Source organism: Coregonus lavaretus (assembly GCF_964263955.1).
Source record: "Coregonus lavaretus genome assembly, chromosome: 12".
Classification (NCBI taxonomy): domain Eukaryota; kingdom Metazoa; phylum Chordata; class Actinopteri; order Salmoniformes; family Salmonidae; genus Coregonus; species Coregonus lavaretus.
The window spans coordinates 58,705,095-58,758,718 of record NC_139999.1 but is presented as its reverse complement, the minus strand read 5'-3'; the positions used below and the strand labels follow the sequence as shown (position 1 = coordinate 58,758,718).

Below are 53,624 nucleotides of genomic sequence, written 5' to 3'. Positions count from 1 at the left end.
ACTGTGTGGGTTGTGGCTCCCTGGAAGTGCAGATGACTTTTATTCTGGTTTCCTACTTTATATAAAACACATTCTCTGCTATTTGTTTTCAGAGACACACCACTCAATTCTTAATGCAATTAGCAGCTCCTGCATAGCTGTTAGACAAGCACTCACTGCCTGGTTGGACATTACTCTTGTCTTTGGGCATTCTCTTGCTATCTCCTGCAGTGTTTGTGGAAGCAAGGGGTGTGAGAACCCTGTACCTGAGAAACAGGTGACTATCTCTCAATACAAACAACCGGACACACACACACACACACACACACACACACACCGCTACTGGAATAAGAATGGAGAGAGGGGTGGGGGTAAAAGTAATACACTAACATTAGCGCTAACACACAGTATCCATATTAGTGAGTCACAGTGAAGTCACAGGCAGAGGAGCTGTGTTGAATGGAGTGGTGTGGCTTCTCTGAGGAAGTAAAGCACAGTAGCTGTAGAACCCCTGTTGGGACATGCATGGTGACTTCCTCTTTTTACATTTAGCACCGCTACCAGACCATGCAGAGCCTCATCAGGGAGGAAGAAACTGGGGAAGAGAGGAGAGAAGGTGAGTGAACCAGCTCCAGAATAAGCCGCATAGAAGGAGGAATGGGTAAACCAGATGGGTTGGGCAAAAAATAAAATGTATGAAGGTCAGTGTTTGCGTTTTCCCTGTAATCATCAAGATCAGGATTTGGGAAGATTGAGCTGTCTCTAGATCTGTGCCTAAGAGAAACGTCTACCTGGGGCTAGGGGAGATGAGAGGGGGGAAATAAGGAGGGGGGGGGGGGGGTATGGAGGAAGAGTGTGCACACTGTGAGTTAGCTGTAGGCCTACATTTCTCTATGGGATATCTGTTTATGATATAAGTAAAAAATCTGCGTAACCCGAAGGATCTCCAAGGGGTAAGTCCTGACAGTTAAAACATTCTTCCCAGTTTGAGTTTAACAGGGGTCTCAGGCACACGGGGGAGGCTGATAGAAAGCAAAGGAGGGAGCAAGAGGTAGAGGGGAGAGAGAGGTGGGAGAGGAAGGGAGAGTGAGTGACACATTCGGAATGAGTGAAGAGAGCAGTTATGTGGCTGGCTCAGTGGCTGGTAGGGAGTTGAGTGACAGCTTGAGCCCACATTCAGTTTAAGACACAGCAGCTTCTTGTTCTTGCTCGATTGGAAGCAGATGTGGACTTTGCTACTGTTAGCTGTTTCTCCTGCCTCCTAACCTCCTCACCTCCAGTCAGCCAATGTGCACCCAGCACATACAGCCAGTCAGCACCCTCATATTCTCACTCTAAAGTACACAATGTTGAGTTGGTTACTGGGTTGTAAAGAAGACATTTTTTTGAGATGTGGGTTTTTTAACTGGGAGATGTGGGTTTGTTGGATATTATCCTGTTTGATGATAGTTTCTAAATAATGCATTCTACTAAATTATATAGTGTAAGCCAAGTGTTGTTTAAGGTATACGTTTCAATTTAAAAATAGCATTTCATCAAATTAGATAGGCAAATACAGATTTTTCGAATTCCATACCATCCCAAGGAACTCTCCAAAAGACAACAATCTAGTCCAGCACAAACAGATATAGGCTACCAGCAGCTACTGCTGCTATTTCTATATACAGTAATGTACTAGCCTACCACTACTATAAACAATATCATTTGTAATAATAATAGTCATATCAATTAAGTTTTACTTTCATAATAAATAAAAATATGTCCCCAAAGTGTACCATGACTGTGTAGTGCATACCTAACCTCGATATGACTAAGCAGTACACTCTTAGAAAAAAAGGGTTCCGAAGGGGTTCTTCGGCTGTCCCCATAGGAGAACCCTTTTGGGTTCCAAGTAGAACCCCCTGTGTAAAGGGTTGTACATGGAACCCAAAAGGGTTCTACCTGGAACCAAAAGGGTTCTTCAAAGGGTTATCCTTTGGGGACAGCCAAAGAACCCTTTTAGGTTCTAGATAGTACCTTTTTTTTCTAAGCGTGTATGGCTGTGTATAAATTAGCTACACCTCAAGACTAGTCTGCAGATTGGCAACTCTTACTACTACCCTGTTGTGTCAACATCAGAAACGACATCAGAACACCTAAAAAAGTCCCACAGCAGCACTAATGAAGGATCAGACAGGCATTTCCTCACTGGGTCATGATGCCTGGTTAACCAAACTATTTATTAGCCCATAGACAAGAAGCAAAACAAAACACATGTTTGGTTTCTCATTTTAAATACACACTGACCTATAGAGATGCAGTTAGATGATTGATCCCGTCTCTATGTCCACCTCTCCACTCGTATCAGATAACCTTTTCAACACATCAAATTTTAAGGGCACATTCTATGGCCCTAGCCCTGTGGTTAATAAGAAAGAGCTCTTTCTCTCTCTCCCTTGCTATTCCTTAGAATGTATTTACTATAGAGATGCAGTTAGACTCAGTGAATACTGACAAATGACACACGCACTCTCTCCATTACATTTTCAGCATCACTGCAGATAACGGATTCCTTGGACACCGCCCACATGTACCAACCCGGGGATTCGCTAACTCACCTGGCGACGGTGCTGGGTAGGACAGAACCTTGGGCGTCAGAATGGAACAGGTACTGTGGTAAATGCAAAATCCACACACACACAAAACTCCTGCTGTGACTCACAAAATGTCAGTGCAAAAGCAGTGGTATCCAAGCCTCTCCAAAGTCACCAAGCTGGGAAGAAAGAGTTCCGGTGGAAAAAGTGAATGGAAAGATTGTCCTTTTATGTTGTGCAGTTGTTTAGCCTTGTCTCAACTATTATTCTGTCATGGAATGAAGGAGCAGAGGCTCGTGCAGGTATTAGAAACCAGGCAATGAGAGTTAAAGTGTAGACCCCACCCACCTTTGAAATAGGAACAGCTGGGAAGGCACAGCACACATGCCAGGACTGGGATGCTCTTGTGCCTTTTGTACAGTGTAGAACAGGCTACAATAAATTCGAGCTTTTTACTTTCTTAAATAAAAGTCGGGTACATTTAGCATTAATAAAATGTGTAGCATTTATGGTATTTCTAAAGTTGTATAAAACGATCTAATAGGTTTCCCACTGTGCTTTTTCTAATGGCCAATGTTAAAACTGTAACAACAACTTAACAATAACAACAATAAAAGTAAGTAAGCGTTTCGGTAAAAAGCTGAGGGATGAGGCTGGAGAAAAGGAACTACTCTCAAATTCATATATGGATGCCAAGACTGACCATCCATGATATCAAAAGTATAAATTTTTACATTTACTTTGTTTACAATTATTTACAATGGTTAAAAAAAGGTGAAATAAATAAAAAATATATAATAAAGTACAACAAGCTTTTATTTTGGGTTCTGATGGGGAATGACAGTTATTTCTAGGTTTTATAGGTTATATTCTTGAAGAATCAATGGGTACATATGATTAATTTATGTCCAAAAATGAATGTCGCAAGTGCAGATTGTCCCTTTAAAGTCTATATGAGGGGAAAATGACAGTGAAGTTATAGCGTGACAATTCTATGAGACATTTTAATATCAATAGCTATGTCTATAGAAACTGAGACCAGCATTTAAAACTGAACATATTCCACTGGTACATAAAGTCAGTGGGAAAACTTGGGTGTTTTTGTTGTATTGCTATGATGTGTTTGGCCTATGGGTTTGCTAGTGATGGGCAGTTGTTGTCCAGTGTGTTCAAGCCCCAATTGTATTATACTGATCTGCTATCTAAGCACTCATCTTGGAGTTTTCTCACAGGTAGTTTGACCTCTGGAAATTTACGAGGACGTTTTTTACTTAGGCCCTCTGCACAACAGCCACAGCAAGAGTGTCAGTACCAATTATGGGTCCTCCGTCATCAAAACAGTTTATTTTCCCTCTTTCCCGGCTCTATGTCCACCTCTCCACTCGTATCAGATAACCTTTTCAACACATGAAATTATATAAGGGCACATTATATGGCCCTAGCCCTGTGGTTAATAAGAAAGAGCTCTTTCTCTCTCTCCCTTGCTATTCCTTAGAAGATTATTTTTATTTTAATGTTTTTTTAACCCTTATTTTACCAGGTAAATTGACTGAGAACACATTCTCATTTACAGCAACGACCTGGGGATAGTTACAGGGGAGAGGAGGGGGAATGAATGAGCCAACTGGAAGCTGCCGATGATTATTGGAAAGAGAATTCTCAAATGTGGTTCTCTTTGTTCAGAGAGCTGAGCGGTGCCATTTAGTTAGTCTTTATTCTGATGGCAACATGTTGTTCATTTGTTAAGCAAGAAATGTAGTAAAAACAAGTGCATTCTATCACGTCACCTTATGGGTGAAGGAAGATTAATCAAGCATAATGTGTCTTTCATAAGAACAGAATGTATCTAGAATGTCTTTCCTGACACAATACTCCAAACATAAATTATCATGAGATTAGAACATAGTGATTCAAATGCAAACCAAACGCTGACAGCACACAGTACTTTGCACAGAAATGGAGGGGAAGAAATGACACAGGGTTTCTGTTTATAAAATGCAGTATCACTCTATGGACTGTTTAGCAGAGAGAGAGAGAGAGAGAGAGAGAGAGAGAGAGAGAGAGAGAGAGAGAGAGAGAGAGAGAGAGAGAGAGAGAGAGAGAGAGAGAGAGAGAGAGAGAGAGAGAGAGAGAGATCCTGCCACTGCATTGTTCAGGAATTAAAACATCCACTTTCTCTCTCCTACCCGTATGCACACCTAATATCATAGTAGAAACTATCTTCGGCATTTTATTGTATACATTATAACCTTCTTTCTTTGCCAGGTACCTGTATTACTCCTTTGGGAATATCCTTTACAGCATAGTGGGTTCAGAATATCTCAGTTAAAATATGTCAATTAAAAGGATATTGCAAGATTTTGCCAATTAAGCCTTTTTTCTACTTACCCAGAGTCAGCATGCTAGCTGTTCTGGTAGACTTCCAGTCATTACGCAAATGATAGTTAGCAATGACTCGCAAAACTACCTTCAACTTCCTTCAAACTGCACACAGGTACATAAAAAGATGGTACCTACTGACTCTGGGTAAGTAGAAAAGGGGATTAATTGCCAAAATGTTGCACTCTCCCTTTAAACCCACACTTCCCGGCGATGGCAATCAAGAAAACAATAATTAGTTTTTATAATGGTAGGCTAATTTGTTATTTTACTTTAATATGAATATAGAGAAAAAAATAAGTTCACCTAAATCAATTATGGGATTGTATAGCTGTTGAAATGATGGGAAAATGATGGCAATAATCTTGCAGAGGCTTCACTCTTCTAACAGAGGAACAACAATGGAGAGTTTGTCTCTTTTTTAAGTGATTTCTATTCATTCAGCAGACTGGACCAAAGTTTCTCTCCACTGCCCAGAGTGACCAGGGAGTCAGTGAGACAGTATCTGCAGTTTCGCCCTGACCAATCTGTGCGAATACTCCATGCAAAGGTTGCCCAGAAATCATACGGCAACGAGAAACGGTAAGTCGACAAGGCCCCCACCTGTTAAACACTATCCAAATATCTCTCATCAATCATCTAACTCTTGGTTTGTGACCTATTGACTGGTTGTAAAGTGGGCGGTCACGTGTGTTTTGCAAGGTAGAGGACCCTGGTTCAAGCCCAGTCAGGAGAATGTTCAGGGAGGCAGCGCTATATGCTAAGCTAGCACACTGACGTCGGTGATACATGCAGGGAGTTTAGTGGGCAAACTAGCCTTAGCCAGATTGCAGGTGCGTTTTGTATGGTATGAAGGAACATTGTGTGTCTACATACAATAGGTTCTTCTGCCCTCCTCCTTGTGTTTACATCAGTGGCTCAGGATGGAAACTGAAACAAGACCTTTTGAAAGGTGAGCCTGAGGATACATGTTCCCCCACACATTTGGCAATTATTTATCCAGTAAGCAATTAAAGTACTGTACTACATGATCTGACTTAAGCTCTGTAATCCTACCCAGCCACTGGTGCAGGGGACTCCTGCTACAGACTCTGTGGTTATATGGGCCTGGACAGCTCCTGTGTGGCCCAGGCAGACACCTTCAAACTAGCCTTCGAGGACCAGCCTGATGCCAGGGTGAGAGGAGGAATCTAAATACAAATATATCAAGGTGAAAAGGGTCTCCCGTTTTATGACAAAAACATGGCCTCCTGTGTTTCCAGCCTGACCTCAAGACTGACCACTGTACAGGGCTGTGGAGTAACTGATTACATGTAATCTGATTATAAAAAACCTGTAACTGTAATCGGTTACGTTAACAGCTAAAATATTGTAATCAGATTATAGAAAAAGAAGTTGGTTACTTCTTGGATTACTTATAATTTCAGAAAAATATACTGAACAGAAATATAAATGCAACATGCAACAATTTCAACGATTTTACTGAGTTACAGTTCATATGAGGAAATCAGTCAATTTAAATAAATAAATTAGGCCCTAATCTATGGATTTCACATGACTAGGAATACAGATATGCATCTGTTGGTCACAGATACCTTTAAAAAAAATTGACCTCACAATGGGCCTCAGGATCTCATCACGGTATTTTTGTGCATTCAAATTGCCATCGATAAAATGCAATTGTGTTCGTTGTCCGTAGCTTATGCCTAACCATACCATAACCCCACCGCCAGGTCAGGTTTGTAGGCCTCCTTGCTCGCACAAGCTTTTTCAGTTCTGCCACCCCCTTGCTTCACGGTTGGATGGTGTTCTTCGGCTTGCAAGCAACCCCCTTTTTCCTCTAAACATAACAATGGTCATTATTGCCAAACAGTTGATTTTTGATTCATCAGACCAGAGGACATTTCTCCAAAAAAGTACGATCTTTGTCCCCATGTGCAGTTGCAAACCGTAGTCTGGCTTTTTTATGGCGGTTTTGGAGCAGTGGCTTCTTCCTTTCTGAGCAGCCTTTCAGGTTATGTCGATTTAGGACTCATTTTACTGTGGATATACATACTTTTGTACCTGTTTCCACCAGCATCTTCACAAGGTCCTTTGCTGTTGTTCTGGGATTGATTTGCACTTTTTGCACCAAAGTACAATCATCTCTAGGAGACAGAACGCGTCTCTTTCCTGAGCGGTATGACGGCTGCATGGTCCCATTGTGTTTATACTTGCGTGCTATTGTTTGTACAGACGAACGTGGTACCTTTAGGCGTTTGGAAATTGCTCCCAAGGATGAACCAGACTTGTGGAGGTCTACAATGCTATTTCTGAGGTCTTGGCTGACTTCTTTTGATTGTCCCATGATGTGTAAGCAAAGAGGCACAGAGTTTGAAGGTAGCTCTTGAAATACATCCACAGGTACACCTCCAATTGAGTAAAATTATGTCAATTAGCCTATCAGAAGCTTCTAAAGCCATGACATAATTTTCTGGAATTTTCCAAGCTGTTTAAAGCCACAGTCAACTTAGTGTATGTAAACTTCTGACCTACCGGAATTGTGATACAGTGAATTATAAGTGAAATAATCTGTCTGTAAACAATTGTTGGAAAAATTACTTGTGTCATGCACAAAGTAGATGTCCTATTCGACTTGCCAAAACTATAGTTTGTTAACAAGACAAGTGTACAGTGGGGAAAAAAAGTATTTAGTCAGCCAACAATTGTACAAGTTCTCCCACATAAAAAGATGAGAGAGGCCTGTAATTTTCATCATAGGTACACGTCAACTATGACAGACAAAATTAGAAAAAGAAATCCAGAAAATCACATTGTAGGATTTTTTATGAATTGATTTGCAAATTATGGTGGAAAATAAGTATTTGGTCAATAACAAATGTTTCTCAATACTGTCACGATCGTCGAAGGAGGACCAAGGCGCAGCGTGGAAGGTGAACGTATTTTATTTAATGAAGTGTGCACATGAACAAAACAACAAACGATAACGTGAAGTCCTTGGTTCACACACATAAACCAATACGGAACAAGATCGCACAAAACACTGTGGAAAACAGCCTGTCTAAATATGGTTCCCAATCAGAGACAACCAGCAACAGCTGACACTCATTGCCTCTGATTGAGAACCACTCTGGCCAACATAGAAACACACGAACTAGAACAGACACAAAGAGCACAAAACATAGACTCTACACACCCTGGCTCAACATAAAAGAGTCCATAGAGCCAGGGCGTGACAGTACCCCCCCCCAAAGGCGCGGACTGCGACCGCGTCTAAACATAACCCGAACAGGGGAGGGCTGGGTGGGCATTCCTCCTCGGAGGCGGTTCCGGCTCCGGGCTTGACCACCACCCTCCAACAATCCCCCCGTAGCGCCCCTGGTCCGGTCTGGCCCCGCTGGCTGGAGCTGGACTGGACATCGGTGGAGCGGATTGCTTAGGCTTCGATGTGGAGCAGCTGACCGGTACCTGACCCGGCACCGGTGACCCAGGCACGGGTTGTGCCGGACTGACGACGCGCACCCCTGGCTTGGTGCGTGGAGCAGGAACGGGCCGGACCGGGCTGACGACTCGCACCCCTGGCTTGGTGCGTGGAGCAGGAACGGGCCGGACCGGGCTGACGATGCGCACCCCTGGCTTGGTGCGGGGAGCAGGAACGGGCCGGACCGGGCTGATGACGCGCACCCCTGGCTTGGTGCGAGTGGCAGGAACAGGCCGGGCCGGGCTGGCGACGCGCACCGTAGGCTTGGTGCGAGGGGCAGGAACAGGCCGGGCCGGGCTGGCGACGCGCACCCCTGGCTTGGTGCGAGTGGCAGGAACAGGCCGGGCCGGGCTGGCGACGCGCACCGTAGGCTTGGTGCGAGTGGCAGGAACAGGCCGGGCCGGGCTGGGAACACGCACTACTAACTTAGTGCGGGGAGCAGGAACAGGCCGGGCCAGGCTGGGAACACGCACTACTAACTTAGTGCGGGGAGCAGGAACGGGTCGGGCTGGACTGGGAACACGCACTACTAACTTAGTGCGGGGAGCAGGAACGGGTCGGGCCGGACTGGGACCACGCACTACTAACTTAGTGCGGGGAGCAGGAACGGGTCGGGCCGGACTGGGCACACGCACTACTAATTTAGTGCGGGGAGCAGGAACGGGCCGGACCGGACTGGTGACACACACCACTTGCTTCGTGTGAGGAGCGGGACTGGGTTTCTTCATAACCCTCCGCTCCCTCAGCTGCCTACTCAGTTCCTCTCGCCTTGCCTCTACTCTCTCCTTCTCCCTTCTAGCCTCCAGTAGCTCCTCCCTCTGAACCACTAACTCCTGCTCCCTCTGGACCAATAGCCCCCTTAACCTGGTGGCCTCCTCACCTAACCTCCCAATACGCCCTGTCGCTGCTTCCTGCTGCCCCGTCGCCCATGCCGTGTGCCCCCCCCTAAAAATGTTTGGGGTTGCCTCTCGTCCGTCCGACGACGACACTGTTGACGCCGTTGCTCCTCTCTCGCCAGGGCCTTAACTTTAGCACATGGCCCTTTTCCCGCGAGCATGTCCTCCCAGGACCACCATTGGCCCACCTGGGCCATCGCCAACCTCTCCAGCTCCTTACCCGGCGCTTGCTCCTGGACACGCAGCTTGGTCCTGTTTTGGTGGGATCTTCTGTCACGATCGTCGAAGGAGGAACAAGGCGCAGCGTGGAAGGTGAACATATTTTATTTAATTAAGTGTACACACGAACAAAACAACAAACGATAACGTGAAGTCCTTGGTTCACACACATAAACCAATACGGAACAAGATCCCACAAAACACTGTGGAAAACAGCCTGTCTAAATATGGTTCCCAATCAGAGACAACCAGCAACAGCTGACACTCGTTGCCTCTGATTGAGAACCACTCTGGCCAACATAGAAACACACGAACTAGAACAGACACAAAGAGCACAAAACATAGACTCTACACACCCTGGCTCAACATAAAAGAGTCCCTAGAGCCAGGGCGTGACAAATACTTTGTTATATACACTTTGTTGGCAATGACACAGGTCAAACGTTTTCTGTAAGTCTTCAAGGTTTTCACACACTGTTGCTGGTATTTTAGCCCATTCCTCCATGCAGATCTCCTCTAGAGCAGTGATGTTTTGGGGCTGTCACTGGGCAACACAGACTTTCAACTCCCTCCAAAGATTTTGTATGGGGTTGAGATCTGGAGACTGGCTAGGCCACTCCAGGACCTTGAAATGCTTCTTACGAAGCCACTCCTTCGTTGCCCGGGCGGTGTGTTTGGGATCATTGTCATGCTGAAAGACCCAGCCACGTTTCATCTTCAATGCCCTTGCTGATGGAAGGAGGTTTTCACTCAAAATCTCACGATACATGGCCCCATTCATTCTTTCCTTTACACGGATCAGTCGTCCTGGTCCCTTTGCAGAAAAACAGCCCCAAAGTATGATGTTTCCACCCCTATGCTTCACAGTAGGTATGGTGTTCTTTGGATGCAACTCAGCATTCTTTGTCCTCCAAACACGACGAGTTGAGTTTTTACCAAAACGTTCTATTTTGGTTTCATCTGACCATATGACATCCTCCCAATCCTCTTCTGGATCATCCAAATGCACTCTAGCAAACTTCAGACGGGCCTGGACATGTACTGGCTTAAGCAGGGGGACACGTCTGGCACTGCAGGATTTGAGTCCCTGGCGGCGTAGTGTGTTACTCATTGGTAGGCTGTGTTACTTTGGTCCCAGCTCTCTGCAGGTCATTCACTAGGTCCCCCCGTGTGGTTCTGGGATTTTTGCTCACCGTTCTTGTGATCATTTTGACCCGACGGGGTGAGATCTTGCGTGGAGCCCCAGATCGAGGGAGATTATCAGTGGTCTTGAATGTCTTCCATTTCCTAATAATTGCTCCCACAGTTGATTTCTTCAAACCAGGCTGCTTACCTATTGCAGATTCAGTCTTCCCAGCCTGGTGCAGGTCAACAATTTTGTTTCTGGTGTACTTTGACAGCTCTTTGGTCTTGCCATAGTGGAGTTTGGAGTGTGACTGTTTGAGGTTGTGGACAGGTGTCTTTTATACTGATAACAAGTTCAAACAGGTGCCATTAATACAGGTAACGAGAGGAGAACAGAGGAGCCTCTTAAAGAAGAAGTTACAGGTCTGTGAGAGACAGAAATCTTGCTTGTTTTTAGGTGATCAAATACTTATTTTCCACCATAATTTGCAAATAAATTCATTAAAAATCCTACAATGTGATTTTCTGGAGAGAAAAAAATCTCAATTTGTCTGCATAGTTGACGTGTACCTATGATGAAAATTACAGGCCTCTCTCATCTTTTTAAGTGGGAGAACTTGCACAATTGGTGGCTGACTAAATACTTTTTCTCCCCACTGTATGTAAACTTCCGACTTCAACTGTATATATTTTTGTAAACATTATATATATATATATATATATATATATATATATATATATATATATATATATATATATATATATATACTACCAGTCATAAGTTTGGACACACCTACTCATTCTAGGGTTTTTCTTTATTTTTACTATTTTCCACATTGTAGAATAATAGTGAAGACATCAAAACTATGAAATAGCACATATGGAATCATGTAGTAACCAAAAAGTGTTAAACAAATCAACGTATATTTTATATTTGAGATTCTAGCCACCCTTTGCCTTGATGACAGCTTTGCACACTCTTGGCATTCTTTCAACCAGCTTCATGAGGTAGTCACCTGGAATGCATTTCAATTAACAGGTGTGCCTTGTTAAAAGTTGATTTGTGGAATTTCTTTCCTTGTTAATGCGTTTGATCCAATCAGTTGTGTTGTGACAAGGTAGTGTACAGAAGATGGTAAAAGACCAAGTCTATATTTTTATGGCAAGAACAGCTCAAATAATCAAAGAGAAACGACAGTCCATCATTACTTTAAGACATGAACATCAGTCAATCCGGAAAATGTGAAGAACTCTGAACGTTTCTTCAAGTGCAATCGCAAAAATCATCAAGTGCTATGATGAAACTGGCTCTCATGAGGACTGCCACAGGAAAGGAAGACCCAGAGTTACCTCTGCTGCAGAGGATAAGTTCATTAGAGTTACCAGCCTCAGAAATTGCAGACCAAATAAATGCTTCACAGAGTTCAAGTAACAGACACATCTCAACATCAACTGTTCAGAGGAGAATGCTTGAATCAGGCCTTCATGGTCGAATTGCTGCAAAGAAACCACTACTAAAGGACACCAATAAGAAGAAGAGACTTGCTTGGGCCAAGAAACACGAGCAATGGACATTAGACCAGTGGAAATCTGTCCTTTGGTCTGGAGTCCAAATTGGAGATTTTTGGTTCCAACTGCCGTGTCTTTGTGAGATGCAGTGTAGGTGAACGGATGATCTCCGCATGTGTGGTTCCTTCGTGAAGCATGGAGGAGGAGGTGTGATGGTGTGGGGGTGCTTTGCTGGTGACACTGTCTGTGATTTATTTAGAATTCAAGGCACACTTAACCAGCATGGCTACCACAGCATTCTGCAGCGATATGCCATCCCATCTGGTTTAGGCTTAGTGGGACAATCATTTGTTTTTCAACAGGACAATGACCCAACACACCTCCAGGCTGTGAAACAGCTATTTCACCAAGAAGAGGAGTGATGGATTGCTGCATCAGATGACCTGGCCTCCACAATCACCCGACTTCAACCCAATTGATATGGTATGGGATGAGTTGGACCGCAGAGTGAAGGAAAAGCAGCCAACAAATGCTCAGTATACGTGGGAACACCTTCAATACTTAATTTTTTTTTTATTTAACCTTTATTTAACCAGGTAAGCCAGTTGAGAACAAGTTCTCATTTACAACTGCGACCTGGCCAAGATAAAGCAAAGCAGTGCGATAAAAACAACAACACAGAGTTACATATGGGGTAAAAAAACCTCAAAATATACAACAGAAAATATATATACAGTGTGTGCAAATGTAGCAAGTTATGGAGGTAAGGCAATAAATAGGCTATAGTTACAATTAGTATAATAAATAGGCTATAATTACAATTAGTATTAACACTGGAATGATAGATGTGCAAGAGATTATGTGCAAATAGAGATACTGGGGTGCAAAAGAGCAAAATAAATAACAATATAGGGATGAGGTAGTTGGGTGGGCTAATTTCAGATGGGCTGTGTACAGGTGCAGTGATTGGTAAGGTGCTCTGACAACTGATGCTTAAAGTTAGTGAGGGAGATAAGAGTCTCCAGCTTCAGAGATTGTTGCAATTCGTTCCAGTCATTGGCAGCAGAGAACTGGAAGGAATGGCGGCCAAAGGAGGTGTTGGCTTTGGGGATGTCCAGTGAGATATACCTGCTGGAGCGCAGACTGCTGTTGGAAAAGCATTCCAGGTGAACTGGTTGAGAGAATGCCAAGAGCGTTCATAGCTGTCATCAAGGCGAAGGGTGGCTACTTTGAAGAATCTCAAATATAAAATATATTTTGATTTGTTTAACACTTATTTGGTTACTACGTGATTCCATATGTGTTATTTCATAGTTTTGATGTCTTCACTATTATTCTACAGTGTCCAAACTTTTGACTTGTACTGTATGTATATGTATGTATTTTCCTTTATTATTTTCCCCTAACCCTACCACCCCTCCCCTAATTGGATTAAACTAATGGACAACAACACTTAGGCTTCTATTTCCAACTTATGGATACTATATACATTTTACAGACACAGTATATTTTACATTTAGTTTTCTTTTATTTGTTTTTGGGCCCATTCTTCAGCTACCCTCAACCCCTCCCATCTATCTCTGAAGACCATACATTTTTTATTTATATTTGCCATACATTTTTCAACTGTGTTGTGATGTTTCACAAAAGTCTAAACATTTCTATTGTCATAGTTTCTACAGATTGTAAATTAAAGATAAACATTTTTGCTAAGAGTATTATTATATTATAGGGCCTCCTGTAGCTCAGTTGGTAGAGCATGGCGCTTGCAACGCCAGGGTTGTGGGTTCGATTCCCACGGGGGGCCAGTATGAAAAATGTATGCACTCACTAACTGTAAGTCGCTCTGGATAAGAGCATCTGCTAAATGACTAAAATGTAAATGTAATATTATTGATCGATTGACTATGAATTTTCAAATCACCCAGTTGTGCTATCTGCTATTTGCAGGTAAATGTTGCAATTCTTCAGCCATTCCTGAACCTGTGACCAAAATCAAACTAAATATATGACCGACCGGCTCGATTCCTTCTTATGTAGCAAAAATTGAAATTGTGTTTTTTACGTTGGATAAAAGTAGAGACTCAGAGCTAGAAAATAGTATATCATATACTACAGTTGAGGAACAATGTGAAAGTAATTCTGCATTGAAAGTTGATAAACTTGTAACCTCACTTGTGAGAAAATGGCCCTTGAATGTTTTGGTACACCTACTGGAGAGCTCTTCTTTGTCTACACCTATTCAGCATCGTTCACACCCTTTTAGGCTTTAGCCCCACCCATCTCTTTAAGGATTCACATGAATCATCAGTGTATAATGACACCTTTGTTTTTAAGCCCTGGATTTCTAGCCCCTTGATATTATTGTTGGATCTGATTTTAATAGCTTACATTTCGATGGCCCTAATAAATATATATGCCGATAGTGGACAACCTTGTTTTACTCCTCTTGACAGTTTAATACTTTCTGAGAAGTAGCAGTTATTTACTAACCTAGGGTTACTTACATAACTTTAACCCATTATATAACAAATTCTCAAAAATTGAAATATTCCATATATAAATTCCAGTCGTACTTTATCAAAGGCGTATTCAAAGTCAGCTTCTTAGACTTGCTTTCAATGAGAATGACAGATCTATAAGACACATTTCTATTTGAATTTGATTGGGTCGCCCAAAAAGTAACATATTGCAGCTTTAACCACTCTCAAATTCATAGACAGAGCTATGGATACAAGGACTGACTATTCATGATATAATAATTATAGTTTTAACCATGTTTTGGCAATATAGTGTTTGTTTACATTTATTTTATTTACAAACATTGGAGTAAAACAAGCTTATATTTTGGGATCTGATGGGGTACAACAGTTGAAGTAAGCTCATGAGGCATTTATAAGTTATATTCTACAAGAATCATTGGGTATATATAATTCATTTATCAAAAAATGGATGTAGCAACTGCTGATTGTACCTTTAAGTGGAAAATAATCTAAAAGTGATCAGATTACTGAGTTTGGGTAATCCAAAAGTTACCTTACTGATTACAATTTCGGACATGGAACTAGTAACTGTAACGATTACATTTAGAAAGTAACCTACCCTGCCGCTATAATGACCCAGACAAGGTTTCAAAACATTTTATTACAAGAGACTGTTGACAGAACAAACACAGCGTATGAGGCACTGCTGAATGTTTGCATTTTCTTTTAACAGATGTTTGCCTGCGCCAAGTCCCTGTACATCTCCGACACAGACAAAAGGAAGCACTTTCGCCTGGTCCTCAAGCTCTTCCTTGGCAACGGGCAGGAGATTGGCTCCTTCCTCAGTAAGCTGATCAAAGTTATCTCCAAACCGTCCCAGAAGAGGCAGTCTATGAAGAACGCTGACTGTGAGTGAAAGGTGATCCTAAAGTGCCACAGTCCCCAGGGTCACAGTAGGGCTAGAGTGGAGGTGCAGGTTGCCACTCCTAGTTAGGCTAGACATTTGACCTTATGATCCAGGAGCACACAATACGAGTCCAGTTGTGTTGACATAGGCTCCTACCCCTTGCGAGATAAAAGGGAGAGGCGCCAGAGAGGTTTGACAGCTGAGATCACCCGTAGGATGAATGTCGAATTTCTCACCCGTAGGAGAATGCGTCACGGTGCACTGTGTGTGAAAGGAAAACATACCTACAATTGTCATGCTGCATCAGTCATTAATGAGAATGGTGTATGCTCATTTGTGGGCTTATTTGTGATGTGTATTTATTTCATTTAGCAGACGCTCTTATCCAGAGCGATTTACAGTTAGTGAGTGCATACTTTTTTTCATACATACAAATACATGTATGTGTATTTGAGGTAGGGAAATGCGTCATGTGCACAACATGTGAAAGTGAAATGTATTTGTCATGCTGCATACTACGGCTATGTGTGTGTGTGTGTACACACGTCTGTATGTTTGCGTGTGTGTCCATTTGCAGTGTGTATTTCCGCGGGGTCGAGGGTGGCTCTGTTCAACCGCTTGCGGTCCCAAACGGTCAGCACACGTTACCTGGCCGTAGAACGAGGGGCCTTTGTAGCCAGTGCCAGACAGTGGACCGCATTTACAGTCACTCTAGGTATGAACGGCTGTCTGAACCGCTGTCTCTCAGTCCTCCATCTACACACTCTCTCTCTCTTTACTGCTGTGGGCAGAATGACTTGTCAGAGCCCTTATGAAAGGAATACGTAAATCTTCTAGCTGGTGGTAATGCTGGGACAATATTTGTTTTCTATCATGAAATTTAAAAAAAACGTTGCTAATGCAGTAATGTATTCCAAGACAGATTTTGCAACCTTTCTCTGATTGGAATCATATCCCAAAAACTAAGATCAAGCTCTCCTCAGAAGTAGACTCCATAGACTCATCTGTTTTTCATGTTTTCATCCTACTGCTACTCATTCACTTACATTATGTTTTAACTTATTGTCTGTCTGTCTGTCTGTCTGTCTGTCTGTCTGTCTGTCTGTCTGTCTGTCTGTCTGTCTGCGCAGTCGAGGACCAGCATGCTGACTCAGGAGAGTTCACGGTGTGTGAGGGCTTCATCTGCTACGGCTGTGTGGTTCAGCTGGTCTGCACTGACTCCGGGGTGGCCCTGCCCCCCATGGTAAACACTCGCACATGCACAATAATTGGATATCACCTCAATGGTACCATTATACTGGAGACCTTGGTAGCTGCAGTTCAGTATTCTTTACATGCTGTAGTCTGACCACCTTAATTCCACTGTATTTCATAATTGGGGAAAATAATCGTGTTATAGTTTTTCCTTCTCGTAAGAACTCTGAGCAGATGTTATATGGTTTGCTGCACAGCAGAATTCTATTGTTATTATTGTCTTGCTCATGTTCATAGGATGGGATTATTTTTAGGCAACCCCTCATGGCAATTGGCTGATCAGACCGCTTTCACGTACCCCCAAATTGGCATTTGAATAATACAGCTGATGGTTTAGAGTAACATACACCTACATTGTACACCTATACATGTTATTTTAGTTGAGGTAAATTGCTGACTGTTTTATTTTCTTTTGGAGTGGCTTGTATATTTTCCTATTTAAACTCTAGCGTGCTCTCTACAACGTTCACTGTGTTTGCTTACGGTTTGGTTCAGCTCAGGGCTTTGGAGGGAGATGAAATAGTGGTAGCACACCGTCATGCTGTAGACTGCAACCCCGGTGATGCTCTCTCTGGTACACGCTTAGAAAAAATGGTTCCAAAAGGGTTCTTTGGCTGTCCACATAGTTCTCCTTTGAAGAACCCTTTTTGGTTCCAGGTAGAACCCTTTCAGTTCCATGTAGAACCCTCTGTGGAAAGGGTTTTACATGGAACTCAAAAGGGTTCTACATGGAACCAAAAGGACAGCCAAATAACCGTTTTTAGGTTCTAGATAGCACCTTTTTGTCTAAGAGTGTAGCTTAGGACCAGCCAGGAGTTCTCTATGATGGGAAGATGATACCTTGGCTTGCCCTGACAGGAAGAAACAATCTTATTCAGGGGCCTCCTCCAGACATAACATAATCTAAGCCCATCTAAGTCATGTTATTAACAAAGCTATCATGTCGTATATAGATTTAATAAAGGTCCAGTTTATTTTAAAAAGAGAGGAAACCAACGGTGTGTCATATTGGATGATGGATTCCATTAGATTCCTATCATACTAGTACATATATTTCTTATTGTTGTAGTTTTTTTTTTTTTAAAGAGAGGAGGCCAATGATGTGTCAAAAGGATGATGGATTCTGTTAGATCCTTGATGTTTTTGGATTCCCTCCAGGTGATCCGCAAGGTGAACAAGCAGCACACCATCCTGGATGTGGACGAGCCCGTCTCCCAGCTCCACAAGTGTGCCTTTCAGTTCAAGGACAACAGCCAGATGTACCTCTGCCTGTCTAATGAGAGAATCATACAGTACCAGGTTAATATTACCCTATTCACACGATTGTGCCGACCCAAGCCTGCGCTTGCTCTGATATTTTCTGTTCACATTATCCTTTTCACCACGGTTCCAGCAATAGTGGGTGGTATTGGGTAACCAGACCAGCTTAGTACAGCTTGGTTTGGCTTTGCTCGGTTTGACTCAGTAGTGTGAAAAGTCCTTATGAGAGGTAAAATGTCACTCTAGGGACATGATGATACAGGTCCATGCTATAACTCTCGCTAGCTCTCGCAATCATTATTTAGCCCAGAATTAGGTCACAGACCTACATTAGTAGCTAAGGGACAGTGTCACTGAACCTTCTCCTCAGGCCCTGGGTTCACTAGCAGTGAGACAGTTGTGGAATGGGGGGTGGGGGGGTGGGGATGGGAGGGGGGGGTTCAATGGGAATGGGGCATGGAGGCGTTAACCTCTTCACCTTGGGTCTTCCCAGGTCTCATCCAGTCTGAGGGAGCAGAGCAGAGAGGTGCTGAATGATGGATCATGTTGGACCATAATCGGTACAGAAGCAGTGGAGTATACGTTCTCTGAGGGCTTGGCCTGCGTTCAGGGCTCGGTCAGCCCAATACCTGTCATCACAGGACTGGAGGTGAGGTCTTAACACTACTGAAGCTGACAAAAAAATCAAATGAGGAATAAGGAACTGCAGTGATTCAAGGCTGATTTGCACCTTGTTTTCTGTTCCTGTCAATAAGACAAGAAAGTGTGGGTTTTTTATGTAAATTGTCACTGTACCATTTAAGAGACGTGGATGGGGGAAATGAGTACTGTATAAGAGTACTGTACAATATAGTACCCAAATAATACAGTACTACAACTACTACTATTGGTAGACTCCCCTTGTAGGTAGATCATTCCAGTTTTCAGAATAAGAAGTGTGTGTGTGAGGGTAGTAAAAAAAAAAAAAAAAAAAGTGTACTGTTGATATGATGGTTTGATTGAATTAATGTTGAACGTGTCCTTTTAGGTGAATGGTGGAGGACATGTAGCCATGCTAGAAGTACATGGAGAAAACTTTGGCCCCCATCTGAAAGTTTGGTTTGGAAATGTGGAGGCAGAAACTATGTTAAGGTGAATTTTAAATCTTACAAGTAATTGTTCTTGTTCCATAATCAAGTAAATGCAATGCCTCAACCAGACCAGTGTTGTGTGCTTACAAAGGAGGACACATATAAAATGCCCAGTGCAAACTTGTTGTTTCAAGTTACTAATACCTGTGTAATTGTTGTAGTTACCAGGGTTATAGGCTTCATTGCTCTCTGGCCTATTTTAGTTTGCATTGCCTAGTTGCGTTTTATGGCCACTTCCAGGTGAATGTAGTCTGTTCCTGAGGATTACAAGCACACCAAAGAGCACTTGGAGAGGCCCCAGTCTTATTTAAAACTTCCGCTCTCATTCATTCTACCACATGAACTCCAGGTGGTACATGGGACAACACAAGTATACAACACAAATTTACTGATATTTCCACACTATGAGGTCAAAATAACACTCAAATTGTGAAAATTATGATAAAATAAAATAAAATGTTATTTGTCACATGCGCCGAATATAACAGGTGTAGACCTTACTATCATGTTTCAGGAGAAGACCCAGATGCAAACAGTGTTGAAGTAACAAAAGTTTACTACAAAAATGGGGCAGGCAAACGACAGGTCAAGGGCAGGTCCGTAATCCAGATCAGAGTCCAAAAAGTACAGAACGGCAGGCAGTCTCAGGGTATGCCGACCACTTCCTCTTACTCCGGGAAGAACAGGGGCTGATAACCCAGGGAACACTCAAAGGGTGAAAGACCCATGGCAGAGCAGGGAAGGGTGTTGCGGCGTATTTGACCCACACTAGTTGCTGGCTCCAGGTGGTGGGGTTGGCGGAGACCAGGCAGCGCAGAGTCATCTCCAGGTCTTGGTTGGCTCGCTCCGACTGGGCGTTGGACTGAGGGTGGAAACCGGAGGACAGGCTGGCCGACGACACAATGAACCGGGACGTGAACTGAGGACCCCGGTCGGAGACCATGTCCACTGGGAGTCCATGGATCCGGAAGATGTGCTGCACCATGAGGTGGGCCGTCTCTTTGGTGGAGGGTAGCTTGGGGAGAGGAATGAAGTGGCTTTGGAAAACTGGTCCACAACTGTCAGGATGGTGGTGTTGCCATCAGATGGAGGAAGACCTGTGACAAAGTCCAGGGATTAGTGAGACCAGGGACGGTGAGGAACAGGCAGAGGTTGGAGGAAACCAGCCCGAGCATGCCGAGGAGTCTTGTTCTGCGCACAGATCGTGCAGGCGGCGACGAATGTGGAGATGTCAGGAAGCATGGTAGGCTACCAAAAGCGTTGTCGCACAAAGGCCAGGGTCCGACGGGAGCCCGGGTGACAGGCAAGCCTGGAGAAGTGGGCCCCCTCCAGGACCGAGAAGTGGACAGTGTCCAGCCCATGATGGCACCAGTAGACCAGACAATAAAGGGGTTGTGTCGCCAAGAGAAACCCAATACCACGGGAACCTGAGGAGACTTAATTAGCAGGAATTGGATCGTCTCGCTGTGGTTCCCTGATACTCGTAGGTTGATGGGGGTGGTATTGTGGGTGACCCGGCCTATAGAGTGCCCGTCCAGCACTCTAACGTCCATGGGAATGGAGATGGGCTGAGTGGGGATGCCCAGCTCGGATGCCAGGGTAGCATCCATAAAGCTCTCATCGGCCCCAGAGTCGATGAGTACCAGGATAGTTTTCGACTGGTACCCCCACAGCAAGATGGTATGAAAGGGGGTGCGAGTAAGGGGAGAGGAAAAGTTATCCGTATGGCCCACCAGAGTACTCGCTCCTACCGGTGAGCCTGGTCTTTTAGTGGACAAGTGGACCGAAAATGACCAGTAGTCCCGCAATACAGGCAACTCTTCGTGTGAAGCCTGTATTGCCGTTCGGCTGGAGACAACCTAGCTCTGCCTAGTTGCATCGGCCCGCGAAGAGGTGAATCGGCAGACTTCGGAGACTCTCGGGGGAACTCGGGTTCTCTCAGAAATGGAGAAGTCGGGGACTTCCGGGATGCCTCGGAGGTGAGGTGGAATCCTTCCTCTTCTTCCTTCATTCCCGTAGTCGCCCATCGATCCGAATGGTCAAGGCGATGAGTGAGTCGAGATCCGTCAGTAGTTCCGGAGCTGCAAGCTCATCCTTTACTTCCTCCGATACTCTGTGCAGGAACATGTTGAACAGCGCTTCCGGGTTCCAGGCACACTCAGCTGCCAACGTGCGGAAATTCACTGCATCGTCTGCCACACTGCGGGATTCTTGCCAAAGCTGTAGTAACTTCCGGGCAGCCTCTCTCCTGGACAATGGAGTATCGAAAACCTTCTTTACCTCTGCTGTTTGAAAAAAGCGCCTGGAATTTTAGCCTGTTCAGATGGGTTGGTGTTTTTGGCCCGCCGCATAACGTCACCAGGCGGTCTGATTGTAATCGACCAATGACAGTTCATCTTTGATTTGTGTTTCTCCTACTACTACTGCCAGTCACGCACGGTTAAATTGGTACTCCTCATGTTGACATGCACAGGAGAGAGGTAGGTAGTTATACATGGCCAAAAGCAAGAAAGATTGTACAGTAGTAGTTGGCTGCAAGGCAGCAATTGTTTGTTTGCACTTCCACTTGTTTGTCTTCCATCAGAACAATCACTTTGTCTGATTTGGCAAATGCACAGCAAACTTCATCAGGTTAGCTAGCTAGCTAGACTTACACCAGCCAGTGGATTTGCAGCTGTCATCTTCCATCAAGGTTCTGTCCCATACATCTAGCATCCGGCAGAGGCAGGCGGCAGCAGGGAGCAACATTGCAAGAAGTAAGTCTCTAAGTAGTTATTCTTCTAGCTACCTATTATTATTAAAAGTAAAGAACATAATATTTTGGTGCTAGCTAACTACTAGCCTTGACACAACTAGGATAGCTAACTAGCTACTGACATAGATACCTGTAGCTAGCTACATAAAAAGTAATGTCAGAATCGTAAAGTGGAAACGCTGCCCTAGGACCAGGTCAGACGTTGCCTCCCACAATGTAAACAATGTTCCAACATAGCCAGCTACACTTTTCCCCTATGTCTGTGATTCAGCTAGCTAACATTAGCTTGTAGGAAGCTAGTTAGTTAGTTAGTTAGCTAACTTTGACGCAATTAGCTATAATACTAGGATACTGACGTGACATTTAGCTATATTTGCGATTCTGACATTGCTTTATTATGTACAGTTACCTAAGTAAATGTATGTAATGTCAGTATCCTACAGTCGATGCTAGCTAGCTACCTTGCTAATTGGATCCACATGGAAAGTGTAGGCTGGACATTTTACAGTTTACATTGTGGGAGGCAACCCGACTGCCATTGCCGCCTTTCCCAAAGGGTTCGGCTGATTTGAAAATGTATACAATAAAAATGTCCCTAATTTCATAAAACGATTCATAGAATGCGGTTGTGATAAACAGAGGGCTTACTGTTTTTCTCCTGTAAATGTGGCTCTAACTTTTGAACAGTTGGAGCTATAAGCTATTATGACCCCATTTCTGTGAAACCTAAGATTCTCAGGAACACAAGCTGTGTAGGACTTATTAGAGCAGTGAGTGGACAGGACCAGGGACTGGGGGAAAAAGCACCGCAATAATGTTATTTTCTACACAGAAGGTCATACACAATTATTGCCTGGTGATCTTCTTATCACTTCCCAATACCGTTCTGAATCATTTCAGTCTCAAGTTTTGAAGGAGCATGCAATTGGCATGCTGACTGCAGGAATGTCCACCAGAGCTGTTGCCAGATAATTGAATGTTCATTTCTCTACCATAAGCCAATGTTGTTTTAGAGAATTTGGCAGTATGTCCAACCGGCCTCGCAACCGCAGACCACGTGTAACCACGCCAGCCCAGGACCTCCACAACCGGCTTCTTCACCTGCAGGATCATCTGAGAGCCATCGGACAGCTGATGAAACTGGGTTTGCACAACAGAAGAATTTCTACACAAACTGTCAGAAACCGTCTCAGGAAAGCTCATCTGAGTGTTAGTCATCCTCACCAGGGTCTTGACCTGACTGCAGTTCTGCATCATAACTAACATCAGTGGGCAAATGCTCACCTTCGATGGCCACTGTCACGCTGGAGAAGTGTGCTCTTCACGGATGAATCCCGGTTTCAACTGTACCGGGCAGATGGCAGACAGTGTGTATGGCGCTGTGTGGTCGAGCAGTTTGCTGATGTCAAAGTTGTGAACGGAGTGCCCCATGGTGGCGGTGGGGTTATAAGCTACGGACAACGAACACAATTGCATTTTATCGATGGCAATTTGAATGCACAGCGATACCGTGACGAGATCTTGAGGCCCATTGTCGTGCCATTCATCCGCCGCCATCACCTCAACCACCTTGGTCTCAGGGTCCAAGCCAAATTTCTTTAGGCTCCTGAGGTTGAAGAGGCTCTGTCTTCTTCACCACACTGTCTGTGTGGGTGGACCATTTCAGATTGTCAGTGATGTGTACGGCGAGGAACTTGAAGCTTTTCACCTTCCCCACTGTGGCCTGTCGATGTGGAAGGGGTTCCGTGCTCCTGAAGTCCACAATCTGCTACTTTATTTTGTTGACGTTGAGGGAAAGGTTATTTTCCTGGCACCACTACACCAAGGTCCTCACCTCCTCCCTGTAGGCTGTCTCGTCGTCGTTAGTAATCAAAACTACCACTGTTGTGTTATCTGCAAACTTGACGATTGAGTTGGAGACGTGCATGGCCACGCAGTCATGGGTGAACAGGGAGTACAGGAGGGGGCGGAGCACGCACCCTTGTGGGGCCCCTGTGTTGAGGATCACTCCCCTACCTTTCTTTTAAGGTATCTGTGACCAACAGATGCATATCTGTATTCCCAGTCATGTGAAATCCATAAAATTGACTGATTTCCTTATTTGAACTGTAACTCTTTGAAATTGTTGCATGTTGCATTTCTATTTTTGTTCAGTGTATAATCAAAAGGTAAGATGTAAGAGGGCAGTGAATATTCAGTTTCAATTTAGCAAATGATGGTATCGATATGAAAGTGGGTCAGATGTATTGCAGCTCATATTTTGTTTGTCTGTCCACCTGGTCCTGTGTGGTTCAGCTGGTAGAGCAAGGTGCTTGCAACGCCAGGGTTGTGGTTTTGATTCCTACGGGGGACCAGTACAAAAAAGTATGACAGCACTACTGTAAATTGCTCTGGATAAGAGCGTCTGCTAAATGACTAAAATGTAAATGTCAGTTTATTTCTGCAGACAAGCTCTCAAACCCCTCCAGGGTGGGTTCCTTTGGCATCTTGGAACTCCTGGTGGATGCGAAGGACTACGCAGGCTGCAGCACCACTCTTTTCCTATGGCCCAGATAGCCCCAGCCCCAGCACCAACTGACAAAGCTCCTATAGGCCAGATACCTGTAATATCTACTAATGTCTTCTATTGGTCATATAGCCCATCACAGATAGACGAGTAGCCCGTGTCCATTGGCAATTCCTACTAAATCTGTCAAAGGGCATGGTTTAACCACTACATGTACTGAAAAATAGTAATATATAGACCCAAGATTGTTCTGCTATGGGGACAAAAGTTATATATAGTAATTTTCCATAGAGTAGTATACATATTAGTTTTTGTAGGCCAAACCATTCGGACGCTACATATGTTTTCGTGAGAAGGCAGATTTTCGGGATGTCTCATGGTCTGACAAACACTGCTGTAGCTCGGCGACATCAATGCAAATGTATCAAAAATCGAATCAAACACTTCATGAGAGCCCATGAGCTCATGTTGCGCAACATTTCTATCGGCTATGCAATTGTGTGAGAAAAAAGTGATGGCCTCTATTAAAAAGAGGAGGATCCCATCAGCTTTCTATAGGCTAGGCCTATTAAACAGTACCAGTCAAAAGTTTGGACACCGCTACTCATTCCAGGGGTTTTCCAGGGGTTTTCTTTATTTTTACTATTTTCTACATTGTAGAACCAGACTTGTGGAGGTCTACAATGTTTTTTCTGAGGTCTTGGCTGATTTCTTTTGATTTTCCCATGATGTGTAAGCAAAGAGGCACTGAGTTTGAAGGTAGCCCTTGAAATACATCCACAGGTACACCTCAAATTGAGTCAAATTATGTCATTTAGCCTAGCAGAAGCTTCTAAAGCCATGACATCATTTTCTGGAATTTTCCAAGCTGTTTAAAGGCACAGTCAACTTAGTGTATGTAAACTTCTGACCCACCGGAATTGTGATACAGTGAATTATAAGTGAAATAATCTGTCTGTAAACAATTGTTGGAAAAATTACTTGTGTCATGCACAAAGTAGATGTCCTAACTGACTTGCCAAAACTATAGTTTGTTAACAAGACATTTGTGGAGTGGTTGAAAAACTAGTTTTAATGACTCCAACCTAAGTGTATGTAAACTTCCGACTTCAACTGTATATATTTTTGTAAACATTATATATATATATATATATATATATATATATATATATATATATATATATATATATATGTATACTACCACTCATAAGTTTGGAAACCCCTACTCATTCCAGGGATTTTCCAGGGGTTTTCTTTATTTTTACTATTTTCTACATTGTAGAATAATAGTGAAGATATCAAAACAATGAAATAACACATGTAGTAACCAAAAAAGTGTTTATTCTTCAAAGTAGCCACCCTTTGCCTTGATGACAGCTTTGCACACTCTTGGCATTCTCTCAACCAGCTTCATGAAGTGGTCACCTGGAATGCATTTCAATTAACAGGTGTGCCTTTTTAAAAGTTAATTTGTGGAATTTCTTTCCTTCTTAAGGTAGGGGTGGTATACAGAAGATAGCCCTATTTGGTAAAAGACCAAGTCCATATTATGACAAGTGCAGTGCATCTCCTCCTCATGGACTGCACCAGATTTGCCAGTTCTTGCTGTGAGATGTTACCCCACTCTTCCACCAAGGCACCTGCAAGTTCCAGGACATTTCTGGGGGGAATGGCCATAGCCCTCACCCTTCGATCCAACAGGTCCCAGACGTGCTCAATGGGATTGAGATCCGGGCTCTTCGCTGGCCATGGCAGAACACTGAACGAGCAGTATGGCTGGTAACATTGTCATGCTGGAGGGTCATGTCAGGATGAGCCTGCAGGAAGGGTACCACAAGAGGGAGGAGGATGTCTTCCCTGTAACGCACAACGTTGAGATTGCCTGCAATGACAACAAGCTTAGTCCGATGATGCTGTGACACACCACCCCAGACCATGACGGACCCTCCACCTCTAAATCGATTCCGCTCCAGAGTACAGGCCTCGGTGTAACACTCATTCCTTCGACAATAAATGTGAATCCGACCATCAACCCTGGTGAGACAAAACCGTGACTCATCAGTGAAGAGCACTTTTTGCCAGTCCTGTCTGGTCCAGCGACGGTGGGTTTGTGCCCATAGGCGACGTTGTTGCCGGTGATGTCTGGTGAGGACCTGCCTTACAACAGGCCTACAAGCCCTCAGTCCAGTCTCTCTCAGCCTATTGCGGACAGTCTGAGCACTGATGGAGGGATTGTGCATTCCTGGTGTAACTCAGGCAGTTGTTGTTGCCATCCTGTACCTGTCCCGCAGGTGTGATGTTCGGATGTACCGATCCTGTGCAGGTATTGTTACACGTGTTCTGCCACTGCGAGGACGATCAGCTGTCTGCCCTGTCTCCCTGTAGCGCTGTCTTAGGCGTCTCACAGTACGGACATTGCAATTTATTGCCCTGGCCACATCTGCAGTCCTCATGCCTCCTTGCAGCATGCCTAAGGCACGTTCACGCAGATGAGCAGGGACTTTCTTCTGGTGTTTTTCAGAGTCAATAGAAAGGCCTCTTTAGTGCCCTAACTTTGACCTTAATTGCCTACCGTCTGTAAGCTGTTAATGTCCTATCGACCGTTCCACAGGTGCATGTTCATTCATTTTTTATGGTTCATTGAACAAGCATGGGAAACAGTGTTTAAACCCTTTACAATGAAGATCTGTGAAGTTATTTGGATTTTTACGAATTATCTTTGAAAGACAGGGTCCTGAGGTGTGTTTCTTTTTTTGCAGAGTTTATATTTATATATATATATATAACTTTTTTCAGAGAGTGTAGTGGTTGAACCATGCCCTATAACCGATTAGTAGGAATTCACAATGAGTAGGGGCTATGGGTCTATCTGTGATTGACTGTATGACTATTTGAAAACACATTGTATTGTGTGTACTGGCAGTGGTCACCAACCATCCACCTGGAGATCTAATCTCCGGTAGATTTTCGCCCCCAGTCATCACATACCACAACAGATTCCGCCAAACAAGTTCTTGCTGAGAAGTTAAGTGTAATTGTGTGTGTGTGCAAGAAGTGTGCAATACTAACTCTTCCATCTTTCCTGTCACGGGATGAGATGATAGGTGTGTATAGTAATATCAGTGTTGGAGAAAGCTGGTGATGAATAAACACATTACTTTGTTGTACTTTATACCTCCTATCTGATTATGTTTAGCTAACACCCTCTTACTTTCACCATAATCTGTTTTCCTCTCACAGGAAACACCTCTCACAGGATAACCCTTAAAGAGCTTGAGCACATGTAAAACAATAACTTGAAAATATACTTACATGCCATTTAGACTTTAAATATAACCGTATTTATGATCTGTTTATTATGTTATGTAATAACTGAGGATTTATGAAGAATGACAGCAACCTTTCATTGCAGTCTGGTGTCTTTATTTACAGTCAAGAGCAGAAAGCATTAAGAAATGTATAATTCAATAGTGTTTACTAATTAGAAACATTGAAATGACTTCTGTCGTAAAATTATGAAATAAACTTTGTGATGATACTGAATATTTTACCATGTAGTCTGCCCTGTAGATAATCATGGCATTCTGCAATGAATAGACAGGGTATAGGCCAGGATGGTGCACCATGCAAACAGGCTGTTCTGGGCCTGCATCTTCTGCATCTTCTGGTGACCTACTGCATCTTCTGGTGACCTTTTGAAAACAGTACAACAATGATTTAACAAATTAAATTATGTATGCCTTTTGTTTTGATGACAAGGCAAAGTAGCCTACACACCTGTGGAAGTTCGTTGCTTTCAGTGTCCAGCTCCAACTGACAGGTTGAAAGGGTAAGGGGGTGCGCTCTAGATGATTCTATCAGCCAATCAGGGCTGTATGTAAATATATTCAAATATGTATCCCCACGTCCACTCAGTCGGACTGAGCATTTCAGTGACCCAAGGAGGCTCAGGGAATAAATTATAAAAAATATACAGTGGGGAGAACAAGTATTTGATACACTGCCGATTTTGCAGGTTTTCCTACTTACAAAGCATGTATAGGTCTGTAATTTTTATCATAGGTACACTTCAACTGTGAGAGACGGAATCTAAAACAAAAATCCAGAAAATCACATTGTATGATTTTTAAGTAATTAATTTGCATTTTATTGCATGACATAAGAATTTGATCACCTACCAACCAGTAAGAATTCCGGCTCTCACAGACCTGTTAGTTTTTCTTTAAGAAGCCCTCCTGTTCTCCACTCATTACCTGTATTAACTGCACCTGTTTGAACTCGTTACCTGTATAAAAGACACCTGTCCACACACAATCAAACAGACTCCAACCTCTCCACAATGGCCAAGACCAGAGAGCTGTGTAAGGACATCAGGGATAAAATTGTAGACCTGCACAAGACTGGGATGGGCTACAGGATAATAGGCAAGCAGCTTGGTGAGAAGGCAACAACTGTTGGCGCAATTATTAGAAAATGGAAGAAGTTCAAGATGACGGTCAATCACCCTCGGTCTGGGGCTCCATGCAAGATCTCACCTCGTGGGGCATCAATGATCATGAGGAAGGTGAGGGATCAGCCCAGAACTACACGGCAGGACCTGGTCAATGACCTGAAGAGAGCTGGGACCACAGTCTCAAAGAAAACCATTAGTAACACACTACGCCGTCATGGATTAAAATCCTGCAGCGCACGCAAGGTCCCCCTGCTCAAGCCAGCGCATGTCCAGGCCCGTCTGAAGTTTGCCAATGACCATCTGGATGATCCAGAGGAGGAATGGGAGAAGGTCATGTGGTCTGATGAGACAAAAATAGAGCTTTTTGGTCTAAACTCCACTCGCCGTGTTTGGAGGAAGAAGAAGGATGAGTACAACCCCAAGAACACCATCCCAACCGTGAAGCATGGAGGTGGAAACATCATTCTTTGGGGATGCTTTTCTGCAAAGGGGACAGGACGACTGCACCGTATTGAGGGGAGGATGGATGGGGCCATGTATCGCGAGATCTTGGCCAACAACCTCCTTCCCTCAGTAAGAGCATTGAAGATGGGTCGTGGCTGGGTCTTCCAGCATGACAACGACCCGAAACACACAGCCAGGGCAACTAAGGAGTGGCTCCGTAAGAAGCATCTCAAGGTCCTGGAGTGGCCTAGCCAGTCTCCAGACCTGAACCCAATAGAACATCTTTGTAGGGAGCTGAAAGTCCGTATTGCCCAGCGACAGCCCCGAAACCTGAAGGATCTGGAGAAGGTCTGTATGGAGGAGTGGGCCAAAATCCCTGCTGCAGTGTGTGCAAACCTGGTCAAGACCTACAGGAAACGTATAATCTCTGTAATTGCAAACAAAGGTTTCTGTACCAAATATTAAGTTCTGCATTTCTGATGTATCAAATACTTATGTCATGCAATAAAATGCAAATTAATTACTTAAAAATCATACAATGTGATTTTCTGGATTTTTGTTTTAGATTCCGTCTCTCACAGTTGAAGTGTACCTATGATAAAAAATTACAGACCTCTACATGCTTTGTAAGTAGGAAAACCTGCAAAATCGGCAGTGTATCAAATACTTGTTCTCCCCACTGTATTTTGGAGTTATATTGTAAAATTGAACACACACAGTCATTTATTAGACATAAAGTGATGATAAAAAAATACAATTAAAAAGACTGTTCCACTTAGCCAACATTCTCATGTAAAAAGGAGGTACCTGGTTTCAGATGAAGATTCATTTTTGTCCTCTACAAAACATGTTATTTTAATTAATCCAATGGATAGGACTCATGGTCCACAATGGAGTTCAAGTGGCTTGAGTACCATTGGATTTGCTTGGCTCAGCTGGCCCACTCTTCAGCCCCTTGTAGGGGTGTACAGAATGTTCCACTGCAGCATCAGGTGTCGCTGAGGTTTTAGGTCATGTGACCAAGTCCAAGCATTTGTGCTGACGTCATCACTGCCCTTAAACCTCACCCAAAACGCTGACATATCACATGCTAGGGTCTGGCCAAAAGGTTCTGCAAATATCCTCACCACCACAAGATCAGTGTTTGTATAACATCGTAATCCGCAATATGCTCTTTGTACCCAGGCTGCAGGCAATTTGTGAGAGAAACATGATCTTCCACTGCCATGTAAATGAGGCTGGATTCATGATTTTTCAATGAAGTGCTTAAAATCAATCCTACTATTCAGAGAATTTCGCCTTGGACTTAAACATCTATGACTCGGGACTTAACTTGGACTTGAGCTGTATGACTCAAGAGACTCGAGAGACTTGGATTTCCCCCTCCCAAAAGAGCAGCATCACCTTCACCTCCTGTTAAATTCTGTTATTACACCGTGAACATACATTCGTGGCAATTATGTTACTCAAAGCAGAGAATCTTAATGGGTTATATGGGAAATTACTGTTAAATTCTGTTCTGCCTAGTGCCGCTGCGCTGGCAGGTGCGGAAAGGCAGGGGGAAATATAGAGCACTGTCCTATATTTTCAACGCTTGTCACTTGAAAATATGCACTCTCAGCAAGAGTTTCCGTGAATGTTTATTCTCAGCCAACCACAGACCTCTCAACGCGCATGTAGTGGGCGGGGAGAAAGCAACAACACTTGATTCTAATTGGAAATGTCACAATAACAGTCAAACTGTAGCTGTACTATCAACACTAACTGTACATCATCATTTGGATGGCCTTTCTATTGGTAATGATGATTCAAAACCATTTATTTAATGATCTGTGAAGTTTATTATGTAGGCATATGTACTGTATTACTATGCCTTGTGTAAGGAAAACAGAAAATATAACCTGAATTCAAAAATTGCATTGATATTGGTATAAAACACTTAACCATTGACTTGAGGACTCGAAACCCAAAATTAGGGACGTGACTTGACTTGACCTGAGCTCTGGAACTTGGGACTTGACTTGAGACTTGCCCATTGTTACTTGGGACTTGACTCGAGAACCAACGGTTAAGACTTGAGACTTGCTTAGGACTTGATAAATTGTGACTTGGTCCCATCTCTGCTATTATTGGTCTCAAAACTGAAAATATTTGCCAATGCTTCCAGCAGAACCCATGAAGATTAAGGCCGGGATTCAATCCAATTAACGACTTGAACACAGCGGTAAACCTATAAAGACCATTTCAATTGCAACAATGTCCGTGTTCACTGTGGGTCCCGTGGATGTCAGCTCAAGCAGAAATCGCCTGCAGTACATTGCAGTATACAGCTTGTTTCACTGTCTTTGAATCCCAGCCTAAAACCCTGTCTAATCTAGTATTGGTGAGACCATGAGCAGTGTGTTCTCTATATCTTCAAAAGAAGCACATTTCGATTAAACAGTTTAAACCAACAACAAAAAAATATTTGAAACAACTCTGCTTTACTTCTAACTTAAACCACTACTTATTTAGCACTAAGCGACCATGCCTGGATTCTACAGCAAGAGCTGCCCGACTCACCTCTCTATTGTGTCACTGCAGGTCACCAAAGTCCATGCTGTGTGTGGTTCCAGACGTGTCTGTGTTCAGTGGGGAGTGGAGATGGCTGCGGCACCCCATCACCGTACCTCTGTCCCTCATCCGTCTGGACGGTCTGATCTACAGGAGCACCTTCAGCTTCACCTACACCCCCGAACACAACGCCCCCCCGCAGGCCAGAGGGGCACTGCAAAATGCCCCAGACTCTGACACTCTCATAGACTCCATCCACCAAGAGTTCACACGCACCAACTTCCACTTGTTCATGCAGAACTAGCTAGTGCTAATAGCCCTAAGGAGAGCTGGGCTGCATTCCGATTCCTTACCCTTCTCCTGAAGTGTGCACTCATTCCCTCCTCTTCCTGCATTTAAAAGCATTGGATTCGAGCAAGCAAGGCTGGAGGAAGTTTCCACCATATTCCTCACAGCAGCTCATTCTTTTATAGCCATTGGGGGAGTGTACAAGTGCACACTTTGGCAGAAGGGTAGAGAATCGGAAAGTAGCCCGGGTGCTAATACATCTACAGATGTAGGATCTTAATTTGAGCAAGTTTTCTACAGAAGGAAAATAATCCTGCAGCAACAGGAAATGTGAATTATTATGTGAATTAAAATTAATGGACATTTATGTAGGGGTTGCACATATCTAAATGGAAATTACAAACTTTGGAAGCCTTTTTAAAACTCAACTGCACTACAAGTTTGCAAATTCTTTCCAACAAAATCAATCAATAAAATTAAGATCCTACATCTGTAGCGCTATGGAGAGCTAGTGCTATCCCAGAGCAACTTATCTCTCGTACAGCTTACTTGCTAGCATTTGCAGAACACTCGCACATTTGTTATTATGTGCTGATGACAGAATACATATACAGTAGTGATGTAGCCTGGGTGGTGCTGTTCTGTTTTTGTTTTCAGCTTGTCCATTGTCTTACTAAGACAACGACGTAGCATTGCTAAGTGCAGAAACAGTTAGGTATCCTGGCTAATCTTGACGCTTTATGACAGAAGGCTAAGCTAAGCTGAAGAGAATGCTAACACAGTGAGTCACGATCTCTTTACCCAGTCACAGCTCTTCCAGTAAAGAGACCCATTATACAGCCTGTGGCACTGGTGAAAAATACAACATTTTAGTGGAAAATGAATTGTAAATGCCTTGAAGCAAAATTACAGTAGAGAAGGAAAGTGCATGTGGCGACAGAGCAGAGGAGGTTGTTATTTCTGGAGAAATGATAGTCATCGCTGAAACATGAATGTTATAAGTGAAATACTGTCAGTTCCATACAGTGGGGGAAAAAAGTATTTAGTCAGCCACCAATTGTGCAAGTTCTCCCACTTAAAAAGATGAGAGAGGCCTGTAATTTTCATCATAGGTACATGTCAACTATGACAGACAAATTGAGGAAAAAAAATCCAGAAAATCCCATTGTAGGATTTTTAATGAATTTATTTGCAAATTATGGTGGAAAATAAGTATTTGGTCACCTACAAACAAGCAAGATTTCTGGCTCTCACAGACCTGTAACTTCTTCTTTAAGAGGCTCCTCTGTCCTCCACTCGTTACCTGTATTAATGGCACCTGTTTGAACTTGTTATCAGTATAAAAGACACCTGTCCACAACCTCAAACAGTCACACTCCAAACTCCACTATGGCCAAGACCAAAGAGCTGTCAAAGGACACCAGAAACAAAATTGTAGACCTGCACCAGGCTGGGAAGACTGAATATGCAATAGGTAAGCAGCTTGGTTTGAAGAAATCAACTGTGGGAGCAATTATTAGGAAATGGAAGACATACAAGACCACTGATAATCTCCCTCGATCTGGGGCTCCACGCAAGATCTCACCCCGTGGAGTCAAAATGATCACAAGAACGGTGAGCAAAAATCCCAGAACCACACGGGGGGACCTAGTGAATGACCTGCAGAGAGCTGGGACCAAAGTAACAAAGCCTACCATCAGTAACACACTACGCCGCCAGGGACTCAAATCCTGCAGTGCAAGACGTGTCCCCCTGCTTAAGCCAGTACATGTCCAGGCCCATCTGAAGTTTGCTAGAGTGCATTTGGATGATGCAGAAGAGGATTGGGAGAATGTCATATGGTCAGATGAAACCAAAATAGAACTTTTTGGTAAAAACTCAACTCGTCGTCTTTAGAGGACAAAGAATGCTGAGTTGCATCCAAAGAACACCATACCTACTGTGAAGCATCGGGGTGGAAACATCATGCTTTGGGGCTGTTTTTCTGCAAAGGGACCAGGACGACTGATCTGTGTAAAGGAAAGAATGAATGGGGCCATGTATCGTGAGATTTTGAGTGAAAACCTCCTTCCATCAGCAAGGGTATTGAAGATGAAACGTGGCTGGGTCTTTCAGCATGACAATGATTCCAAACACACCGCCCGGGCAACGAAGGAGTGGCTTCGTAAGAAGCATTTCAAGGTCCTGGAGTGGCCTAGCCAGTCTCCAGGTCTCAACCCCATAGAACATCTTTGGAGGGAGTTGAAAGTCCGTGTTGCCCAGCGACAGCCCCAAAACATCACTGCTCTAGAGGAGATCTGCATGGAGGAATGGGCCAAAATACCAGCAACAGTGTGTGAAAACCTTGTGAAGACTTACAGAAAACGTTTGACCTGTGTCATTGCCAACAAAGGGTATATAACAAAGTATTGAGAAACTTTTGTTATTGACCAAATACTTATTTTCCATAATTTGCAAATAAATTCATAAAAATCCTACAATGTGATTTTCTGGAGAAAAAAAATCTCATTTTGACTGTCATAGTTGACGTGTACCTATGATGAAAATTACAGGCCTCTCTCATCTTTTTAAGTGGGAGAACTTGCACAATTGGTGGCTGACTAAATACTTTTTTTCCCCACTGTATATCATAACTCCAAGAAACTCCTTTCAAGCAAATACTGTATATGTGGAAAAAATTGAGAGATACTTGTAATTTAATCTAAATTTGTGACTGCATTGGACTGAGCTTGTATTGCCCTTTAACTGAACAGCACTGCCATTATAATAATTCACTTTTTATTTATTTCCCTCTTATTTTCTGCTAATCTGCTAGACAAAGCATGGTTACTTTTATCGGTATCAATTTATTTTCAATTAGCAATGTAGTGCAGTCATAAACTATTACCTGGACACAAGATAATTGAAGTAAAATAATTTCACATCCAAATTCAACAGTTTTTTTGTATTTTTGTCCCACAGTAGGGTCGTTTCACGAATAGAGTGCTTTTTATGTCCCTCAGGAACTATGTATGTACATTTTGATGAACACTCAATTTAACAGTTGGATCACATACATACATACATACATACATACATACATACATACATACATACATACATACATACATACATCTATGCAGTAAAATAACTACTGTTTTCATTAAAATAAGTTATTTGTTTTCTCTGTAAATCCCCATTTTGGCATGTCCCACGTCATGTACGTCCAACTTCTAGGAAGAATTGAACCCACTTAACTCTAAGATTTCACCAAGTTTTCACTATCATTTTAAAGCCCTAGTAATTTTGTAGCTTTGGGAAAGACATTTTGAAAGATGTTTTACTTATTTAATGTAGTTAGTAATTAATTTACATGTGTCGGTCAGGTGAGCTGGTTCTACTCTTTTTGGCCATTTTCTGGTATTTTGTGTTGGAAAACTTAAGCGCGTCGAGCATAACACGTCAACCCTGTTACCAATAGATATAAGTGTTTTAACCCTTTGATGCGTATGATCACGTATTTGTGATCATTGTTGAGTGGTCCCTGCAGCGTACGATCTCAAATATATGATTGGAACAGTAGCAACAGAACGTATGACGCAACAAATGCGTCTAAACAGCATTGTTGTCTGAACAGCATCTAAATATTTTTGGGTTCTGATAGAAAATAAAGGTCTTCATCTTTATTACTCAATTGTACCTTTTATTGTAAAAGATAAATGCGAACTTCATCATCCAAGCATCACACGGAACACACCCACAGCCAAACTCATTCCATAAACCAGTCAAAATAACAGGTTGCACTGACAAAAAAAAAAAACATAAGTTAGCGACCTAACAGCTAGACTAGTTTACAATGTACCACATCTTTGGTGAGCACAAGAGACTAATGTAATATTGTTTAGAAAATAAATGCGTGTCAGCTAAGCTAACAGCAGCTAAATTCTTTATGATGGCAGCCATGTTTATTTATGTTTGACTTGGCAAAAACTCCCTAATCCCAGAATGCCATTCACTATAAGACGCAAACCAAAAAAGTAAAAGATTGCTGTGCTCATTGCCTGAAAAATATGAACTTAGTTTAGCCACTTTTCAGCATATTACAAATCGTTGATGTACTTGTTACAGTGTATACAAGAACCGGAGCACATGACTTGACAAGTCGTTTACTGTTTTTGACAAATCACACCAAATACAAGCCTACTGCCTAGCCTAACCGTAGCGCGAAAGCTAAACAGGGGTGAAACCATTTTTGGGGGGTTTGTGGGGGGTTTTCAAGTCCATGGGGGGTAGAAATGGGGGAAGGTATCATGGGGGGATATGATGCAGGAAATATTACTATGATGAGGGATTTATCAATAAAAGGGGGGCAAACACAAGATAAGTTTATACACTAAATAAAATTTAACCCCTGGAAAGGGGGTCTGAGTTGGCAACCCTGAGTTACCAAAATTACAATCTAATGCCGCGTTCAAAACAACTGGGAACTGGGAAATCTCCGACTTCCGACTTCAGTGCATTCAAGACAACTGGCACGACAACTCCCAGCTCCGACTGAGAAAAATTGTTTTGAACGGTCATCCAACTCGGAATTCCACCTCGGGAACTTGGGCGTCTTTCTAGAGCTTCGACCTTCCAACCTGAAGATCATTGACGCCATGATTTTACCTAGTATTTTTCAGATTCACAGTTGTCTTGAAAGCACCATAAGTCAGTCGTGAACTATCCCTTGTTATAACATCTTTGGTCTGACAGACGCTTACGTGACAACCAGAATGCATTGTATAATGTCAACAAACATGGTGCCACACATAGCTGGCAAGTAGCTTAGCATTAGCTCATCATAATCAGTACAATATTCAAAAAAGTATTTTACACACATCATGTGTCCATTACTATGCAAGAATCGGAATGCATGATTTGTCACCAGTACTTGAAAACATGTGAATAAAACAGTAAATACATTATGATCCATACATTCATACAGTGTGCTACAGCAGAAACGACAACACGATATACAGAAAATAAGCCACTTAATTTGATAGGAACGCACACATGTCCAAAGTCCAATTTTTAAGGAAAACAACCATGAAGGCAATGCGGGCACCAGGCATAAAATGTGCTGGGGGAAAACGTTTGTGCAAGGCCTGTTCTGACTAGAGATGCACAATGTCTTCATACTTGATCTGGGGAAACACTAGGGAAGTGCTTGGGCTCTCGTTGAAGAGAGAAGTTTGTCCGGCTCAGTAAAGCCTCAAACATAAATTGTCCGCAACACTGAAATGGGCTACTTCTTATTTGAATTAACGAGGAGGCGGAACACACTTCAATTCAAACTGTTGTTAGAAAATAGAACTTGTTCGAAAATAATTTGAAATTGACAAGTTGAAACAGCCTATAGATAATTAGCAGGCAGCGTGTCTTGGTTTGAGGGTAGCGTTGGTAACTGTCACGCCCTGGCTCTGGGGACTCTTAAATGTTGAGCCAGGGTGTGGATTTTCTATGTTTAGTTTTCATGGTTTTTGTTCTAGATCGTTTAGTTTCTATGTTGGCCAGGGTGGTTCCCAATCAGAGACAGCTGTAGCTCGTTGTCTCTGATTGGGGACCATACTTAGGCAGCCTTTTGGCATGTTAGGTGGTGGGATCTTGTTCCGTTAAGGTTTGAGTTGTTAACCTAGGACTTCACGTTTCGTTTGTTGTTTTGTTCGTGTTAAGTACTGTATAAAGTATGTACGTTTATCACGCTGCGCCTTGGTCCGCTTCATCAGTCAACGATCGTGACAGTAACAGTCCTGTTGTGTAAAAATCACATTTTGGAACAGTGAGAAATTCTAACATCACGCTCATGAAAAAACTCAATCAGGGGCAACGGTTTGAGATATTTGGAACTCACACGTGAAAAGGTTAACAAGTAAGCATTTTTGTTAAGGATGCATAAAATTGCCTCTCCCGGTTGCACGCAAAATGCTCCCATTCCCCCTGTCACAAGGGGAGATATTGCTGATTTAAGATTAAATCCACAACCCTGTTACGGTCAACCCTGTCGCTGTTATAGTCACTTTTATAGTAATCTTTCTTAATTAACCTCTTGAGATGGGAAGCATGTTTTTGATGAAGTTGAACATGTGCTCTTTATGACAGAATGTTAAAATTTGGTGAAATGAATAGTTATTCTTTTACAAATTACACTACCCAAAAGGCACTCCATTTGTGGAATGACACAGCAATGCTTAGTGTATCTTCATTACAATGGTATTCTCTTCACTTCTTCGGTAAGGACAGAAGAGGCCTGTTTTCAAACAACTGTGACATGTTGCCTAAAATAGGTAGATAATGAATGCGAACATAAGCACGCATGTCTCAGTTAAGCTCGGAGAGAAACATACCTTTTTTGGCAAGTATGATTTCCCAGACAAAGCATTTTTTTTTATAACATGCCATGACGAGGCCATGGTGTATTAATCTATAATCCAGAGGATGCCTGGCATATTTGTCATTCTCAACGTGATTAACTTATTGCTCCATTTATTAAAGGTATCGGGTGGCAGCGACAACACTCAGTCAGTGGGCCAATTACAAGGCTCTGAGATTACAGACTACATGATAGGTCCTTATTGGCTAGCTGTCTTCTTGCTGCTGTGGTGCAGCTGCCCTGAGAGCTAAAGGCAGATATTTATCACTTGATCTGGGAAAACCAGCAGGCCTGAGAAAGAGAACAATACAGCCTTGTGTCACACACGAGCCAGGCAGTGTGTCACTCTGGGCAAATCATCTATGATGTGAAGTGTTCAGTAATATTGATACTATCAGAACATTTTTGGTAGTTTTTATTCACAAAAACTTTTGTAAAACAACTGTTGCAAGGACGTGCGGAAGAGTTGTAATGTGAAGGTTTTGCTAATGTTGTCAACCTTGTGAATGCAAACAAATGATAAAACAGGGAAATGTAGCCTACACACAACAGCTGGACGGACTCTAGTGGATTTTTATTATTTCATTACTACCTATATGTGATTGCGGTAGAAATGTTACATGTATGATTTGCAGGTTGAAATGTTACATGTATAACCTTGAAATGCTTCCAGTGCTTCAGACAATTTTCACACATGGCTTTGTTTAGCTGCACTTTTACTGGACCTTTAAAGGTAGTAACTCTTTCAACATAATGGGATAGTTCAGCTAAATGATGTGTTCAGATACTTGTTTCCTTACCTCGTAAGCAGTCTGTGAACTTGTCTAAGGAAAGCGTACAATCCACACTTTGGTTTTGACAGAAAAGTCACTGCCAAGAAACGCTAATGTTAGCATTTTCGGATGAAAAACGTTATTTTACCTAGAGTGTGTCTGAAATTACACATCACACTATTCCAACAGTGTGACTGTTTTGGAATAAAATGTTTAATATATTTAAACATCCTCTGTATTGTATGCTTATTGTTTAACCATTGATATGTCTAGGAAACATTTTGAGTCTTCAGGAGCATCAGGTACTGCTGGAATGTCTACCAATGGCATGCCCATCTTTTTGTGCGAAATTACACTGGTCACTCAAAACATTTATAAAGTATTTGTAAAGTAGAAATAGCCCACACTAGATTAGGCCATGCAACTAGACTTAACTAATGATTTAGTAAATTGTTTATAAGGACCTATATTAAACATTGTATGAATGGAGTAATGATTAACAAATGCTAAAAAAAACTATTTACTAATCCATTATAAATGCTTTATTACGTGGAATTATTAGAAAGTGCTACCGGTGTAGGCTCTATAGGAACACCGAAATTGCACGTGTGATTGTCTGGAGGGAATAGAGACGTGTGCCTCTCTTCCTTTCGTCATTAACAAGACAAACATGCGTGAGAGGAGGCCAACTGGCTGAGGAAATCTCTGTGGTCCCCCTAAACTGTTTAATGTGTTGAGGAACAAAGAACTCTTCAAACCCACAATATGAAAGGGCCCATTCTTGCACTTGGGTCTTTCTATAAACTAGGGTACCAATGAGGATTTCCTACACTGGACAACTTGTTACAACTGTTGGTAAGTCATTGATAATAATCTGCCAATTTGTTTCATGTCATAACATTAAAATATAAGGGGGAATAATAGCTATATTCGATCAAATTCACGAGTTAATTTAAAACCTATGTTTAACCCTTTATCATGGTTGGTGTCTTGATGGATTTTTCCAAAATTGTGTGACATAAAACATTACTTTTCTGTCCTTGCATTTATGGCAGTGTAAATTGTTGTTATATCATATATTAAGCATTAATTAGTTAAATTAGACATTGAACTTGAAATCTGTAAGAATCCTGGATCTAGCTCTTTGACAGTTTTTTGTATAGCAATCTCAGAAATGCAGTGTAACTATGTAATATTCATGCCTCCTTATGTCATAAGGTGAAAACAGTTTTCATGGGCACACAAATCCCAAATAATAAATGTGATGGCAAAATCGAATGCTTCTAACCAAGAGTCACCTTACCTTAATGCTTAAAACCTAAATCGCTACTGTCATTAACGTGGTTCTTCAATAATTATGCATAATACTTCTTGGATGCGCATTTGGTGTACAGCTGATTAGTTACGCCGTGATTTCCACATATCCCCATCTGATCCAGGAAGGAATTTTCCGAAGGACAGTAAAGTGACGAACAGCTGCTGTGATACCGCATGCAATGCAACAACATCCCAAGTGCATGAACAAAGGTGTTTGTGATGAATGTCCAGAATATTTTGGTGTCTCATTCGTTACACCGGTGAAGACAGTTGTGCCTGGATCCCCGTTGGATCTAATATCCCTAGTGAATTGAGGTTGATCATCTGATGTTGTGTGCTTGATTTACAGCAGAGTCTTGTTAGATTTAACAGAGAAAGCATCAAGGGAAAATGTTCATGTTTTCATATGTTTTTATGTAGGTGGAGTTATGGGTTAATCTTCATATATTCACTTTTATTCCTTAAGGTACACGTGGATGATTTATTTTTATTTTTTTATAATTTAGAAATGTTGATCCCAATGTCACACGTTGGCCCCTTTCTTTATAGAAAGACCCACTTCCATTCTATATTTCCCCCTCCTATTTTATATAACGGGTCTTCAAGGAACCGAGGAGTCCATTTCGTCCTCGGAAACAAGTCATCAAGCCCAGCGTGTGTGTGCGTGCCTACGCTTGTATTATCCGGCAGTGTTGAGCCAGTGATAAAGCCCCCGGAGCATTCTTCTGGCAGTGCTCCCTACAGTGAAGTCCAGAGGCCCCTGGCTCTGTGTGTTCCACTGTGAGGATAAAAGAGGCTACTGTCCAGACAGTCTGCTCTTATAGCAGAGGCCTTTTCCTATTACTCATCACCCTCGTATCAAACAGCAAACTGTTCCTCTGATCTGGAGACTGAGGGATCGCAGATCGATTGAGAAGCTGCTCATAGTTTGGTGATGGTGAAAGACGCTGTCTGAAAGGAATCCCAAAGAGAGAAATATGAGAATAATATTAATGGGGATTGCTCTTTGTGATCTCCCACATGGAAAAATAATATTGTTTGCTATAATATAAATACTGTAGTATTACTATAGTTAAAAAACTGTCGTGTTTTTGCGGACTATATTGTTTTTGCAGACTGTAATGTTTTTGCGGACTGTAGCATACTGTAGTATTTACTATAGTGTTTTTGCAGATACTACTGTAGTATACTATAGTAATTACACTTTACTATGGTATAAATACTGTAGTAAAAAGAATGTAGTATATTTAAGCAATAAGGCATGAGAACCCAGGGATTATCATGTGTAACTTTCAAATAAGGGCTGTTCTTAGGCCCTAGGTGAAGACAAGGGCCGGGAAACAGCCCTTTGGAGGGAGTGATCACACAATAATTCCAGGGTTGGAGGGCCTTATTGATTTTATAAAATGGTTGCCAACATATTTCTGTAAAGAATAACAACATATTTTTCATTAAATGTGTTTTATTTTATCCTTCCACCAGAAGACATAGCCTGGGCTAAAGCCAGTTGTTAGTTCTGGGGTTCTGAAGTTGCTAAACAAAAAGGCTGGTCATTAATGAACACAACCACAACTACTGACCACAACCACTGACCTCAACCACACAACTACTGACCACAATTACTGACCACACAACTACTGAACCACACAACTAATGACCACAACCACACAACTACTGACCACAACTGCTAAACCACAAATACTGTCCAAAACCACAAAACTACTGACCACAACTACTGACCACTACTACTGACCACAAATATTGACCACAACCACACAACTACTGACCACAACTAATGACCACAACTACTGACCACAACTACTTAACCACATACCTACTTACCAAAACCACTGACCACTACTGACCGCAACCACTCTTCACAACTACTGTCTACAAATACGGGACTACACATCTATTGAAGTACACAACTAATGACCACAACCACACAACTACTGACCACAACTACTGAACCACAACTACTGACTAAAAATACTGGACTACACATCTACTGAACCAAACAACTAATGATCACAACCACACAACTACTGATCACAACTAATGACCACAACTACAAAACTACTGACCACAACTACTGACCAATACTAACCACAACTACTGACCACAGCTACTGACCATAACCACACAATTACTGAACACAACTACTGACCACAACTACTGACCACAACCACAAACTACTGACCACAACTAATGAACCACACAACTACTTACCAAAACGACAGACCAACATTACTGACCACTACTGACCACAACTATTGACCATAACTACTGACCACAACTACACAACTACTGACCACACAACAACTGAACTACACAACTAATAACCACAACCACACAACTATTGACATCAACTACAGACCACAACCACAAACTACTGACCACAACTACTGACCACTACCACACAACTACTGACCACACAACTACTGATGCACACACCTAATGAACAAAATCACACAACTATTGACCACAACTACTGACTACAACTACAAACTACTTAACCACACTGCTGACCACTACTGACCGCAACTAATCACCACAATTACTGACCACATAACTACTGAACCACACAACTGTTGACCATAACCACACAACTACTGACCACAACTACTAAACCATACAACTAATGACCACAATCACACAACTACTGCCCAAAATTACTGACCACAACTACAAAACTACTGACCACAACTTCTGATGACTACTAACCACAACTACTGACTACAGCTACTGACCATAACCACCCAATTACTGAACACAACTACTAAACCACAACTACTGACAACAACCACAAAACTTCTTACTACAACAACTGACCACTACAGACCACAACTTTAACCATAAACACACAACTACTGAACCACAACCACACAAATACTGACCACAACTACTTAACCACACACCTACTTACAAAAACTACATAACACTACTGAATGCAACTACTCACCACAATTGCTGACCACAACCACACAACTACTGACCACACAACTACTGATCCACCTAACTAACGACCACAATCACACAACTATTGACCACAACTACTGACCACAACCACAAACTTCTGGCCACAACTACTGACCACTACTTACCACAACTACTCAACCACACACCTACTTACCAAAACTACTAACCACTACTGACCGTAACTACTCACCACAACTACTGACCACACAACTACTGAACCATACAACTGATGACCACAACCACACAACTACTGACCACAACTCCTGACCACAAACACACAATTACTGATCACAACTACTGAACCACACACATACTTAGCAAAACTACTGACCACTACTGACCACAACTACTGACCACAACCACACAACTACTGACCACGCAACTACTGAACCGCACAACTAATGACCACAACCACACAACTGCTGACCACTACTCCTGACCACAACTACCGACCACAGCTACTGAACTAAACCAAACAACTAATGAACACAATTACTATACCATCACTATACCATCACTACTGACCACAACCACAAACCACAAAACTACTGAACACAACTACTTATACAATCGAGTGCGTTGGAAATGCTTTGGCAGTTAATCTGCTTCTGTTCTGTGGGTGGCACTGTGTTCTTTTTAAAGGATGGGTCCCAATCTCTCAAAGGCCCTAGGATACAGTTGGACAGGGGTGGTCTGCCAGTCACTGGGACAACAATCCAACTTGGAATGAGTGGTGGTTTTAGCGGGTGGAATAGTGGAGAACAATTGGAGGTTTACTCAGTAGCAGTGCAAATACTATGGTAGAGCTACATGGACACTCAATCATTATGGTACTTTTTAATGGTACGTTTAAAAACATATATTATGATAAATAGAATAGGTCAGCATGGCTACCACAGCATTCTGCAGCGATACGCCATCCCATCTGGTTTGCTCTTAGTGGGACTATCATTTGTTTTTCAACAGGACAATGACCCAAAACACACCAGGCTGTCTAAGGGCTATTTGACCAAGGAGAGTGATGGAGTGCTGCATCAGATGACCTGGCCTCCACATTCACCCGACCTCAACCCAATTAAGATGGTTTGGGATGAGTTGGACCGCAGAGTGAAGGAAAAGCAGCCAACAAGTGCTCAGCATATGTGGGAACTCCTTCAAGACTGTTGGAAAAGCATTCCTCATGAAGCTGGCTGAGAGAATGCCAAGAGTGTGCAAAGCTGTCATCAAGGCAAAGGGTGGCTACTTTGAAGAATCTAAATAACTAAATATATATTGATTTGTTTAACACTTTTTTGGTTACTACATGATTCTATATGTGTTATTTCATAGTTTTGATTAATAGTAAAAATAAAGAAAAACCCTTGAATGAGTAGGTGTTTCCAAACTTTTGACTGGTTCTGTATATATATATAAAAAAATCTTGCATATCTTAATTTATTTCCACAATTAACTAATAATATGTGTAATAATGCTGGCAGTTCATACGAATGATTGTTACCTATAACCAGGATTGGCATTACAAAAACTACATTTTTGGCCAAAAATTATTGTCATTCATCCTGTATTGTCCCTAACGTCATTACCCCATAGCAACAGATGTGGGATACACACACACACACACAGAGAGAGAGAAACTGTACACCCCCCTACCATGAAACACACACACACTGGTCCCCCGTTGTGACCATTTTCCCAAGCATCTCTGTGCAGTCAGACCTTTTGATTATTTTGTGCCACCAGGGCCACAATAATTTGCCCCCTCTCTGATTGTCCGAGTGTGACCCCCTCTCCATGGCTTATACCAGCTAGTGTTGCCAGCACTGCCACAACCTGGGTGGGGGCACCCCACCGGAATCCCCACCAGCTAGGTACAAGGTCACCAAGGTTCTCATTAGCAGCTTTGAGAAATTCCTTGTATATTATGCTCACCCATCCGGGGACTTTGGCTTTGTTGGACCAACCCTGCCATGCAGGCTCAGCCTCTTGAGGGGCCAGTGCTGCTTTAGTGGGTCTCTGACCGCATTGATCATTTATAATTTACCGCATAGAGGCTACTTGCAGTAGGCCTATAAAACAGATAAGGATTTCTCCTTAGTGTGTGGGTCGCTCAGCTGGGTGTCTAAGGTACAGGGTTGGGGACCGCTCCATCATGATAAGACAATAAATAAATAAACTATACTTATAATCTATTTTAAAATGTATATCCCATATCTGCACAAAACTCCTGCTCGCAGACACACATGGGCTCCAGAATTACTACTGCAGACACTACCACTACTATAACGTTTTTCAAAACCATACATACAGTGGGGAAAAAAAGTATTTAGTCAGCCACCAATTGTGCAAGTTCTCCCACTTAAAAAGATGAGAGAGGCCTGTAATTTTCATCATAGGTACACGTCAACTATGACAGACAAAATGAGAAATAAAATTCCAGAAAATCACATTGTAGGATTTTTAATGAATTTATTTGCAAATTATGGTGGAAAATAAGTATTTGGTCAATAACAAAAGTTTCTCAATACTTTGTTATATACCCTTTGTTGGCAATGACACAGGTCAAACGTTTTCTGTAAGTCTTCACAAGGTTTTCACACACTGTTGCTGGTATTTTGGCCCATTCCTCCATGCAGATCTCCTCTAGAGCAGTAATGTTTTGGGGCTGTCGCTGGGCAACACGGACTTTCAACTCCCTCCAAAGATTTTCTATGGGGTTGAGATCTGGAGACTGGCTAGGCCACTCCAGGACCTTGAAATGCTTCTTACGAAGCCACTCCTTCGTTGCCCGGGCGGTGTGTTTGGGATCATTGTCATGCTGAAAGACCCAGCCACGTTTCATCTTCAATGCCCTTGCTGATGGAAGGAGGTTTTCACTCAAAATCTCACGATACATGGCCCCATTCATTCTTTCCTTTACACGGATCAGTCGTCCTGGTCCCTTTGCAGAAAAACAGCCCCAAAGCATGATGTTTCCACCCCCATGCTTCACAGTAGGTATGGTGTTCTTTGGAGTCAACTCAGCATTCTTTGTCCTCCAAACACGACGAGTTGAGTTTTTACCAAAAAGTTATATTTTGGTTTCATCTGACCATATGACATTCTCCCAATCCTCTTCTGGATCATCCAAATGCACTCTAGCAAACTTCAGACGGGCCTGGACATGTACTGGCTTAAGCAGGGGGACACGTCTGGCACTGCAGGATTTGAGTCCCTGGCGGCGTAGTGTGTTACTGATGGTAGGCTTTGTTACTTTGGTCCCAGCTCTCTGCAGGTCATTCACTAGGTCCCCCCGTGTGGTTCTGGGATTTTTGCTCACCGTTCTTGTGATCATTTTGACCCCACGGGGTGAGATCTTGCGTGGAGCCCCAGATCGAGGGAGATTATCAGTGGTCTTGTATGTCTTCCATTTCCTAATAATTGCTCCCACAGTTGATTTCTTCAAACCAAGCTGCTTACCTATTGCAGATTCAGTCTTCCCAGCCTGGTGCAGGTCTACAATTTTGTTTCTGGTGTCCTTTGACAGCTCTTTGGTCTTGGCCATAGTGGAGTTTGGAGTGTGACTGTTTGAGGTTGTGGACAGGTGTCTTTTATACTGATAACAAGTTCAAACAGGTGCCATTAATACAGGTAACGGGTGGAGGACAGAGGAGCCTCTTAAAGAAGAAGTTACAGGTCTGTGAGAGCCAGAAATCTTGCTTGTTTGTAGGTGACCAAATACTTATTTTCCACCATAATTTGCAAATAAATTCATTAAAAATCCTACAATGTGATTTTCTGGAAATTTTTTTCTCAATTTGTCTGTCATAGTTGACGTGTACCTATGATGAAAATTACAGGCTTCTCTCATCTTTTTAAGTGGGAGAACTTGCACAATTGGTGGCTGACTAAATACTTTTTTTCCCCACTGTACTTTAAAACCTTTTTGCTTTAAAAAGTAAAGTAAAATGTTTTAAACTTCTACCACTACCACAAAAATACTTTTAAAGAGCTTTAGCAAGCCCGACAACTTTACTTGTAAAGTTACCATCTAGTTATTGTGGGGCTTGCGCAGCAAAAGCCCCAGCTTCAATCTTCGACATACTTCTTCTTCTTATTATTATTATTATTATTATTATTATTTAGCACGCTACTCCTCCTACACGTTTAACCTAGAAACTCAGTTCAAACTTTAAAATGTGCGGAATGGTCTCACTCAAGTTGCTTGTATCTTCAATCTTCCTGCTTGCCAGAAGATTGCCAAGGAGAAAGCAAGTACTTCATGTCATTTATGGCCATATGCTTAATTAGTAGGTTGATAACAGAAATTGGCAGTGAAATATTTGAGTGAACAGATTTTATTTCAGGGAATGAGAGACATTACAGGCTCCCCTCTGGCAGATATCAGACCAAAAGTATTAGATGTAAAACCTGCATAAAGTCTCAGCGATCTCTGTCTTATAGCAGGTGTTTATGACACTTTAAAAAGCAAATGAAATGAGTTGATAGATAACCCCCCCACGACGCTGACCAATTATAGGCAAAAGAGCTAATTTCATTGGTCTAATCTCAGTTACCCAGTAACCGTAAAGTAAAAATTCCCGCAAAAGTTGTCACATCCCGTTTAACACATGAATCTGTCCACGAGAGATTAGATTGGTCACAAGACCCATTAGTAGGAAAATAATAAGAATTGGTCTGCTTGTGTAAATGCAGCCTATGTGGCTTCCTCAACCCTCCCTGAAGAAGGTGCTCAAATGTTGGTTCTTTCCATTAAATCAAGGGTGTCAAACTCATTCCATGGAGGGCCTTGAATTAAGACCTAGACAACCAGGTGAGGGGAGTTTCTTACTAATTAGTGACCTTAATTCATCAATCAAGTACAAGGGAGGACAAAAACAAGCAGACACTCAGCCCTCCGTGGAATGAGTTTGACACATTCATTAAATGATTAGAGTATACAGTGTGTGTCTGACTTTATTATTATATAAGTAAACAAAGCTGTAGGCTACTTTGAGCTAAGAGTAAGTGCTAACAAAGTAACAAGAAGCAGACCCCTAAACAGTAAGTGGACAGGCTATCTTTAAGAAAACAAAACAGTTATGAAATCCTATGTGCAACTATAACACATAAATGAGATTTACTTGACATGATAAGAGAGACATACTGTAAGAACAGTGTGTTGGTACATAAAAAATACATGTTAATAGGGATGAGCAATCTTTTCCTTTCAAGACGATTCGATATGTATCTAGATATATGGGCTCCGATACGATACATGAACGATGCATTTTAGGTTGAACCTTAATACACGGAGGATGATTACAGTTAAATAGCCTTGGTTTCTCAAATGACTGCCTCGCCTGGTTCACCAACTACCTCTCAGATAGAGTTCAATGTGTCAAATCGGAGGGCCTGTTGTCTGGACCTATGGCAGTCTCTATGGGGGTGCCACAGGGTTCAATTCTTGGGCCGACTCTTTTCTCCGTGTATATCAATGATGTCGCTCTTGCTGCTGGTGACTCTCAGATCCACCTCTACGCAGACGACACCATTTTTTATACATCTGGCCCTTCATTGGACACTGTGTTAACAAACCTCCAAACGAGCTTCAATGCCATACAACACTCCTTCAGTAGCCTCCAACTGCTCTTAAACACTAGTAAAACTAAATGCATGCTCTTCAATCGAACGCTGCTGGCACCAGCCCACCCGACTAGAATCACTACTCTCGACGGGTCTGACCTAGAGTATGTGGACAACTACAAATACCTAGGTGTCTGGTTAGACTGTAAACTTTCCTTCCAGACTCACATTAAGAATCTCCAATCCAAAGTTAAATCTAGAATCGGCTTCCTATTTCGCAACAAAGCCTCCTTCACTCATGCTGCCAAACATGCCCTCGTAAAACTGACTATCCTACCGATCCTTGACTTCGGCGATGTCATTTACAAAATAGCCTCCAACACTCTACTCAGCAAATTGGATGTAGTCTATCACAGTGCCATCCGTTTTGTCTCCAAAGCCCCATACACTACCCACCACTGTGACCTGTACGCTCTTGTTGGCTGGTCCTCACTACATGTTCGTCGTCAAACCCACTGGCTCCAGGCCATCTATAAATCACTGCTAGGCAAATCCCGGCCTTATCTTAGCTCATTGGTCACCATAGCAGCACCCACCCGTAGTCTGCGCTCCAGCAGGTATATCTCACTGGTCATCCCCAAAGCCAACACCTCCTTTGGCCGCCATTCCTTCCAGTTCTCTGCTGCCAATGACTGGAACGAATTGCAAAAATCTCTGAAGCTGGAGACTCTTATCTCCCTCACTAACTTTAAGCATCAGTTGTCAGAGCACCTTACCGATCACTGCACCTGTACACAGCCCATCTGAAATTAGCCCACCCAACTACCTCATCCCTATATTGTTATTTATTTTGCTCTTTTGCACCCCAGTATCTCTATTTGCACATAATCTCTTGCACATCTAGCATTCCAGTGTTAATACTAATTGTAATTATTTTGCACTATAGCCTATTTATTGCCTTACCTCCATAACTTGCTACATTTGCACACACTGTATATATATTTTCTGTTGTATTTTTTGACTTTATGTTTTTTTACCCCATATGTAACTCTGTGTTGTTGTTTTTATCGCGCTGCTTTGCTTTATCTTGGCCAGGTCGCAGTTGTAAATGAGAACTTGTTCTCAACTGGCTTACCTGGTTAAATAAAGGTTAAAAAAAAAAAAAAAAAAACAGTTCAACACAATGCACATCTGACGAGGCAGAGAATGTTGGCTAGCTCCGATATGGCCCCCTTAACCCCTTTGTCTGCCTCTCAAATGAACATGCAGATGCAACTAAATAGTGAAATAAAATAAACAAGTTATGGGGAGGCAATATGTGTGAGGATAACTAAGTACAACTTTTCCCAACTGAAACTCTCATGCTTCTGCAGAATCCACACTGTGACCTGTAAGATAAGAATGCACACAGATGGTGCGTTGACCGCAAAATGTACACTCCTATAACATACAAAAACATCCAATACCACATTTCATTACCTCATAGAACAGAACTTCTACAATGAAGTAGAAGTGGGTGTCTGTGTCAAAGTCCTTGTCCAGCCGTGCGATGACCCTGAATATCTTCCTTATGAGGGCCTCTTGGCACTTGGAGACTGCAGGATGAACAAACTTGGAGCCTTATTGTCTCACCCTGGACGATCCTGAAGGATCCAACTACTTGCTCATCCAGACGTTTGTGACTGTGCCGTCGGAAAGCTCTCGGTATGCAATTTAATCGTTAAGTGGAAGGGTACCCTTAGTCATGTGAATTGTAAGCACATTTTAGTTGAGCGACTCATCGAGACAATTATAATTTCTTCAGGCAAGAAAATAACCTCAATGTCTTCGTTAGTGAGGGCATCAATGCCGAGGTGGCAGTGGAGAGCAAACGTTATATTCCAATTGCAAAATGTTGCATCAACTATGAGGTGGACTCCAATTACATACCTGTCACGTCACCTTCGTCACCGCATACGTGGCATGGGATCGACGAAGACGCCACAATGCTGACTCAACGAGTTCCTGTGTCTCCACCATAAGGCTGTGAACCTCGAGTTCTGCCAACTGTAATACATAAGCAACAATATGATTGAGTTGAACATCTTCATTCAGACCCTTGGTTCAGAATCTGGAACACACAGGTTGAGTATTTAAATAAGGCGACGACTTACGGAGCAGACAAAGTTGTCAGAATCCGTCTGAGGCTGGTGCCATTGTGATGGGTATTGAGGATTGAGGTACCTCAGCAAGTCCACATCCTCTGACCTGATGCCTTGGAGAGAGCCCTTTGAGTCAGACACTGATCTGCTTAGACGCATCATCAAAGAACTGTCGAATATATTAAATAAATGCGTATCTTATGAGAACCTCATGACATATAATAGAAAATTGTCTTAGGTCTTCAACATGTCGCATTTACAGTTGAAGTCGGAAGTTTACATATACCTTAGCCAAATACATTTAAACTCAGTTTTTCACAATTCTTGACATTTAATCCTAGAAGAAATTCCCTGTCTTAGGTCAGTTAGGATCACCACTTTATTTTAAGAATGTGAAATGTCTGAATAATAGTAGAGAGAATTATTTATTTCATCTTTTATTTCTTTCATCACATTCCCATCACATTTACATACACTCAATTAGTATTTGGTAACATTGCCTTTAAATTGTTTAACTTGGGTCAAACGTTTCGGGTAGCCTTCCACAAGCTTCCCACAATAAGTTGGGTGAATTTTGGCCCATTCCTCTTGACAGAGCTGGTGTAACTGAGTCAGGTTTGTAGGCCTCCTTGCTCGCACACGCTTTTTCAGTTCTGCCCACACATTTTCTATAGGGTTGAGGTCAGGGCTTTGTGATGGCCACTCCAATACCTTGACTTTGTTGTCCTTAAGCCATTTTGCCACAACTTTGGAAGTATGCTTGGGGTCATTGTCCATTTGGAAGACCCATTTGCGACCAAGCTTTAACTTCCTGACTGATGTCTTGAGATGTTGCTTCAATATATCCACATAATTTTCCTTCCTCATGATGCCATCTATTTTATGAAGTGCATCAGTCCCTCCTGCAGCAAAGCATCCCCACAGGACATTTCTCCAAAAAGTACGATCTTTGTCCCCATGTGCAGTTGCAAACCGTAGTCTGGCTTTTTTATGGCGGTTTTGGAGCAGTGGCTTCTTCCTTGCTGAGCGGCCTTTCAGGTTATGTCGATATAGGACTAGTTTTACTGTGAATATAGATACTTTTGTACCTGTTTCCTCCAGCATATTCACAAGGTCAGTTTCTGTTGTTCTGGGATTGATTTGCACTTTTCGCACCAAAGTACGTTCATCTCTAGGAGACAGAACACGTATCCTTCCTGAGCGGTATGATGGCTGCATGGTCCCATGGTGTTTATACTTGCGTACTATTGTTTGTACAGATGAACGTGGTACCTTCAGGCATTTGAAAATTGCTCCCAAGGATGAACCAGACTTGTGGAGGTCTACAATTTTTTTCCTGAGGTCTTGGCTGATTTCTTTTGATTTTCCCATTATGTCAAGCAAAGAGGCACTGAGTTTGAAGGTAGGACTTGAAATACATCCACAGGTACACCTCCAATTGACTCAAATGATGTCAATTAGCCTATCTGAAGCTTCTAAAGCCATGACATCATTTTCTGGAATTTTCCTAGCTGTTTAAAGGCACAGTCAACTTAGTGTATGTAAACTTCTGACCGACTGGAATTGTGATACAGTACATTTTAAGTGAAATAATCTGTCTGTAAACAATTGTTGGAAAAATTACTTGTTTCATGCACAAAGTAGATGTCCTAACTGACTTGCCAAAACTATAGTTTGTTAACAAGAAATTTGTGGAGTGGTTGAAAAACGAGTTTTAATGACTCCAACCTAAGTGTATGTAAACTTCCGACTTCAACTGTATATACTGTATTCTATTCAAGGCTCATCCTATATACGTTCTGCTGCGTACATCTTTTCTATTCATATACTGTCCATAATGTCTATACCCACCATCACACAGTATACTGTACATAAACTGATTATATAAAACATTAGGACACCTTCCTAATATTGAGTTGCACCCATTTTGCCCTCTGAACAACCTCAATTCATCGGGGCATGGATTTTACAAGGTGTCGAAAGCCTTCCACAGGGATTCTGGCCCATGTTGACTCCAATGCTTCCAACAGTTGTGTCAAGTTGGCTGGATGTCCTTTGGGTGGTGGATCATTCTTGATACAGTACACACGGGAAACCGTGGAGCGTGAAAAACCCAGCATCTTTGCAGTTCTTGACACACCTGGCACCTACTACTATAACCCGTTCAAAGGCACTTAAATCTTTTGTCTTGCCCATTCACCCTCTGAATGCCACACATACACAATTCATGTCTCAATTGTCTCAAGGCTTTAAAATCCTTCCTTAAC

The 53,624-nt window shown here is 42.4% G+C and overlaps 1 protein-coding gene across 1 annotated transcript; it reads left to right on the top strand.

The window, feature by feature from the left end:
• Positions 1-546: 546 nt before the first annotated feature.
• rbpjl (recombination signal binding protein for immunoglobulin kappa J region-like) lies at positions 547-32,210 on the top strand (the record flags this gene model as incomplete). Its single annotated transcript, XM_084172903.1, has 12 exons — positions 547-595; positions 2,509-2,626; positions 5,379-5,513; positions 5,813-5,883; positions 5,992-6,107; positions 15,378-15,552; positions 16,129-16,266; positions 16,682-16,794; positions 17,964-18,104; positions 18,559-18,714; positions 19,093-19,196; positions 31,937-32,210. The coding sequence occupies 12 exons, from the start codon at positions 547-549 to the stop codon at positions 32,208-32,210; spliced, it is 1,590 nt and encodes a 529-aa protein (XP_084029029.1).
• Between the last annotated feature and the right edge of the window lie 21,414 nt (positions 32,211-53,624).